This window comes from Larus michahellis, chromosome 2 (assembly GCF_964199755.1).
Source record: "Larus michahellis chromosome 2, bLarMic1.1, whole genome shotgun sequence".
NCBI classification, from domain to species: Eukaryota; Metazoa; Chordata; class Aves; order Charadriiformes; family Laridae; genus Larus; species Larus michahellis.
Genome location: NC_133897.1, coordinates 52,525,770 through 52,597,181, shown reverse-complemented (window position 1 = coordinate 52,597,181; position 71,412 = coordinate 52,525,770). Strand labels below are relative to the sequence as shown.

General features: G+C 42.6%; 3 protein-coding genes across 3 annotated transcripts in view; 2 read left to right on the top strand and 1 right to left on the bottom strand.

Moving 5' to 3' along the window:
* NME8 (NME/NM23 family member 8) overlaps positions 1-8,826 on the top strand; it is a 17,138-nt gene extending 8,312 nt beyond the window's left edge. Inside the window, exons 9-15 of the mRNA XM_074573488.1 lie at positions 2,139-2,296; positions 3,580-3,758; positions 4,739-4,883; positions 5,589-5,696; positions 6,701-6,852; positions 7,864-8,008; positions 8,604-8,826. Of these exons, the coding sequence (XP_074429589.1) occupies positions 2,139-2,296; positions 3,580-3,758; positions 4,739-4,883; positions 5,589-5,696; positions 6,701-6,852; positions 7,864-8,008; positions 8,604-8,826 (1,110 nt within the window). The remainder of the gene's footprint in view (positions 1-2,138; positions 2,297-3,579; positions 3,759-4,738; positions 4,884-5,588; positions 5,697-6,700; positions 6,853-7,863; positions 8,009-8,603) is intronic.
* Positions 8,827-15,648: 6,822 nt separating this feature from the next.
* SFRP4 (secreted frizzled related protein 4) lies at positions 15,649-26,019 on the bottom strand. Its single transcript, XM_074575421.1, has 6 exons — positions 25,257-26,019; positions 25,000-25,080; positions 24,843-24,908; positions 21,981-22,179; positions 19,345-19,408; positions 15,649-16,823 (listed from the first exon to the last, which is right to left on the bottom strand). The coding sequence occupies exons 1-6, from the start codon at positions 26,011-26,013 to the stop codon at positions 16,635-16,637; spliced, it is 1,356 nt and encodes a 451-aa protein (XP_074431522.1). The 5' UTR covers positions 26,014-26,019; the 3' UTR covers positions 15,649-16,634.
* A 1,423-nt stretch (positions 26,020-27,442) lies between these two features.
* Positions 27,443-61,315, top strand: EPDR1 (ependymin related 1). The gene is made up of 3 exons (XM_074575422.1): positions 27,443-27,746; positions 55,252-55,460; positions 58,335-61,315. The coding sequence occupies exons 1-3, from the start codon at positions 27,490-27,492 to the stop codon at positions 58,523-58,525; spliced, it is 657 nt and encodes a 218-aa protein (XP_074431523.1). The 5' UTR covers positions 27,443-27,489; the 3' UTR covers positions 58,526-61,315.
* Positions 61,316-71,412: the final 10,097 nt, after the last annotated feature.

The following is a 71,412-nucleotide window of genomic DNA, read 5'->3' as shown; positions in this document are numbered from 1 at the left end:
CACAAAACCAGAATCCGGTGTCATCTGTATGGCAGTATGTACCTATTTGACACATACTCTTCCAACAAGAAAATAAGTGATAGTATATATTACATCTTTTCTTCTTTACAGCTTTTATCCCAGGGTAGTACTGGGAATAAGCAAGGTAGAAAGAGAAAGCATCTTTCTGGTCCTATCCTATTTTAGGAGACAATAAATAGCTAAGGAGAGACAGGAAGTTGGTCTTGATGTGTGATTATGTTGGTCACCATTAAATGGTGGTGGTCTAGCAAACTAGCACCAGGATATCGTCAAGTGCTTTGCCAGTGTGATAGCTAAAATTAACTCTACAGAAGGCTCTGAATCACAAAAAGTGAAGGTGCTTAGCAAATAATTATACCTTTTCCTGTTTAAGATCTGCATAAGATAGACAGAGGCTGGCATTACATGCAGACAACTAGTGTGTTTGGTATTATTAGAGGGGCCAGTGGAAGGGATCAATGAAAAGGTTGGCCTAATCAAAAGTAGAAGCTGGGAAAGTGTTCCTGTGGCATTCCAAATGAATGAGAGTGAGACAAGATGGTTCCTACTGAAGCCAAAGGGGAAAAAAGAAATCCAATAGTAATCACCAGATAGTTGCACTATGGTTTAGAAAGGAAGTCACAGGAGAGCTTGCAAGGAACTGTGAAAAACTTGGTTTTGGCCAAGCTGGGATTCTAGTTTAGACAGTGATGGTTTTGAAATAGAGGTAAAAATAAGTTATCTTCATTGGAACAGCAGCCAAATTTGAGATTAGTTAGGTATAGAGGGAGACGTGGCAAGAACAAAGACAGGGATAAAGCATGCAGTGTTTGATACATGGCAACACTACTACGCCGCAGCACGACCTAGCCAACATTAGGACAGGGAGAACAATAAAACTACTGTGAACTATCAGAAGGGGTTCAGAGAGCCCTATGCATATTGAGAAGCCAATTATTTGCCATTCTTTCAGTAATGTAATTCTAAGCTGAAAAATAATTGTTGAAGTGACAATATGGAATATAGATTCTTTGTGCTCGGTGGGCAAAATTATTCCTGATTTAACACTCTGCAACCATGCTGAAGGTCCAGAGGCTGCCTAATATAACAGAATGGAGACGCAAGGTACTAGACCTTCAGATGTAGCTGGATGCAGGAATTGTTTCTTCTTAATGATGAACCTGCGTGAGCCAGGAGAGCCAGATCTAAGAGCCACATCCATTTCTCTTAATGTGAGCAAGTGTACTTTTGAAGCCACAACAGTATAGATATTCCCTTTATGCATTGTACTAAATGTTTTTGTGTTTGCATTCATTCTGTCTCTTTTGAGCTTGTTCATTTTGTGAAATGGGTTTAAGTTTATGCATAGATATGAAGATAATTGAAAGAGAGATGTAACGAATTGATGAAAGCACACATGTGAATATTTCATCCTTGTATTATTAACGGAAAAATGTATCATACGCAATCAGATGAGGGTGACTGGTAAAGAAAAGATGTAGTCAAATATTTAAAAGGAGAGAAGATATCTGATGCAATTCACAATACTGAAGAAAAAGGTGACATACAAGGAAGAAAGATTAAAAAAGTCACAACAGGTTCAAAAGTTATTTTCTGATTAAAATGTACATTTGTAGGATTGAAAAGAAGTGAAGGAGTTAAAAGAGCATAGCAAAGAAAATAAAGGAAAAGCCTACAAATGTCTTGCAAATATCTCAGTGTTCTATATTTTCAGCCAGCTGTATGATTTTTAGTTTCAAAAATTATGCCTGGAATTGTATTGCAGATTTTTATGTCACACTGTATGTGCGACTGCAAGCATAGCATTTGGTCACATTGAGCTTCTAGATCATTTTCTTCACTTGCATTTTAACTTGGAAGAACATGTGGTACTTGCTTAATGTAATTTTATGACTTTGTTTACCTCAATTAAGGTAATGTGTTTTAGACATTTTATAGTGGTGATGTCTCAAATGACTGATCAAAAAACTTCCCAAACAATTTGACAGATTGAGTAATGTATGTGAATGCCATTTTAGAACAGGAATTATGAGTTACTTTGGAAAGGACAGTTATCTCATTTCTGATGATAAGCTCAGAGTTCCTGCAATTCATAGGGGAAAAATTATGTTTTTTAGCCCGATTTTGAAGATTTCGTTCAATTCATGATGAGTGGACCATGTCACGTTTTGGTAATCACTAAAAGAGAAGCAACTGATCCTATTCCTCACTGGAAAGAACTACGTAAATTGAGTGAGAGTGGGCCTGATGAACCTAAGGCTGAGAATCCAGACGGGTAATTAACAGTGAAAATGTGTATATGTGATTCAGTTACAGTATTTGGAACACACCGTAAATCAAGGTCCATTCTTGCTCACATGCCCGTATGCCCAGGGTGCAGAGAACAGGCAGAGTTCTTCACCTGGTCTTTCACAAGGCCATCATTAGAGATGCAATCACAGTTCCTGTGGGAACACAGAACACTTGCTTCCTAGGTAAAAACAACAAGCAAAGGGCACTGATCTCTTGCCATTTCTGAACTAGCCTTGAATGGATTATCAGACCGATGGGAACAGTGCCACCCTTCAAAGCCGAAGTACTCCATGCAATTCTACTTCATACTAGTTCACCCAAAGTGACTGCTGGCATTGCCCATTGAAGGTTGCACTTTAGCCCGTATTTACTCGTATGTATGCTGGGAAATTGTAGATGTGGCCCAAGGGAGACTAGGGGACACCTGAAGCATGCCGTGCTCCCTGGGACCACTCTGTAAAAGTCAGCAAACAAGTGGGAGGGTTTTGTTCCCCTGCACCCAAGATGCATAAAAACATTGTAAGGATTATCTGTTCACAACATGGTATCTCGAAATGTCTGTTTTCCCCCTATCCCAAAACTTTGTAGAGAATTTTGAAGAGGATGATAGCTGTATACACAGCATCAGACAATAAAGAGCAGAGAGCATTCACAAAAATTCAACTGTTAGATCAAGTTTTATACTTAGACATGAGATTTACTTCAAGCAACATGAATTTAAATACTTTGTTTCAAAGAAGAACTTGTCATAATAATTGATATTTTTGTTGATGCCCGCTGTAACCCTTTCTGCATTAATTTAGTGCAACTGGGGAATATCGCATTTTCTGTAAGTGGCCAAGAGTGACTGTATTTACATAGCTAAATAAAACTTAGAAATACAGGCTAGTAACAACAAAAAGTATCTCTGTTAAAGACAATTCAGTAGTGCTATCATCTTTATGATCATGCTGTACATGAATGTACACTTGTCTGGTCCTTCTGTCTAGTGAAAGAAAGACTATTTTGAATAAGCTGGAGGGGAATTAGAAAAGCTGCATGGCTGACATTTCTCCTTCACAGCACATGACAAGGCACTTTCTGAGAAGATTAATAATTCTCATCTCAGAAATGTTACTTCAGCCATGAATTTGAATTTAATAAAAACTTAGTTTGCCATTCTATTCTTAATTTAACTAAACTTTAAGAATGAACATTTTTAAGAAGTCAACTGTTAACACAATGCATGCAGTGACTTAAATATTGTATTACTTTGTGTCTCGTTAGGTTGGAAGGAAATGCAGAAACTGTGAATATATTAAATATATGTGATGTACAAGACAGTGTAGAAGATGCCAGCAGGCAACTCGCTTTCTTTTTCCCAAATTTTGACAAAAACAAGACAGACCAAAAAGCTGAAAAGACCTTGGCCTTAATTAGACCTTGTCTCTTAAAGGAAAGACGGAGTAAGTGTTAATAACTACATTTTCCGCCTAGGGTATATAAAAAGTCTCTTTTTTTGAGCTTTAAAAAGTCTAAGTCTACTAATGAAATGTTCTTAGGTTATATTGTCTCCCCAGCATTAAACTAACAGTAATCTTTGTGGGGAAAAACGTTACATGGTTAATGTTTTTGATATATTGTGAATGTAAACGTCAATGCTATTGTGTTCTTTTGCCCAATTTTTCAAGAATGTCCTTAGATTGTATATTTGTATGGAATTTTTTTAGAAGACCTCTCAGAGAAGCTAGCAATTTCAAAGTATAGTGTAGGGGATCCTACTTCCTGCCATAATGAAGCAGCTGATATTACCCTTGAATGGCAGGTCAGAGGTAGATCAATGGCAAGGTGAAAAAGATCTGACCCAGGATGTTCTATGCTGCCTATTTTCATTTTTTTCCTAGATTCTAGATAGCACCTTTATTTCTAACTTGAGAATCTCTGCATTGGAAATAACCTATACACAGAGATCTGAAAGACTACAATTTTGACCTCTCCTTGTGTATTTATTTTCTTGATTGATGTCTAGCATGTTGGTTAGAGCAGAAGTTTTGCAGTCCATTTATAGGCAATTATAGAGTCATTTTTACTCGTACCAAACACTGCTTACTTATGCATGTGATCTTGTAAGGCTTAGTCAAATCAATATTTACCTATTCAAAATCCTTAGACCTTCTTTTGGTGATAGTAACACATACCGTGTTTCTCAGTCAGGAATTCCTACTGAGGTTTCTGAAGTGAGAGAAAGCCTTAAGGTGAGCATCAGCTTTCTGAGTGTCCGGGCAACACTCACAGTTGCTTTGAATTGTTTTTCTGTTCTTCAGTTAAGAAATTAATTCCCCTGTAAAAAATTAACACTATGATTAGAAAGCCCATGTCATTTCTTCGAAAGTGTGCTAATTAAAGAACCCATGGCAACTTAGCATTATTTCAATATTTTAAATAGATTCTATCATGCAAAGAATAAAGGATGATGGCTTTGAAATAGCAATGCAGAAAGAAATAATCCTATCTGAAGAACAAATACGTGAATTTTACAAAGAGCATGAAAATCAAGACTACTTCCCAGTCCTTCTAGAGCAAATGACCAGGTACATTGAATGAAAAACGAGCATGTGGATATATAAATGAGACTGAACTTTTCACAATGAATAATTATCCTGAATAATACCTGGCTACAAGATACACATGTATCTGAGCATTTAGTAAAACTCAAAACCAGGAACAGAAAACTGCAGATAATGAGATAATTCCTAAGTATAGTAGATAAATAAATCAAGCTTTTAAAAGTTACTAGCTACTCCATATCTCTCTACGTAGGATGTTGAAGTCAGTTGTGAATTCCATTGACTTGGGTGAAAACAGCTGAGTTCTGCTATGGAAGGCTGTCTTTAGGTTGTCTGCAGGAGAGTTCTGAAATCTTCATCCAGGCTGTGTGCTGGATTCCTTAGGGAGGAAAAAATAAATCATTGCTTTCATATGAAGCTGGGACATGGCTGGGACAAAGGGAAAAACTTAGAAGCTGATCAGCATTTTTATGTCTAACAATAAATACGTAGCCCAGTTCTGCAACATTCCTGCTGTCTTGTTAACATTCAATAACTTTGAAATTTAAATTTAAATTCAAGCCCCTTAAAGTTCTATTAGACTGTATCTGTTTAAATGCAGATGGGTTTTTAAATCCTCCAATATCAGGGCTCATTTTCCTGGCCTGGACATATATATAATCAAATTCCTTTTACAAATTACAGAGTTTAATATTTTGTGGTTTTAATGCTAGTTTTCTCATTTTACAGTGGTCCAACTCTTGTACTTGCTCTAACACGAGAAAATGCAATAGCGCACTGGAGAGATTTATTAGGTCCAAAGACTGTTGAAGAAGCCAAGAAGGAAAATCCGAACAGGTAATACTTAAACTAGTAAACTATCATTCACAACTTCCAATTTACTTTCACTTTCCTCATCACAATGAGTAACACATTCCAGCTGGTGTAACCGTAGTGCCATCATGTGGAAACTGACATATATTTCTGCACTTTGTCAAGCTTTTCTTGGAAGAAGTGTTGTGTTACACATAGTGACTATAGCATTTTTTGAGAAATAATGGCTACTAAACATAATGAAAAGTTGAGTTTGAAGAAGAGTATTGAAGCGAAAGAAGATCTCTTGAGTCAGAGAAAAATCCTTGTCTGCTAGAAGCACGTATCACAGGAAGAATCCACCCATAATAATCTTATAATCTTGCTCTGACGGTTGCAAGAACAGGTTACTTGGCTATTAAGTTGAATCTTTGTGAGCTTGGATGGCAATTTTTAGGCTTTGGGATCTACAGAAGTATTGCTTTTAATTTTCTACGTGCAAAAAATATTGGTAATATGTCATGTTTATTGATTTTTTGCTTGGAATAGCACCATTATTTTTTAGAACATAAGCTTATTTTCTTAGCTTAATGAAAACTTCCTATCAGTAGTGTATTTTATTTGTGACTGAGTTTCTTCCACACATTTTATAAATTAACATCTTAGTTTTACCTGCTTATTTTATTGTTCTAAGAAGCTGCTGTGGTATCATCTTACCTGTTACTTCATTAAACAAGAACTATTATTATCTTGGAAATACAACAAGGTGAGGGATGGTGTTCAATATATATTGTTATATATATTTTTATATACATTGTTATTGTTATATACTGTTATAACAAGAAGAGGGAAAGTGTCCGTATTTCAGGTGGTTAATTAAAAAGTTGATTGTTCTTCCTCTAGACAATGAAGGTTTCCCACTCCTACAGAGAGATCATCAAGCACTTAAGTTGCCGGATCAACATTAATTTATATTCACAAGGTTAAGTCATAGTTGAAGTTCAAAATGGCTATTCCTTTAAGTAACTTACTCTTTTAATGACTCTTAGTTTACGTGCAAAGTATGCAGTTGAAAACGTACCTATTGGTCAGCTGCATGGTAGTTCTACACCTGATGATGCTCAGAAGGAACTAGAGTTCTTCTTCCCTCAGGAGCACACACTGGCATTAATCAAACCTGATGCTGCCAAGAATCATAAAGGTAAGTGTCCTAGAAAGTTTGGGTTACGTCTACAGTTGTAGTTTCTACAAAATATTAGCAACATACACTGCAGTAAATCATGTCAGATGCATTCTTTTTACTCTCTGAAATGCTTTTTCCGTGCAGAGAAATGCTTTTACAGGGCTTGCATAATTCATATTGAGGTCTTAAATGTCACATTTTCTTTGTTTAAAGCTGCCTATAGCTCTTTCTTCACAAGAATGGTGGTGAATTGAAGTAAGAGAGTTCTTAGCTAAATTTAAAAGCCAGGAACTTGTGCAAACTAGCCATCCAGCATCCTTCTAAGTCAAAGAAGAGGCAGGCTTTCCAAATTCACGTTACTTATTTCAGACAGGTATCTCTACTGACTCAGAAGGTGTTGCTGCTCAGTTAGATGCATTTCCATCCTTGGTTTAACTTGCTATTAGACAAAGGGAATGAGGAGGAAAGGTCAAGGTAAAAATTACACTACGTACAATTTGGCATCTTGCCTTTAAGATTTTTACTTTTTTTAAAACCTCTATCCGGAGCCTCTTCTTGGCATTCTTCTTTTCTGTCCTAACAAATTTCAGTAGTCTTTTCAATGTTAATTCATCAGTGGCTTTTGTGAGTCTTTCTTCCCCTCTTGTAACAATCCAAATTGATTTTAGCAGGCCAGATGGTGTGTGATGTAGCGTTACGACTACAGTTCGCTTTCTGTCCAGTGTGAGAAACAGCAGTGAATGCTGCTGGTATAGTTTGGTTTGTCACCTGCATATAGAGATGGATTCATGCAATGACAATGGTTTCTATATGTTTTAGGGGACCGTTGAAGTGTTTGTCATATTGTCCATGATTGCTTGATACTGAAAGTAGAATTTTAATAGGTATTGGTGATTTCTTTTTTTTAAAAAAGCATCTAGTATTTTCTGAAACTTTTAAAGTTTGGGTGGTATTTTGCATCTAAACTTTTAAATTTTTTTGCATCTAAACTATTTCAATCAAGAATGAGTTTGCTTGTTATTCTCCTAGATGACATTATGCAAAAAGTTAAAGATGCTGGATTTACCATCTCAAAGATTAAAGAAGAAGCTTTAACTCGTGAAATGGCTACACAATTTTATAAGGATCACACAGGAAAACCCTTTTTTGAAGAGTTAGTGACTTGTATGACTGAGTAAGTGTCTCATTATGCAATACTGAGATATGTAAGTATACATCAAACTTTGAATTTACAGTGCAAACAAAATACGCTACACCCAAAGTGAGCTAAGGATTTTACGCTCTGTCACTTTTTCTGGCAAGTTCGGTGGCTTCTAGCATGGAGTGCTCTTCTTTTAAAAGGAAGATTTAAAATTATTTCCAAATTTATGGATAGTGACTATTATTTTGGATTTTTTTTCTCAAAAAAAAAGAACTAATTTCTGATGCAATCCTTGTTCTTCCACTGTAGGACAAATACCTTCCTCATAATATTGTTAGTATAGCTGTTGATTAAACAGTATGTATTGTCTTACTTCAGAAATGATTGGATGAGAATCTTTTTAGGACAATAAGTCCAAATCCAGATAGCTGATCATCATAATCTTTTTGGCTTTCGAATACAGGGTATTGTCTTAAACAAAAAGCGCAGAAACAAGTTTTAAAATTGAACCAGTTTAACAAGATTCAGATACTGTAATACTTACCACAACCCTTCATGTTACCTCTGAAGTCAAAACTGGGTCTGCATCTCAGAATAGTGTAAGAGCTTTCTTATATTGATTTCACAGGGGCCCATCAGTGGTAATGATCTTAACAAAGGAAAATGCTGTGGAAGAGTGGAGGCAACTAATGGGTCCAACTGATCCCGAAGTGGCAAAAGAGACCTCTCCTGAATCAATTCGAGCTCAGTTTGCACAAGATATTTTGTGTAATGCTGTTCATGGATCATCTAATAGAGAACATGCACTGAAAAGCATTGAGTGCGTATTTGGAGAGATTGATATAGATTGAACAATTAAGATGCAGTCTCTGAAAATTGATATTCCTATCATTAGATGCATTTGTCTGCCTAACCACCTATATTTAACACTGTATACACACATTTTTTCCTTCATACTCTTATTTTTTTATCAGCCAGTTTTTTTATCTTTGCCATCTTGCAAAGCATATCAATGTAACAAGTAATACCTGCTAGAAGTTTGATGTTGGTAATTATTTCTTTATGTATGCTTAGTAGATAGTTTTTCTTTTATCAGTTTAACAGATTTATGCTTTTCCAATAGTTCCAGGAGTCTAAGGTGTTTGTATGTAACTACCTTAAAAAAACAGGGTCAAGGAATGTTGGTAAAACACTGTTAATGATACGACCACTGTGATGTGGGTTGAGTCCTCCAGTTCAGGCAGCCTATAAAGAAGAAATGCTGAAAGGTAGCAGAGGCACTGCTACAACACTGGTAGCAGCGGAAGCAGCAGCAGTTTTGGGAATGCTCCACACGGGAGAAGGAGCCAGGGGCCAGGCATGACCCAGCACCCTTACCAGTGGGGCGCAGTCCCACAGCATCCAAGCAGAACTGGGTAGCCACATCGATCAGCAATCCCAGACAAAGTAAGTAATGAACCAGGTCCATTTAAGGGTCCAGTCAGGAACACTAGGAAAGAGAGCCAGAGAGATGTACTCCTGCAACACAGCTCAGGCAAGGATTAAGCCCGAGCGTGATCTTAAATGGGGCTTCTGTGCCCTTTGGGCAATGGTACGGGTGTGCATCCCAGGTGAGACTGCTCAGGGCTGTTAAGGCCTATTGGTTCCCTCAGGGCCCTGGAAAACATTTGCATTGTTTATTTATCCTTTCCCTAAACATCTTCTAGGGATTACTGTCACAGGTAGGATAATAAACTAGAAAGTTCTTTCCAGTCCATTTGCACAATTCAAATATATCATATGAAATAAAATATAAAGTCAGCTCTTTCATAACAGCTATTCTTGACACATGCCTCCTTGCCAAACTAGTGAATTTGTATCCTGTCTCAGTCTAACTTGGCTAGTCTTCATGAAGAACACAAATATTCTTCTGATGCTGATATATTCTCACTTTTGCTGTCTGTGTCTGTTGAAGGTTGAGATACTAAAGAGTAGCATTCAATTAAAGCAATTTACTTATGGCATTGATTATAATTGCAAAGTCCAGAAAGAATGAAGTCTTTCTCACACTTTCTTTACTGTTCCTATTGTATTTAATACAACTAGCTGTTTTAAAGAGCTTCCTGACAAATATTTCTGTTGTGATGTGACTTTTGTTATTATAGACATTCCTCCAGCAGAAATTGGACTGAATGTTCTCCTGATGGCCCATTTTCACTTACAGCTGCTTTACTGCCATTAACTCGACTTGAGGCTAGCTAGCCTGTAGGAAGTTGTGATTAGTGCAGAATTTATGTGTCACCTCGGTGAGGTGAGTTCTGAGAAACATACTTCAGAATTGCTGTATGTTCTTTGGCTAGTTTTTTACTTCAAAAAGCCATTAAAACGGTTCTTCCTGGCATTATTTCAGCACTCTGGGTCTTTTGGGTGCTGGCATGTTGTACTTTAAACCAAGAAGTAGTTTCAGAAAAGGCATGAGTAGGGCGATTTCAGAGTCAACAACTCCTTTGCTAGAGTTAATGGCTTCTCTACCAATGGGGCAAATACGATGTTGAAAGTTTAGATGGGATTGGTTTTTGACAGGAGTAGAAATGCTGAAAACAGCAAAATATGTTTATGTCGTATTAAGAGTTCATGAGACTTCTGATGGAAGTTCACAATCAAACAGCTTAACAGGTATCATACACAGGTTTTTATTATTGTGGATAATTTATTTCCCTGGTCTTAGAAATTTCAGTTAGTAGTGGGGGTACCCTAGATCTGCCTGTTTAAATGTGATATAATTTTATATACTCAATAATTGGTTGTTTAAGCATAATTCCTCATCTTCCACTACATTGCTCTTCAGCAATATAGCATTTTTTTCTGTTTGGTTTAAATATTAGATGTTGAAGGATTCCATTTATTTCAGTTCAAATATTTACGTGTGTCAATTATGATCCCTCTGTTGTGCTTGGTTAAAATGATCCAGTAGATTACATTCAAATATTATGCATAGACCTATGACAGTTTTTCTTCACATGGCAGAAGTATCCAAACCCAAATTGATACGTGGGAACATTCAATTTATTAATGCTTATTTGCTTCTCCTGTTCTTGATCTTAATGTCTTTTAGCAGCTTTGGAAAGGAGGAATTTAAAAGATAGATTTCAAAACAATGAAAATAACTTTTGGTCAGCTGATGAAGAGATGCAGATTCACAAAGGTTTTATATCTTTGAGATACAGACTTCTGTAGAGTTATCGAAATATCATGCATTCGAAAGCATGGTAATTGAAGTATTGTCAATATTTTAAGAGATTACTTTGTCTCTTTAAAAGTTTAACTCAGCACTTAAGTATTGTACACATAATTTAGGCAGCCATCCACTCTTTCTAGAATTTTATATTACTGTGACATAGACACGGATGTAATTTTTAAGAATTTGAGAACTTGTGATGGTATCAGCAAGCATTTGCATTTATAGAGTCAGGGGGAATGTGTTCCAACATAAATTCCATTGAATCTCACAGATGAAAATCTTCTTTGCAATTAAATTTACAGAACTCCTCTGCATACAAATCTTACAGAAAGTCTGACTCTGTCCTTTTATCTCATATCTAAATGCCAGACCAAAAGAGAATGTGACCTTCATGACTGTTTATTTAGAAAATATCTCGTGGTTCAGCATAGAATTAGCTGGTGCAGAGATGTGATGAAAATTCTTCCAATACTAACAAAAGATAACATAATTATTCTTCTGATTTTTGTCCCAGCAGCAGAGAAATGGAACCACAGGGCATGTTTATTTTTACAACAGACCACATATTTCCTTGTTTAGGAACTTTAATGAAATCATAATCTAATACTAAGACTATATTAAAGTTCTGTTTCAGTTTAGAATGATAAACAAGCTGGTTCTAAATCTCAAAATACTGTTTAAAAAGAATTAGTATGTCTGATTGTAGTGAGTATTTGTACTGAATTACTGCATAGTAAAACAGGAGAAGTGGGGGAAAAAGCTTTTTTCCCCGCCAAGAAGATGGAGTCAATCAGCTTGTGGTTGTGTATTCCGGCACTGTTTTTCCTTTGCTCTGCCTGCTGAATGAGCTGCACTGGCAAGTCAGACCTTGCAAGTATCTGTTCACTTTATCCACAGTTTTTTGTGAGCAAATGATTAGCTTTCTGATTACCTTGCTCAGAAGATAAATACCGACATGCTCTGAGTATCTACAAAATGAAGTTTTTATCATACTGTAACCTGAAGGAATCAAAATACTTAGGGTGTTGGTCTCTTTGGGGCATCTCTTGGTGATTCTGATGCATCCTTTAACCTTCGGTCTGTAACATAGACCATCTGACATATTTAAGGTACTTTTGGGTTTTGATCTTAGTATTCTCATCTAGAGAAAAGGAGTGTGTCCTCCCTTCCAGATGCTTTCCTTTCTGCTTATTGCCGTGCGGTTTATCCACAAGCCACAACAGGCACAGGCAGCAACAACAGGAGCCAGTCTGATATTAATAGGTTACCTGGAACCCTCTGAATTTAGTGCATCTCTAAGAAGCAAATTTGAAATCCTGTTTCACCTTCCAATAAGGCTGGTGTTCAATTTTGGAGATGTTACAAGAAATATAGCGTCAGCAGTTGAAATTAAATGTAGAGTCTTGAGTAGGTCTAATCTGAAGTAATGTACGTCTATAGAAATTAAATACTTATTTGTAGGTCCTTGCAATTTATTATTTTTTACCATAAATGGAAACATAGTTTGAAGTTTTTGTTGACCCATATTGATGGATTTATATTTATTTACAAAATTAGTTGGAGCTGATGTGGTTTACCGGAAAAATCTGGTTGAGGAAACGTTTTCAGATGTCCATTGACATTCAACTATGAAGCGCAACCAAAAAAGTGTATGTCGGTTGTGCATAATTGGAGTAAATATTTTTTCAGGTTTCATTCATTTGGAATCTAGGTTACAATGCTGGATAAAATAATTTTAAGAGCTGTTTGAGTATTTTGGACTGGAAAATCTTTTTATTTGTACAGGAAGTATTTCTCAGTTGCATGCAATGACTGGACAAAAGTAACAAAGCTGCAACACCGAGTTGAATTAAAGTGACCGGGTCATTCAGGACCGGTTGGAGGGGGGTTTATGAGGTTTTTTTAAATGTGCTTCATAAAAGAGTTCTGATTTACATTTACAGTGAACTTCTAAAACTGTGCCAATTATTCACAATTAGAGTAAATATTTTTTCAGGTTTCATTCTTTTGGAACTGAGGTTAGAACATTCAGTGAAAATATTCAATGGCACTTCTTACTAAACTGGGTACATGTGTGTGGGAGGTAGCAAGAAAAGCACTAGAAACATCTGTTTGGTGTTCCAGGCAATTTTTATTTTATATGAAAAAAAAGTGCCAAGCCCCTCAGTAGGAAGGCAGCTGTAACACTGAGAAAAAACATTTCACACTTCAAGTTTTGGCCTGTTAATTTTTTCAGCTGTAAATAGGTACAGTAATTACTTCCGTCCATCAGCAGACTATTTGCCCACTCTGCTGAATTGAGGTGTCATGACTCCTGTCCTGGGGTGCGCTAGGATGGCAATGACTACACATGGCCATGGATGTGCACGAGGAGAGGTGATTCTGACTTTTTGTCACATTGCGGGGAGCAGAAGCGGTGAGTGGGCCATGCGGGGACACGGGAGGATGCGTTTGTCTGCTCCAACAGCCCTCACTGCTCCAACAGCCCTCGCTGCTCCGACACGTTTCATGCCTTCGCAAGGGAAGGGCAGCGGGCTGGAGGGCAGGGATGTTCTGGGTCTTGATTCAGCCCGTGTTTGATGTCGTAGTGAGTTAATAATTGTAAGGGATTTTCAAAATGGAGTGACTTCTATTAGCGCTGATCTGGGTAGACCCATGGCTTCTTAAAAAGTAGAAAAAAATCGATTTGGGAAAACACACTGCCTTACTAATTCATCCCCTCTGTCTACACATCTGTTCTTTGTATTATGATATCCCCTGCTTTTTCTTGTATTGACTTTACTTATTCCACATTTTTACCGTATCAGAATGAAAGATAGTCAGCATAAAGCATACATAAAAATGTCAAGGAGTTTGGAAGCATGGCGCTCTGTGCATCAAAGTTTATTCCAACACAGTGGAATGGTCAGTCTAATGATGGTAACTTACAGAAGGAATGGTGACAATTCTCTGAAGAAAATAGCTTTTACATTTTTTTTTTCCTCCAATATAAAAAAGTGAAAAAAGTTTGATTTTTAACAGTTGTAAAATAATATGTAATATTGCTAAGAAGTCTAAAGTTCCAAAAGTTTCATTCAACAAACACCACACTTGACTATGTTCACAATAAAACATGTTAAAGCGAAATATCACAACTTTGGTTTTTGTTATTTCGAGTACAACATTGATCGGACTGTCATTCAATTTAATAGCTAATCTTATACATATTTATTGGGGTACTTTAAATTGGGATCAATAGGTAGTCAAAGCTTAAGAACTCCTGCTGCACAGTAGATAAAACTATTTCAGAAGCTTTACAATCATACTGATGTTTCAGATCATGATTACTTAAGTCAGCATTTTCAAGCTCAAGCTCAATTTAGTCACCTGCGGTGAAATTGTCTCCCTTGATTTTGATTTCAGTTTTTCCATTTCATTATACAGGATTAAGATTTCACCTATAGTCTGTATTCAGGCACCTAAATTTGTGGTCTATTTTTTCAGACATGTCAAACACACCTAATTCCCACTAAAGTCAATAGATGCAATATATGTTCAGCATTCCTGGAACCTGGATTGAATTTTGAATCTAATTCTGCAGATGTTCCATGGAGATAAATTTCTGCATCTGCCCAGAATTTGCAGGAAGGGCTACATTCAAATGCTGACCTTTGCATATTGTAACCCACTGCTCAAAGCTCAACCAATGATCATGTAAGGTTGGTTTCTTTCCCCCCTGAACTACCCTATATGCTATTATTCCATTTTTCTGCAGCACCTCTGTGCCTTTATTTTAAGCATTCTAACTTGGCGTCTACATCTTCAGCTTCTGTTAGCCTATTACCAAGTATATTACTGCTGCTACCAAAATCACTCCAGCATATTATGCCTTAAATTTCATCCATACAAATATCACTGGAATTCTTGTAATAACATAGATATATGTTATTAAATAGTATATATGTACACATTATATACATATACTGATGTGACCAGTTGTAACTCTCCATGTTAACCTACACAGAACTCTTTTTATTTTTTTCTGACATAGACTATTTTAGAAATGCTCATTTTGTTTTATAGATACCAGAATTGCCAAGTCTAGTCATTAGTTTGGCTGCAGGAATTCTTGAAGGTCTTTAAGATGTCTGTCACGAGATCTTACAATGTTAATGCACGTGATCTTCTTATATGTTAACAGAAATCAGACTGTGCTACCCATACTGCCTTATCCGGCTAGAGCTTGGGCAGGAATAGCAGAAATGCCACCTGGGAGTTACGCCAGTTAGATTTATATCACCTTTGCTATTTTAATACCTCACACGGCAAACGTTGTCAGTAAAACTTAGTACATAAATCAAAGCATCTGCTTTGTCTGTGACCCTTTGCAGGGTAAACTGCAGATAGACAGTTGGTTTGAGAGGTTCAGGAATAGGGACAAGCCATATTTATTTATTAATTTATTTATTTATTTGCTATCAGAGTAAGACTTAGAAATATGGTGTCAAATGATAAAAAATTATCCGAATGAACACTGAGACACATGAAGCCCTATCTTCTCTTTAATACTGTACAGTAGCTGTCAGTTATGTTTAGAATAATGCTTCTATTCCAGTTTTCATAACAAAGCTATATTACAGCAAACGTGTTACTTTTAAGAATTCTACAGATCTGCTTCACTTTAATCTGTCCTTTTAAAATATACTGATTTTTCAATTAGATGCTTAAATATATTTGAAATTATAACAACAGAAGCCAGCCTGAAGTATGATAAAAAAATTAAATGTCTGCTTTCAATGCATTTTTGCTGCACAAACCCACGAGATCAAATACTAACACTGTAAGCATATTTCTGGCATACGCATAAAAATAATCACATAACGCATACCCAGATGCTTATTGGTAAACTATGCTTCTGAATGCTCTGAACAAGGGCTGTGATTCCGAAGAGCAGATAGACTCAGCTCCAGCAGCTGCAGTGGTTGCTGCCCCAGATGTCTGCCAGAGGCTACCGTCCCTCTGCTGCTCCTCAGCTGCCGTGGTTCTCACCCCACCAGGCTAACTCACAAACTAGCTCACCAACAACTACACCGGTACACTGTCTGAGGAGAGAAGAGATGCCCCGTGCAGCTCTCCAACCTCTGGCAGGTTGGAGACAACCAGCATAAGGAGTTAAAACCTCTGGCAGCCAAGGCTAGATCTATCAAGAATTGCAAATCAGAGCCCTTAGACAAAGTTCAGCCAGCTAGAATATGCCTACCACATATTAGCGCAAACCTACGCTCTATGGCTTGCGGTGGCCTGAAAGGAAAAGCAAACCTTTTAAAAGTGCAGCAAAAACGTCTATGTAGAAACTGCGGTGAGTTTTTAAGTCAATGAGTTCTGGATTAATAAAACATGCCGACCAAGCCAGATTGTGACCCTCATCGTGCAGGAAAAGTCCCTTTGGAGCTTTCACACTCATACTTTTTTAGGGTTGATTTCTTTCTGGCCATTTCTTATTTTAGTGGCCTTTTTGGGGCCGCTGGCCAACGGGTTGGTGTTCTTGGTTGATGGTTTTGGGGCTCCACTCCGACCACTGCGTCCTGCATTCTGGTTCTTACTGCGGGCCGTTCGCAGCTTTTGTTCCTGCAGTCTCTGTTCCCACCTCTGTGGAAATGCAGAAAACAAAGAGGCCAAGTTACAGAAAGGCGTTGCCATAAATAATTACCTCTTAATCAAAGCTATGCTGAATCTTTGACATTAGTGCTGCTCTTAATGGTTTTGTGCTCGGTCCTGCAGGGACAGTGATCTCGGCCTGTCATGGCTGTCTGCAGGGGAAACCTTGTCTTGGGTGGGGGAATTTCCACAATACCGGTTGATGAAAACGCCAACTGCACATCTCGTGTGCACGCTGCACGCGAGAGCACGTCTCACGCCTCTTCAGAAATCCAGGGGAGCTGGCGCCTATGCCATCAAAAAGACAGGGTCTGCACACTGGGACTCCTTTGCAAACCCATTCTTTGTGGTCTTACTGAACATGCTACTGGACTTTTCCTCGCAAAAGTCTGCAGAAACAGGCAATCCTTTCACGATATGTATTTAAACACACAGCTACAAGGGAAGGTGATATTTACTTTCTGGTTCTGCTTTTCCCTGGGGTGGAGGGGACTGGGCATAAAAGAGTTTATGGACAGAGAACGGAGGCGACCGCTGAAATCACAGAGTGTTTGGAGTTGCAATGGGACAGTTGTGAATAATGCACCTGCAGCTGTATTCAGCAGCATCCCTGAGAAATTTTGAAATGCAATTAGATCAAGGAGTCCACCAAAGAGGATAGCTGTCAGATTTCCAAACCCAAAAGTTCAGTGGTTAGAAAACAGGTTTTTACAGTGAGGTTAAGTGGTTAGGTGGTCCAAAGCAGGGAGAGATCCACAACACTGCAGTAGAGACTGCTGTCTTTCACCTCTAGGAAGAGAAATACTTATTTTAAGGAAAGCAAGGTAGATAACAGAACCTGGAAGGTGTCCCAGCTTTCCCCTCTATTAATGAACTTTCTCTTCTGGAACTCCCAAAGGCAGGGACTTTGCCCAGCGACCAGAGCAAGAGAAGTGCTCTCCAGCTTTGCTCTTACTAGTACCTCTGCACTGACCCTGTTGCTACTCAGACTCTTGTCCTGGCTAGAGGAGAGACAAGCCATGTTATGGTTATGTTAACAGAAGTCTTCTGTCGTCCACAGACAGCTCAAAACATTCATTTTAAGTGGCAACTCAAGATAAAAGTTGGATGCAAGTCTTCAGAGGTGAATGATGGGCATTAAAATGAAGCCACTATGAAACCTAGCTCCACACTCACCATATTTGTGTAGTCAGGGTCGTAATACGCATCTTTATAAAACAAAAACTATCAGCAGGCATTTAGGTGTGGCCCTCTCAAACACGTTTAAATGAGGATTTAATTTATGCAACTATTTGTATCAGAGGGAATGACACATGCTTTGAGAAGTATTTGGTTTGGCAGGCATGCATCTATTTAACAGTCTGGAAATGAACGTCCAAAGAGGTTTCACAGCGCAATTAAAAATGACAAAACAGTGCGAGGAGGCCACTAAAACACGCCGTGTGCCAGTAACAGCCCATTAAGTTGACAGCTAAGGGACTTCAGGAGTCCGAGTCATATGTCAGTACTCTCCTAAAACTCACATGGTATCATCTGCAACTGTAATATATTTATTTTTTAAAGACTAAAAGGATATTTTCTTTTTCAGACATAGGTTTTACATGAGTAAGTGAGGAGAAAAGGGAATCATGAAAGCATAAAATAATACAATTTCCTGCAAGAAGCTGGACGGTAATCTAAAAGCTTCTACTGATGGAAACATGCATCTTTTTTCCTCCTCTATATCAGTTGCCAATCAGCCCATAATTAGAATAAATATATATGCATGTCCTTAATGCTCTGAAACCTTTCCTGAATTGCAGAGATAATTTTCTTCCATTTCTAAAAGTGTGAGGAAGAGTCAGACCGTGTCTTGAGCCACCCTTTCCTTCCATTATAAAGAGGAGTTTACAAGCAGGGGCATCTACTGCTCCGGCCTCCCAGGTCTCCGTAGACTTTTCCTTCCAATGTTCCCTGAAATCAGTGAGGGGATGCCAAATACTTTCAGTGCATCTTTAGTGGAAAGTCGCTGGTGAGAATCTGTGTCTCAGGCCTGCAAACTTTAATGCAGCAAAGCCCATTTATCCAGTGCAGTGGATGCTAACTTCCTTTCTTACCCAACGCGGACTGTATACTCATCCGCATATCACCTATCCGACAGTTACTTGCCTTAGCAGTGATGGGAAAGGAATTCCCAGAGTCATTATTATAATAAGCCAGAGTTCACACAAAGATCAACTAACTGTCCTATTTGGGGACCGTTTGCAGATAAAATAGAAATAACATTTTAGAGACTCTAAAATGCAAGACTAAAGTTTTCAAATTCGCACTTACACTTACATGTAGTTATGGGGTATGAAAATGTTGAAGTGATGAAGTAATAATACACTGTAATAATACAGTGATGAAGTAATTATACCCAGAGATGTTATAGATATCTGAAAGCCAAGCAAGTTATTCAATGCTGAAGCGGAACAAAGGAGTTTAACTTTTTATCAAGAGTATCAGCACTCTTTTATTTGGTTGTATTTACCTTAAATCTTTTGTTGAGCTGATCCTTCCATTTTTCAACTAGACATCCATCAAGAAGCATCAACCTGAAAATGAAGAAATAAATACAAGTTACAGGTATTTCTGGGTTTGATTCCTGAGATATCATTCCAGATGATTTAACACTGAGTGAGGCTGAAACGCACCGGCAGGTACTGACAGTTTCTGTGTATGGGACAACAGGCACAAAAATATATTTCTCCATCCCTGAATGCTTTCTAATGGATTTCTAAATGCTTATACTGCTCCTTCTTAAATTCTATTTTGAACTCTGTAAAAACAGAAAATAGTTTCCAAAAGAAATCAGATTTTACAGCCAAAACTGTAGCACATGGCTACATTTAGCATTTAGAGCCCTTTGTCCTAACCTGCAGCTATTCCACAGGAGAAAATTGTCCTGCCTGGATCACTGTTAGCAAAAAGTGATGGGTTGGGTACACATTCCGTGAAACTGTTTAAATGTATATGTACATAAGTTTTTACTTATGCCCACTATATGTTTGTGTGTGTGCGCAGAAGAGTGGTTTAAATTAATGTATTTTACTTCTGAATTCTAAAAACCCCCTATGTTTCACATGTACCAGCTAAAGCAGCTCAGCTGACGAATGGTAGCACATTATCTGATCACAGCACTTTGCTGGTGGGTGAGGTTTACACAGCGTAGCAGGACCAGTCTCTCCAGTTTCCATGAGCAATGTTGCCGCTCATATCAGTTCAAAGAGAGCATAAAACGCTGCCACTCTTAGCCATTAGCCACCATGCATCCACTGTGGCCAAACATAAAAAGACTACAGTGCGTGCAAGCCCTCGAGGATCAAGATCCATAGGACACGCAGCTCTTCTTTCTGAGGAGAGATTACAGAATTAACACATAGGATTGAAGCTAGACCCACATCGTGATGAATAAAACCACAACACAGTATACGTCTGATGCAGCTTCTGTTCAGGTCAAACTATTGATGGAGACCCTCACCCTGCTGATGGGCAATGGATGTTTTGCTGTTGACTTAGTGGAGCTACAGCTTCTGCTCATTTTGCCTCTGACATTTTAAAAAGCTACTGTAACTCAAAACCTTTTGTTTGCATGCCGCTGGCCTCAACAGGAAACACATGTAATAGTTTATGTTTCTTTTTCAAATCCGTTTTAGTACACTATATGAAAATAAAAACCTCAGCGACCTTTAAAAACCTTCACAAAATATTTAGTGAATGGTGTGTTTTTCCACTGTAATGGAGAAGCAGATTGCAGTCTTTCACTTTTGAAATCTCCACACTCTGACAGCCTCCTGAGAGTCCTCTCCACCAAAGCTCTGCAGCTCAGAGCTTCTGAATCTCAATCTCGGTCATGGTCCTTCTGCGTGACTCAGAGTATGTATCCCTAAAATGGCTAACACAAATACCAAGCTCTAAATTAATCTTTGTGAAATGCTTCCAGATCTGAATGGGCAGAGTACTGTGTAATAATAAAATACTGTGCCTGTTAGCTCACAAAAAAAAGATTAAGGTAACAAGGTATCAGATGGCGACATTTAGAAACACCTATAAAATGCTTTTAAAATATCAACATAAAACTCATTGAAAATATGGATATGGCCCATCAAGTTCTGTGCGTAGACGTGCTATGGTCCTTACAAATTAACAGTCCCATCACTGTATGCAAAACCAGCCGGCACATTTTACAAACAGCCTTATCTCTGACCCACAGCACAGAGCCACACATACCTACCACCCCACAACCTGTCCTGCGGGCACCTGTGGCTACCGGTACACTTGGGGCGCTAACAGGGATGGGATGTCCCCTTCTGCCTCAAGAACCCAGAGAGAAAAGGGAGCTGTGATTCATCGCTCCCTCCCCTCCAGACCAACATGTTGGATTTCCTTCCATGCCTGGGGCTGGGCTGACTGCCAGATGAAAGGTCTGGTAAAGTGAGTTTTGTTTTGTCTTTTAATCATACAGCAGGACTGGCAAGCTGCGCTGAGAGTATTTACTTTCCATCTACCATCCAGGAGCCAGAGCTCCAATGGCTGCAGCTTTGGCTGGTCCCAGTACAGCTGTGGGATCAGAAACATCTCGCTGATGGCACCGGTCCAAAGTATGGATAAGCCGTCAGAGAAGGCCTTGCTCTGTCTCCAGCAACTCTGTGGACAGATGTGTGTCATCTCCTGTCCCCTCACTTGGGGTCGCTGAGGCAGAACTATGCCTTCCTTGTAGTCCCACCAACACGGACCATCACCTACAGCCACCATCGGGCTGGTAGCACACAAAGCAGCTCATACCTATGGAAAGCGGTCCTGGAAAAGCACTCCCAAACAGCTGGAGGTGCCTGAACAGCTACACAATGCATTAAGCAATATACTGTCAGCACCTAATGCCACCAGAGTTAATGCTCCGTGTATGTGCCAAGTTTTGTAAACATCACATCGTGGCACAGGAGCCAAGGCTGATTAAGTGGAAAAAGTTAATTGCAAAGGTAACTGAAACATGTAGGTGTACGTGTGAGTTATCCTAAGAAAAACTACCAGCAAAACGTGCTCTTGATGAGGAAGGGAGCTTTGGTGGTCCTCCTTCCCATCTATCCCAGCTATAACACTTTTCTGCACCGTGTCGCCGGGGCTCACCTTGAGCGCCATTCATAGCACATGATGAGGACATCCTGCTTCGGTTGAAGAGGTGGACACTGGCAGGAGGAATTTGTAAGAAGAGGCACTTGAGACAGAGGAATTGGTGTCGAAGACTTGAGTGTGTCTTTGACTTCAACCACCGTCGTTATCTCATTGCAGTTCCCTCTTTCTACGCTTTTTACTTTCGCATGAATGACTGCAATCAGAAAAACAGAGGCATGAGAACAACAAGCAGTCTTGGAAATTTAAGCACATCTCAAAATTAAATAAAATGTATTAAACTGAAAGCTGTTGTTTTGGTTGTGAAACTAGAACCACTTCTTCATGTGTGGGCATGTACAGTGGCTTAGAATAACAGAGGCCTGATCCCGATTTGGTTTTTCAGCAGGACTGTTGACAACTGTGAAATTAAACATGTGCTTAAAGCTTTGCCAGATCAGGCCAAGCCATCTCGCCTGGCATCGCACACACAAACAGCTCCTTTGACTCAGATGTGAACAACGCCTCGCATAAATCAGACCCACTCTATAGCCACAGCCGGCTATTTCCAATTAAGTAATGAATAATTTACCTCACAGACAGTTAGCATGAATCCAGCTTTTTCAATAATAAAATCATCTCCCTGTAGGTTGCATCCAGGAACTAAAGACTTTTCTTAAATATAAGAAAGAAGGGGAGATTTGAAACAAGTATTCGAAAACTAAGAGGTTTAGGATTGTTGTGATTTACTTGGTTTATGCTTTTTTCATCTTTTGCCCTGGGATTATCATAAAAGATAGGCTCTGAAATGGGTTCTTCTGACTATGAAAAAACAAACATTCATAATTTTTACCTTTTATTGAGGAAAACTGCATGTCTGCGAGAAGGTGAAGCTATGTAGACTGCTCTGAGGATGATCCCTGGCTAATTGTGCACCTACAAACCCTGGCAGCGCCGACCACTGCAGCGTTTCACCCACTCTCTCTGGTGACAAGTACCAAATCAGAGAAAAGAAGCACAATTTTTACGCGAAGGACTTTGTCTCCAGCAAATGTGGAAATAGGAAGGGTCCAATTATCAAACTGTAACAATTTTTTTCAGTGAAAGAAGCACAAGCAGCGTGTGTCGGGGCCACAGGGCGTTCAGCCTGCAGCAACGCTGCCCCCGGCAGCCCCAGGTCCAAAGCCTTCCAACGGACCCACAAATGTCTGGAATAATCTTCACATGTAGAAAACAGGAGACCAGCAATTTTAACGCAGTCTGAGGTTTATGTGCTAACTTTATCAGGACATGTGTAACAGCCACGAAACACACGAGGGACTTCAGTTTCAGAGACTCTGAAATTCAGAGATTCTCAAGTCTGATTGAAACCAAGTTTTGACCAGCAAGAAATACAATTTGGCTGTAAATATTGTTTTAAAGGATTTCAGAAAAAAATTGGTTTTATTTGCAACTTGTTCTGCCTTGTCTTGTCTCTCAATTCATTCTCCATATGAACATGTCTATTTATTTCAGAGAGGACCGAATAAAAATCTACCTCTCAAAACCAAAAATCTTGATTTCACAAATCCAATGGAATTAAATTTTTTACCTCAGCCTACAGTTTTTAGTTAAGCCACACTCCCACTGAAGTCACTGGAATCAGAATTCGTAGGGCTAACACCATATTTGATTTTGGAATAGTCATTTGGTATCACTGCTTTTTCATACACTTCAGACAACTGTGGAAGTTCATTGTCCTACCTGAACATATCACTGTGTTGTACTGAGATGGATTAAGGAACTAATATATGACATAAATGCACCAAAATGCCATGATAAAAAAAGCATACAATTACCAAAGTTAGTAAATGCCATAACAAAAAAAAGCATACAATTACCTAAGTTAGATGTCCAGCTTACTCACTCCCACCAAACTGGGGTTTGGATTTTTTTTCCCCCTATACTAACAAAGCAGGAAAGAACTACAAACTTACTTTCTTTTGATATTGGACAATATGAATTGACTGGATATAATAACCCTATTGTATAAGAACTGAATACATCCCTTTAAGAAACAACTTTTATCTGAGAAAAAGCCCATGAAGTACAAAAGACCATGAGACTGCATATTAAATTCATAGTTAATAGAGGGTTTCTAATGACATTACAGATATTTAATCTGGTATTTAATTAGACTTCTCCCTGACTCCCAGCATCAGAAAACTGGAGGGGGTGGGGTGGGGGAGCCAGGAGGGAAGAGGGACGAATAGTTATTTATATTGCCAATACATCATGCAACATATCATAAAACTATCTGCCAGCTCCTCGGCTGGCTGGTGCAAATTGTCACTGAATTCAATTAATCTCTGACAGTTCCGCACCAGATGAAACTCCAGCTAGTAAGTAAAAGAATATACACATTTGTAAGTAAAAACTTTTTACCTTGCTTCAGCTTCCTTCACATTTACAAGTTTTATTTAGGTGATAAACCTCTGTTTATTCCACCTGCTGGATGAAAACAGGCTGGCCAAGCAGCACATGGCCATGCTCCACATTAGTTGCAACTGCGCTTACTCGAGCGACCTTTACAAAGCAAATTTCTGCAGAGCGACCTGTTGATCCCAGTGCATGTTCCCGACATTTCATTGCTTTTATCAGAAACACACCACCATCTGTGCAACGACTACTACTGCCTGCACAAGGTGCGCACCAGTGGTGGGGTTTGGAAGAGGACGGCGAGGTGTCCTCCAGTAAAAACCCACTTGGAAGGGCCTCGGTGGAGCATTGTCCTCACCCCACACTTGCTGGACGGGCCTGGTGCGGGTGCAGCACCCACACAGAGCTGCTAAACTCGCGGGGACGGGCACAGCAAAGCGTTTTCCCCCCCAATGCACTTACTGTAGCTGTAGTTCTTGGCCAGGTAAGTCGACAGCGTTGGCTTTGTCTTTTTGCACCTGCACCGCTCTTCAAAGGAAGAGAAGGGAAACGGTTGAGGGGTGTTGGAGGGAGCCTGGCTCTGGGGAGGGGGGAGGTGGGGGGGCCCCCCGAGGCTCACCCTGGCCGCGGCTCTTGCAGTCGGGCTCCGGGTGTCTCTCCGGCACCATCACGCCCTGCGTGAAGTCCGTCCACTTCACATCTGCAAATAGAGGGGTGGCGGGGAAGGAAAGCTGTCGGGGAGAGGCTCCCGGGACAAGGGCCAATGGTGGTGGTGGTGGGGGGGGGGGAGGGTGCCCCGCCGCCCTCCGTGCCCCGCGGGGGTAGCGGGGGTCCTCCCCACCGCCGCCCCCGGCCCGCCGCCCTCGGGGCGCTCACCCTCCGGCAGGTCGGTGACGATGGCCTCGGGGGAGATGCAGACGCCGCGATCGTAGACGGGGAGGTCGTCGCAGGCCAGGCTCTCGGGCCAGCTGTGGTTGTAGCGGCGCATGATGGGCTCGCAGCCGTCGCGGGCGCGCTGGCAGACGGAGCGGCAGGGCTTGATGGGGTCGTAGAGGAACTCCAGGGTGCAGATGGGGGCGTACATGGCGCAGAGGAAGAAGGGGAGGACCGGGCTGCAGCCGGTGCCCACCAGCTCCTCGTACTGCTCGATGGCGAGGACGGCGTTTTCCTGGGTGCTGTGGTGGAGGTGGTTGGGCATGCGGGTGATGTTCCAGGGCATGGAGCGGCACATGGGGATGCGCACCGCCTCGCACGGCGCGCCCTGCGCCCGCGGGCTCACCCGCAGCCACAGGGACACCGCCACCAAGGCTCGCAGCATCCTCTTCCTCCTCCCTCCTCCTCCTCCTTCTCCGCCGCCGCCCGCCGCCGCCCCGCGGGTCGCGGCGGCCGAAGGGCGCGGAGCGGCGCTGGCTCCCTCCGCCCGGCTGCGGTCGAGTCGCGGGAGCCGCCGAGCCGACAGCCATGGACATCGCGGGACCGCATTTATACCGGTGGCACGAGTGACGTGGGGGCCGATCGCGCTCCCTTGGCAGCACCCGCTCCTCCGGGGAAGGGGGGTGTGTGTGGGGGGGGTGGTGTGTTGGGGGGGTGTGTGTGCGTGTGCGTGTGTTTTGCTGTGCAGGCACGGTGACATCACCTCCACCCCGTTTAATCCCCCCGGCGACATCACTGCGTCGCTCGTCCGCGGCTCCGTCCCCGTTTCAGTTTTCGTCTGTGTCATAAATTCCTTCAGGTGGAAGGGGCGGGCGGGGGGGTGGAGGGGAGAAAAGCAAACCCAAACCGCACGCATCTGCCCCGGGGAGAGGGGAGGAGGAGGCGGGAGGGACGCGGAGCCGCGGTTGGGCCCCCCCCCGTCTTGCGGGGCTGAACTTCACGCTGCCTTTTCCCGAGGGACGCGGAGCCGAAACTTTTTGCGGGCTCGGGGGAAGCTCCGGCGGCTGTTCCCATCACCTCCCGGGGGCTGCAGAGTTACCCCCGCCGGCTCGGAACGGAGGGGGAAAGGCGGACGGGCAGGCAAGCGGGGAGGTTGCTTTTTTGCCCGGTTCGCTCGAGACGGGGGATGCGGTGGGGGCCGAGCCGAGCCGGGAGCGGGCGGCGGGGCCGGTGCGGGGCTGCTCGGCGGGCAGGCAGACCCCTGGTTCCACCCCACAGCCGCATCTGCAAATAGGTGGGAGAAGGGATTTCAGGCTTTTCCCAAGCTGTTCTTTACTTCTCTTTCCTGGGTGCTCCGCGGCCGCACGCCCCTGATGCAGCGGGGCGGCGAGCCCACGCGGGGAGCGAGGGGCTCCCTCCCACCCCAGTGCCTGTCCCGGGAAAGGGAACAGACCGATGGGCCCTTCTTCCGCTGGGGGCAAGTGCTGCACCCCAGCCTTTGAGGGACCCGCGGAGAAAACAAGATTAACTCGATGCCAGGTTGTTGCAGTGACCAGGGAAAGCCTCAGCGTGGCTCAGACAGCGGCTGCTGGGCTTGCCCTGGCCGGGTGCCGTGGTGCCACCCGTGTTTCCCCTCATGGACCCGGAGAGCTGAGGGCTGGGTGCCGCAGAGGGTCCATGGGGCAGAGGCTTCCCCTCTCCCTTGGTGTGCGAGGAAAGTTCATCCGGAGCGGGCAGCAAACAAGGGCTGAGAAACCCGAGAGAGCAGTGGGCGATGAAGGGGCGTGTGTGCTTGGTGACATTGTACGGCAAGGGAAAAGTAAATTCCCCCCGGGACAGCAACATTAAAGCATCATCACCCAGCAGGTCCCTCCCAAAGCCCGCCTAGAGTGCCCAGAAGCTCCCCAAGGCTCCGGCCTTCCAGGTGCCCCTCTGGCGTCGCCCTTCCCGGGCAAGCCCTCCCGGCTCCCCGGGGTGCAAAGGAGGGGGGTATGGTGGGGGGTGTGTGGAAGGCGAGGGTCCCCATCTCCCCACTGCCCCCTGCTCCCCCATCCCACCAGCTCCAGCAGAAACCGCCTCTCCCCGCCGAGGTGATGCGGGTTTGGAGGCGGGCCGCCCCCGCCTTCCCCCCCCGCCCCCCCTCCGCGGCGGCGCAGCGCTGCCCGCCCGCCTGCACGCCGTGCGGGGGCGGGGGGGGGGGGCGGTGTGCGGCCGTGCGCGGAGCGGGGCGCGGAGCATGGCGCGGCGTGCGGGCGGGCCGGGGCCGGGGCCGCTGGTGGTGCTGCTGGGCGGCCTCCTCCTCCTGCGGGGCGGCGTGGCCGTGCGGGGGGCGGCGGGGGCCGAGCCGTGCCAGGCGCCGCGGCAGTGGGAAGGGCGCACCGTGTCCTACGATCACGCCACGGGCCGCAACACGCGTGCCGCCGTCTCCTACGACGGCCCCAACCAGCGGCTCCGCATCCTGGAGGAGAGGAAGGCCCTCATCCCCTGCAAGAAGTAGGTGGGGAGGCGGGGTGGGGGCGCCGGTGGTCGGCACTGAGCCCGGAGGCGCCTCCCGGGGGGCGGGGGTGGGTGTGTGGGGGGGTGCCCATCGGCCCCCCGCGATGTGGGGCGGCACCTCCCCTGCGTGAGGCGGGGGAGCGGCTTGGGGGGGGGGATGAGGGGGGGCGCGGTGGGCACGGCTGCGGGGGTGCAGCCGGACACGCCGCGATGGAAAAGCTGTCGCCGACATGGCTTGTATCCGTGCTCCCTATATGTGTGTATATATATGTGTGTGTGTATATACACGTATATATGTGCATATATATACACACACATGTATATGTGTAGATATAGATATAAAATCATAGAATCACAGAATGGTTTGGGTCGGAAGGGACCTTAAAGATCATCCAGTTCCAACCCCCCTGCCATGGGCAGGGACACCTCCCACTAGACCAGGCTGCTCAAAGCCCCATCCAGCCTGGCCTTGAACACTTCCAAGGATAGGGCATCCATAACTTCCCTGGGCAACCTGTTCCAGTGCCTCACCGCCCTCACAGTTCCTAATATCTAACCTAAATCTGCCCTCTTTCAGTTTGAAACACCTCTCGTGCTATCATTACACTCCCTGATAAACAGTCTCTCCCCATCTTTCTTGTAGGACCCCTTTAGGTATTGGAAGGCTGCTATAAGGTCTCCCTGGAGTCTTCTGTATATACATATATATGTGTGTATATGTGCACATATATATGTATGTATACATACATACTGACGCTGTTGACCAGAAATCTCTTTATATATGTATGTGTATATATATATGTGTGTGTATATACATATATATACATACGCATATACACGTGTGTAAATATATGTGTATATATACATACACATATACATAAAGAGATTTCTGGTCAACAGCATCCGTTATTTACCTTCGGAGATACTCCTCTCTCCTAACTGTTTTGTTTTTTAAAAGCAAGTCCAAAAATACAGCCCACAATGTGAGGTCTAACAGGTATAAGGCTGTATAACATGAAGAGATTACACTCGAATGCAGGAATAATGTTGTCAGGGGGTGGTTCTAGCCCAGTAATTTGTTAACAAGTTTCAGTCATGTTTTACAAGTTCTCTGCTTGTTCTTGGTTCCCACAAGTGCTAAGTCAGTGCAGGGTGTCAGGATGCATCTGTTACCTGTGGTACAGCGTCTCCATTTGCATTGCACAGGCTTCCCAGCCCCGGAGGACCTCCCTGTTTATTTATACCGTACGTGTCTGTTAAGCTCGTAACTAACCCCGAAAATCCCTGTGTCATTGTGCATTTCTTCATTTGCTGAAAAATAAGTGTAGAAAAAAGCTGACTGAAGAAGGGCCTCTTTTTTTGTCCTCAACCTGCCAAGCTCGGGCCCCGACAGGCTGGGTGGAAGAGATGATGAGCCCAGAGAGGCCTTCCTGAGTGAGATGTTTCTGGGTACCGAGCATCAGTAACTCTCAGACACTGTGTCAAGACATACCTGCCCATGTAAGGGTAGCTGGTCTGCCTGGACCTCCACCTCTCCCACCCAAAAATTGTTCAAATAATGATGCATCGGTCCCGGGGATGTATAAGCCAAGGTGAAGACCAGCCTACAAATGCTGTGTCATCCAAACTAAATGGTCTCTGCGATTGAAAGATCAATATTCCTTTTTGCTCCTGGCTTTTTTTCCTGACAACAATCAATTTCTTACCAACATCACATAGTCATTGTTTTAATCTTTCCAAAGTATGTGCTCTTCCTCAGTCCTTTCTTTAAGAATGTCACAAAACACTCTTAAAACTGTTTTATGAGTTTCATTTTCAAGCTTAGCTTTCCCTCATCGTGAGCTTTTTTCTTTATTACTGTTTTCACACAGGAGCCGTATGAGGAATGTTAAAGGCAACATATAGTTGTTCATTGGCAGCCTGCTAACATACAGCACAGAGTCTGACACTGTCTGTGCTCATACTCTCCTTCCTTTTAGAAGTCCTAGGTTGACCTTCACGTTGGACAAGCACAAAACTGTGCCACAAACTCCCATGCAAGCCTTTTCTATCTTCTGAGTTGAACTGAGCTCATTTCTTGAAGCTTATGTTTATTTTATTTGAAAATGTGGTGTTAAGATAGAATAATTATTTTACATTTTCCACTCTGGGCCAGGTTTTAGCTTTTGCCGAGGTCTGGTCTTTTCAAATTTTTGATAAATATTTGCTCTGGATGCAGTTTGATCTGGGCTGATAGTGCTAGAAACAGTCAGAGCTCCGACAGGTGCACTTGAAGCATCTCTCTGTTGGTTTTTCCTGTATTATTTTTTTTGTTGTAGACAATCTCTGACTTCAGGCGTCCCTGCTGTTTCCAGGCTGACCATATTTTCTGCCATCGAAAACTGGAGGGTTGTTTTGTTGTGTGCGTAGCTAGTGTCTGCTAAGGGCGTGACCCAGCTTCCATTGAAGTCAACGGAAAGAGACTCCCATTGATTTCAATGCGTGTTGGATCAGCTCTGGAGTTGTGATCACAACTGCATTTCCCTGGGGACACAGTGAGTCATAAACTGAAGCCTTCAGAAGTTAGAGGCTTGGGGATTTATCCTGCCTTTTGAAAAATAACCTCTCCCCACTCCGCTTTGACGTTGGCAAGAAAAGGGTAATTACGCCGAGGCAGTGGCTACAAAAGCAACATGAAAAATAGTGCGGTCCTGGTGTCTAAGGAAATTTCAGTCTAAATTCTCACGAACGGACACATTTTGCTCCTATCAGACGTAACTTACATGCAGCAATCAGGGTTGGCCAACAACCAAATTTTTACACAAAGCGTTTTCTGAAGCTTGCAAATGTGGACCTTAATCAGACACAGCCCTGTTTAAGTTAGTTGACTGAGGTTAATCAGGGACACAAAGATCTGCCTGTGTGGAGTGGCTTGCAGGCTTGTAACCGCAGGAAAACCTGAAACTTTCAGTTTTTATTGTAGATGTATGTTTCGAATTCATGTAATTCATGTAATTTGCTACATCAACCCAGTGTTTTAAGTAAACTCCCAAAAAGTAAACCATAAGGTAAATATCCCATCGCTGCTTTGTTAGCATCACTTCTCTGCTCGCCAGTCATCGCGAGAGCACCCGAGATGCCGTGATTGGGTCGGTAAAGGCCACCTGCTCCCCATCGTCCAGCTGCAGCATCATCACCTGCCACCTGGGCACACACCTCGCTTGATGTACAACCGAGTGGAACCCGGTTCGTTAAAGCCATCATTGATGATTGTTTCAGCCAGCTTGTTGGGTGTGAGTTTCTCTGGGTCGTACTGTTGACTGCCCACGCTCTGGCTTAGAGTGCAAAAACTACCAATGGTGATTCCAGGCTGAGCTTCTTAGAGGAGAACCTGTTCCAGTTGGATTCCTTACTAAACTTTCTTTTTCGCTTCTTTTACAGACCCAGCCTTAGCTACACTCTGCATCTTATGTTTTCTCCATTTTGCATTGTCCCGCAGGGATCAAAATTTTGGGGATAGACAAGGAGGGCAGGGACAGACTTCTCTTTTGGTTTCATGTAGCGCTCAGCCATTATCAGGAGAAGAGAAGAGAAAACAAACAGAGGTTTTTATTGAGCAGATTGTGCCATTTCCTGTTTGGAAGAGGTTATGCCAGTAGAGTTATTATATGATGTGAAAGGAGAGTACTTGAAACGGTTCCCTAGAGCTCTTGAGGCAGAGCTGTGTCACGTTAACTGTGTTTTTTTAATCCTTTATTGCCTACTACATGGCGTAACTTCCTTTTGTGGTCTCTGTATATTAATCCTTCCTCGCTCTTGTTCAGCACTCTGTTGGCCATCACCTCAGGACACTTCACAAAATAGATAGCAGTCATCAGCACGGTTTTGCTGTTGGGGCCAAAGTGTTTCATGTTAAGGTAACATCTGCCAGTTCAGATTTGAACATGACGTGCCTGCAAACTGCTGAGAAATCCTGGCACTACAAAGGTCTAAACCAAAAATCCTACTGACTGCATTGTGGCCAGAACTTCGCATGTCCTACCTGATCATTCATTTTCTTGGAGAAAAAGAGCAAGAAGTGTTCTGCCTGGCACTGCTGAAGCCACTCAACAGGTATTAGTGCTCGGTTATGAAGAGAGAAAAGCATGAAGTGGGGAGCAGAGCAGAAATGATGCAGGTGGTGTTTGAGGGCTGGGTGTGTTGTGGTTTGGGACAGACTGGCCACTGAGATGAATGACAGATGCTCCCTCCCACCTCTCTCTCCAAGGAGAGGAGGGAGAGAAAGAGATATATGAGTTTAGAAAAAACTAAACTACTTTAATGAAAATATTAACAAATTACTAAAATAATAATTATAAAAAAATAAAAGAATGAAATATATACAATATATACAAAACCGTATCAAGCTCCCAGGATGACTGGCAGGCACGGGGAAGGTCCCAGACTGGACTCAGCAATGGATGGGAACTGTATTCTGGATCTGGGTTCAGGAACGCACAGATGGGGATCAAAGGCAGACAAACAGACAGAGCCCTTCTTGGACATCGGCCATTGAAGGAGGAGACACTGACCCTTTGATCCCTCAGCTTTTATACTGAACATGATGCAGATGGGATGGAATACCCCTGTTGGTCAATTTTGGGTCACCTCTCCTGTCCGCTGCTCCCCACAGGTGTGACCCTTCTACGCTTTTCTGCTTCTGACCCTCCAACAGGGCAAATAACAAAGTTAGCAGACCTTGGTTGTTATAGCAATAAGTACAAGCAAGAGCCTCTCTGCATACCATTCCTTGGCATGAACATAGGTGTTACCACTCGGAGAACAAACAGCTTCTGCACAACATGCTGTTAATTTCCGTAGTTAGAAGAGGCTTAGCTAAAAAGTAAAATTACTGAACAGAAAATTGTTTCTTTTTTACCTCAAAGTAGGACAGGGTGTTACTTACCACATGCCATTTTCATGGAGTTTCACCCTTATCTTCCATACTATTTTTCATAGAGTGATTTTCAGGGGAGGCCCTGTAACGGTTTGTCCTATGAGAAATGCGACAGTGGGGAGAAAAAAAATTCCATGTGGTGAGGAATGTCAGTAGAAGGAAGAAAATTCATTTCTCTCTTCTATGAGTGTATTTTAACCGTAACCTCCATGGGCCCTTGTACGGTGTCCAGCACATTGGCATGCATATGTGTTTCAGACTGCTGGGGTTATTGTCTTATCAATCATAACTGCAGAGCAGAAAAACAACCTGGAGATACCACATCGGTATTTATTTAAAAGCAGAACTGGATGTTGTTAATTTCTTTAGTTCCAGTTGTATTTGCAAAAGACAGGCACAGTTATGGGCAGGATTAACTCCTTCACTTGGCAACAAAAACTGCTGGTATAGCAGAGGAACAACAAAGCTGCATTTCGAGAAATACATCTGTTATTCTGGCAGGCTGTTTGCACGCATGTGTCAATCCCTGTCCTTGACTGAAGAGAAGCAGTGTATGGTCAGGTGCAAATATAACAGCATTCATCTGGAGAGGAGGTGATGACTTTTCAAAATAAATAGAGTGTGCGCACACGTGTCTGACTTATCTCAACTACTTCTTAGTTGTTTTAGGATGTGTGATTGTAAAGGAAAAAACAGCGGTGTCTGACCTATTAAAATCATATAATCCATCCGTTCTGTGGTCATTATGGTGACTCAACCGGCAAAGCATTGAGCTACCCTGAGCGACTGCAAATTTGTTTCCCAGACTTGGTTTTGGGAGTGGTTTCTGCAGCTTAATGTTTAGGGGAATGAACGATGGTCACGGGTAAAATTTTCAGAATTGGCCAAGTTACTTGGGAACCCAAGCCCCATTTTTTAAGATTATGTAGAGTGTGCAGACTTCTGAGACCCTTAATTTGCAGTGAAAAATAGATTTGAATTTTCAGCAGTTTCTCTAAATCTAATTTGAGTTCTTGGGATCTAAAATGCTTTATAAGCTGCTCTGCATGCAAGTCATTTTGGAGAATAAGAATGAAGGGAAGGTACTCAAACCTCCTGCATTTACTTTCCTCCCATAGGTGCTAAGTTCTTTCAGGCGTCTGCTGCTGGTAACGGCTGTGAGTTTGGAAAGGTGGCGCTGGAAAGCTGCTGTGATGGATGCGGGCTGGCAGTCAGATGGTAGGCAATAGCCTGAAGCGTGCAGAAGTTATTCTAGTGAGAGCTGTGTGCCACTGGGGTACAGAACGTGGGCTGTACAAGCCTCAACTCTTGCATTTCCATCATAAGCCGATTTACGAGTCGGTTTACCGAGTCCCCGAGTGACGCTCCCTGCCAAGGTGGCCGTTTCCTTGGAGAAGAGCGCTGTACAAGGAGGGAGCCCTGGTCCACAAGGGCTGTGTGGAGGAGCATCTCGTCTCGCCCCGTGCTGTTCATCCCTTTGTTTCTGCCTACGAGACCCAACAGCCATTTCCCTCTCCAAGTTCTTGATGTTGTTGGAGGTTGGCCAGGCCATACAGTTCAGGGAGGCAGTGGATCTAATTGCCATCGTTGTTACGTGCGGGAAGAGATGAAAACACCGCTCAGGGGAAGGCGGTTGAAAACCTTCAGCCATTGAGCTGCAGCACTAACGAGCAAGGGGACTCTGTCAGAGGAAGCTGGGAACTGTTGGCTTAGCAATGCTTTTGCTGTCTTGTGTTTTATGCTTTCGATAACTTCCTTGGAGAGCAGCATCTTTGTCAGAGTTGTGGGGGAGGGAGGGAGAAAAAAAAAGATAACTGAGCACGAATAAAGCAGCCCCATTGCTTTGAGATGCTGTATTCTGTTCAGCGTAGTGTTCTCAGAACCTTTGTTTACGCTAATTAGTCTGGAGCTGTTTCATACGCTACCGAAACACAGCAACCAGCCAAACTGCAAAAAAATAAACTAGCTCTTAAGTTTGAAAGAGGAGGATCCACAAAACCCTTTAAAGCTGGAGGGAAAATGTAGATAAGCAGTGTCCAGTGACCCAAATTGATAATATGCTGGAGTGCTGGTTGGTGTGCTTAGAAACCACTGTCAGACACTCAGTGGGGTCATTGTTATCCCATCAGTTGTAGATCTTGTTGACTGGATGTTCTTAAAAAAAATAGAGGTTCTCATCACAAAATTTTGTTTTTCTAAAAAACATTGTTAAATGATAGCCACTGGCACCGTATTGCTGTTGATACTAGTGGATATTGATTTAAGTCTTTTATCCGTCTGAAGCCTTTAAAGTTAGGGGAATACTTTCTCTTATCATCTCTTCCTTGTCTGTTTGAACTCTTTGGAATAATGTGTGTTTGCATTGAAACTTATGGCTCATTTTGTACTATTGGACATTACAGTAAAAACTTAAAGCAAAACCAGGACTGCACTGAAGATATAATATGCCTAAATTTCTGTAACTCAGACCAGACGACCAGTTTTTTCACAAGATTAAATCACTGTCATTTTTATTCAGGATTTTTTTACTCTTTTCTTTTTTCAGAAGAGACTTAGAGTGGAGAGGAATAGAGAGAGAGAGATTCAAGTTCATAGTTTGTTCTGTGCTTGCAGACAGCACGCAGACAGTTGATGGTGACGTGACTGCACAGCTAAACAAACACGATGAAAGAAATCTTTATATTCGTGATCTTAATTTGAGCTCCATTCAGCTTGAGGCCTGATGTAATTCAGATGTCACAACTGGCAACATCACACCTATTCTCACAAGACCGGATGCCGTTTGTCTGAAAAAGTATCTCCTCTGAAGGGTAAACCATAATCTAATTTAGGGCTGATCTTGCACTGCTGTGAGCTGAGAAAAGAACTGACCGTACATTGCTTTCAGAGAAATCTGAGGGATGAAAGCATCCAAGGGACACTTTACCTGTTGATGCATCAGCCCTTCAACTGTAATCTGTTTAAGTAAGTTAAGCATCCAGGTCTCCTTAATGTAAACGGGCCAATAATTTAAAACGGTTCTAGGTATTCAAGAGAGCATTTACTGAAATGCCTCCAGAAATTTGTCTGTTCGCTTGGTTAGTATACGCGCTATAACTCTCTAGCTTCTTTCCTCTCTGTAGGGTCTCCATATCTTCCCGTCCCAGTTTGGTTCACGGCAATTACAGTGCATGACACAACCAGGTGGTTTAGGGCACAGTCTCGCCCCAATGATGTGAATCCATCCGTGTCCTCTTGTGGCAGTAGCTGTCCCTGGGGGGTGCGTGACGGGGGTCCCTTCATCACAGGGTGAGGGGACATGCTCCGGTATTGTCGCAGCAGCCGTGGCGTGTTCCCAGGAGCAGGATTTAGGAAGTACTACTGCATCCTGGAATTTGGAGAGAGTTAAGAGCAGGGGACATACTGAATTGTTCAGTCCCACTGTTTATCTTCCATGTGCAGTTGAACGGTATTTTCCTTGATATGCCAGAAGGAGAAGGGGTTTGGATATGGCAGCTGCGTATGTTACAGTTGAGAGCATACTGAAAAGCTGAAGAGTTTGGGTTAACAAGCACAAGAGGTTTTTTCATTACTTTTTGCTTACTTTTGTAATTTCAGGGCTGGAAGCTTAGTGAAGTCAATGAGAATTTTGCCCTTGGCACAAGGATCGCATCCCAGGACTTTATGTTAGATGCACATTTGTAACATATGTGGGAGGTATATACAAGAAATACATTTCTCCATTTCCAATTCAAACTCAGCCTCAGTTCCTGAGGTTGGTCCACACTGCCAAAACTGAAACCATCATTCAGCCTTTAGCCTTATTGATGACAGCAATGGTATAACTGTGGTGGACAGCTTTCAACGTTGTGTCATCTGAGTGGAATTGGAAGATGTGGTGATAAAACCTGTGCCTCTGAATCCAGCCCACACCCTGCCTCTGCCAGCACTTCCAAGGATGAATTTTGGTAGGCGATTGCCAGTTAGAGGAGAGGAAGCGTTTGGGGAAGGAGGCAGGATGTTTTAATTATAAGAACAGAAAACTATTTTTTTGTTTTTAGCCTTCTCTACGTTTCATTTCACAGTCCATTTGTTCACTAGTGTACTTAATTTTCATGCTATTGCTGTTCAGTGGTTAGTACCGCTATTGAGTTTTTCACGTGACAAGAGAATTTATGTATGTTATAAGTTCAGTATTTTGTAGTTCAGAGGATGCTCTTTTTTGCTTTTTCCTGTCAGAAGTCATCCTGCTCTGAAAATTTTCTTCTCCAGCTAGAGAACTGATTTGTTTTACAGATCAACGAGGCTTGTCCATTTATTAACTGCATGGGACTGGTTTTCAACTGGATGACATTTTCACAGACAAGTGAAGTCAGTGAAACAATAGTAATTTATGCCCTTATTTGTATTCCGGGTCATTAGCTGATGCAAAATTGAAATGTAGGGTTCAAATATCCTTGCACCCTCTTCATTTTGCTGTGACCTGATGGCTAACTTTCACATGATCAGGTGCTTCAATTCGGGGAAGGACATTGGCATAGCTGAATTAATAAATAATAATAAATAAATAATGCTGAATTATTCAGAAGCATAAATGCACTAATCTGTCACATAATATGGGAGAAGATTAGATTTAAAGAAGCTTTGGGAATTAAGAATGCTTGCAACAGTGGCTAGGTGTTGTAAAGAGGTCAGACTAGGAAAAAGAGGAATGTAAATAAATGTGTAAGATTAGAATGGATGCAGTCTTAGAAATGGACTGTTGACAATTCAGGGATGAACATAGTAGGAAATAGGACAAAGTTTTCTTCACAAGCCAGGACTTAGGCATCAAATCTGTGCAAAGACTGGAGGAAAGAGTCTTTTCCCATGCCTGTCACGCTAGGGCTGCTTTCTGGAGAAATGGACTTGTGGCCATCCTACCAGTGACTTTTGGGCTGTGGGTCTGTGTAGCTGAAGCAGCAGCAGTCCAACTCCAGACCCTCATGCTGACCAACTTCATCCCTGTCTTCAGACGACCTTCAGCTTGGCCTTCCCCATAGATCTGCAAGGAATTGCATGTTTAGCAACTTGCCGAGTTCTCTCTCTCAAAGTATTTTTACCCGTTAGTCTTCTTAACTCAAAGGGTAAATTATTTTCTCCTCCAAAGTGTTTTTAAGGCATGGTATAGTGTCTGGCATGCTGGGGAGGGGGTGATGTCTGGGTGGAACAGGGCCACCTTGTCCAATATTTTGGCTCCTCTAGAATGAAGAGCATTATGCCCGGCATGGCATTGCGTAACCTGAAGGTACCACTGGCCAGTGAAACTTCTCCTCTGCCAAGCAGACCTGTTTCTTTCGGCTGTTGTTGTTTATTGCCTCACTTTTGTGGTCCTGGGGGAGATGCATGTATGTTAACAAGAGATCTGATATTCCACACGGAAACTCTGTGTCCCTCCTGAGGCTCCGGCAGATGGCTTTTTGCCTGTATCATGGTCACTCTCTGATACCTGGGAGTCACAGGTCAAGGACAGGATTTTCTGCCAAGAGTTTGTTGCCATGCGTGAAAGTACAGAAGGCTCAAGATGTGAGACGCTCCTTGTTTTCAGTAGTGTATTAATTTCCGGAACTGGTACCTTTTATACTTTCATACCCAGGAGTAAACTAGGGGTTTCCAACAGCAGCATAACTGTCCTTGTCCAAAACCTAATTTATGACAGGTGGTAGTAAGAAAGAAAGAATCACTTGTTTTCATCTGAGCTTGTACTTTTTTTTCATCTTTTTTAAATATAGATCCTTGACAAACATTTATTTCAGAATCCGTTTAATCATTCTTTTGAAGCTTATGTGCACGTTTGGCTTTATGTCCCACTTGATTATTAAAAGATACTTCCCTTGTACCACAAAGACTGAATAAGGTAAGAGTAATTTTTGCAATTCTTGCTTTTGCTCTGAGAATTTTATTAGCAACATTCCTACAGTTGGTACGGCTGTTCTTCTAACTTAGCAATGTCCATATTTTTGCTCTTTCAGATTTTGTCTTCAGATTTTCATGATTTCCAGAATTTCTGGCATCAGAATGTGAATTTGGCAGGCGCTTTCTTCTTGTACAGTGCTCACACTGTAGTAGTTACAATTTTTCAGTCTTTGGCTACTAAGATTTCATATGTCTTGGGACCTACTTAGCTATTCATTCCATGAAAGCCTATTTTATCCCTTTCACTACTTATGAAATTTACCCTTTCATGCTGGCATCATCCAGGCTATATTTTGTGGGCCAAGTCCAGCCCCGAGGCAACTTCCATCCAGCCTTCTGCCTTTCCCTGCTGAATAGCTCCTTGTTGCTTTAGTAATTGTCTGGCACTTGGATTCCCCCTGTGTTGCTCCTCTTGTGTCCATGTTGAAGGAGCAGAAGGGACTGGATGCATAGGTTGGAAATTACCCCAGTCAGTCACCCCTGGGGATGAGGGTATGCGATTCCAATATGCATGGATGAGGGTATTCCAACATAGTAGGCACTGCCATATTGGAAGAGTAATGGAAAAGGCACCGGTAATACGTGCAGATGCTGCGCTGCATGTCTTTAACTTATTTCTTTTGCATATAAAACAACTCAGGGTTGAGTGGTCTTAGGACATTATTAACTTTTCGTCTGACAAAAAAAAGCCCTATAAGATTTTGGCAGTTAAGAAGATATGGATTATCAAGATACCTTTGATAGATACCAAATTATTCTAAACCTGGAGCTCTGTCTGCATTTTTTTGTAAATGAAAAAAGAACATGTTTCAAAACTTAATACAAATAAGCGTAGAACTGTGTAACTGTCTGATTCAACCGAATGTCCCCAAAGAGCCATCTAAAAGCTACACGTGTAAAAGCATGTAAGGTTTCTAGAATTCTCGAAGAGTAGTAAAAATCTCAGTTGCTGCCTTCTTTTGGATCTTAGAAAGCTGCAACTGTTTTGCTTTAGCTCCTCCCTAAATTACAAACAAAAGCAATCCCTTCATTGCAATTGAAATTGTCTTTTAATATGAAATATCCAAGAAATGGCTTATCCTTAAGTTAACTAAACTCACTTGCCCTTCTCAAATGGGAGGTAATATTGCATACTTAACTTGTTATCTTATTTTCTACATGTATTATTTGTCCTGAGGACAGTTCATAATGTAATGTGATATTGTGACTGATAGCAAAACAACGCAGAAGACCAAAATTACCATATGTATTGCAACACCCCATCTTAAGGTTACTTATGATGAACCTTGGTTTTTTACTCTATTTAAAAAATATCATTGTGATAACGCCCTGCATATTTACCTCTTGGTCAGTTGAATAGTTCACAAGTAATTCATTCCAAAAATGGCTTCACTGATTGCTTGCTGATTGACTTCTTGTGCAGTAATGTGCTCTTCAGAATCTGCTCCTTTATAGCTATTGCCAAATATTATTTCACATTTTTGAGTGTATGTTCAAAACACACTGTCAGCTGCTTCACTGGAGTTAGCAGTAAAGCAAGAAGTTTTATGACATCTGTGACTAATATCCCAGGTTGTCTATTGGGAACAAACTTTTTTCTAATGGATTTTTTTTTTTTTTAAGAACTAACTTACTTTTTCTTAAGGCTTTAATGGGATGAGAAAAAAAGCCCCCCCAAACCACCTCCACCACTTACCAGCAGGATAAGGAATGAAAACCTGCCTTTTTTCTGCTCTGTTCTTATTCTGAGCTTGGGACCAGTTGCAGAAAAAAAAAAAAAGAGGTGTAAGATAGCGATGAAGACAACAACTTATAAGACTTCCCACCAAGGTTTCAGTCTCTGATGTTGCACATCTGTTTCTCTGTCAGTTCTGGTACTTTCACACTTAGTAAGCCTTATCTGCTGTCCCACTGTCAGCTCTTTGTGGGAATTCATGGTGAGGTTGCTGCTTCATCTGAAAATCAGATGGCTCGGTAGATAACAGGGTTCCTAAAAATGTGGTGTGTGTGGCATTTGCCATTTATTTTGGAAAGACCTGTATAGTGTTTGGCTGCTGAACAGCTGGGAACTTCTCCTTAAGTAGTCGGTCTGCATGGAAACCTGCTGTTTGTATGGATACCTGTTCTTTCAGAAATTAGTGTTTCTGAGGGGGAATGGAGAGATTTTCCCCAAAGTTTTCCAAGGGCGGTTTCGTGCATGGCTGTGCTAAAGGCTTTTAAACACTCATATGGGGCACAGAGTCGATGCAGTGAACGCAGCAAAGAAAGATCTCATTTTTCATTCTTTCAGTATCTCCTAATGCCATTTGCAACTGTGGTTTTATCATATTCAGATACTTTTCTTGCCAGGAAACTTATGATTCTGCCATACTTTTAGGCAGCCAGCACTGGAAAGTTTACTCATGCAATGCAGTTATGGTAATTCTCAGAGGATGTTTATTATTTGGAAAGCAGAGTTTCATACAGGATGAGGAATTCTTACTACAATTAGTTCTCAAATTAATGTATCACTACTTAATTAGATCCAGATTTGTTGGCCTCCATCTTCTGTATGAGAAATAAATTTCTTTTTTCTTATCTGTTGTGGCATCTGGGGACTTGGACACCCCCTTATATCACTTTAATATCTGTGCACAAAACCACACGTGGATTTGCAAAGTCAGATTAATTTTTTACCTTCCCTGGCCCAGAAGAGAAAGAACGACAAATTTGGATAATGTTCTTGAGAAAGTGTGAAGGTCTGGCATCTCCTGTACTTTTTTATAGAGGGGAAAAAGAATTAGGGAGAGTAAAAGGAGGTAAGGATGTGAGAGTAGAGACCAGCCTTGCATTTTGTTTATTCCCCTTGTTGTTGAAGAGTGAAAATATAAGGGACTGTCTACCTGACTCAACATAGCATAACATGAAAGACTTGCTATTTTTTTAACTGATGTTCTGTGCTGCTGGTCTCCAAAACTAAATGTAAGCATGTAGATATTGATTCTCAATACATTTATGTGTATTCTTTGTTTATTGACATATTTATCTTCATTTTTGGTTAGTTACATTGCCTTTAAGACGAGGTGATCTCACAACATACATACCTCGTAGACAGGTTATTTTAAGTTCCTAAATCCTTAATGTAAGTAATCTAGTCTTCTGGAGTAGAACACAGTTGGCCATCAGAGATGGAGGCAGAATTGGGTGTAATTCAGATCTGTCACATCGGTTGTGCTAATACAGTCAAGCCAGGTCAAAGTGACATACAGGCTGGCCTGGAGGCGTGAGCTGCTGATGGAGGCACAGCCAAATGTGGGTACCACAGCGTCTTAGTTGGAACCTGGTAAAAGGATCCATGGTTGGTCAAGTGGAATCTCCTCTCTTACTGTGTTTTGGAAGTCTAGCACACGTCTGAAACACAGTTTGGTTCTCTGGATTTTCTTCCTCTGAAAGAATGGAAAAATTCACTTACAAAGCTTGGGTTCTGTCTCTGCAGGATACATATTGTAACCAAGATGCTTATATACTGTAGCAATAGTAACTATAAACATTGTTCAATGTGTTCAGTCTCCTTTGGATTATTTTTTTTTTAACCATGGAAGTGTTATTTAAATATCCAGTATTATCTTCCATGTTGGCCTAATGAATTACCTGCTGTTTGCAATCACTAATTTATAATCAGTCTGGTCTTCTTAATTCACAGACACACACACACACCCCCCAAAATATTTGAATGCAGTTTCAGGCTGTGAAAATCCACAGATCATTTTTGTATTTTTGAAAATGTCACTTAAAATATTATGAAAGGAGGGAGAACATCTCATCATTACAATATGCATAGGATATTTGCTAGGAAATTAGCGTAGTGTATGAACAAGCATCAAGTATAAAGACAAAAATCTGCTTAAGTCCTTAGCCCAGTTGGCTTATAGTGAAGCAGCATACGTAGAAGTTAAGCTTTGTGAGAGCTGCTCGTAGCAGCCTCTGGCTACTATGCCTTTGAGATACACTTGCTGTGTGGAGGGCTGGGGCAGGCAGTGACAGCGTGGGGCTTCTTTGTTGGCGCAGAAAGCCTTTTCCATCTTCTCTTCCTCTGGTTGCTTCAGCAGCCAGCCCACTCATCCTGGTGGAGGGTGGCTGGCTCTGCTGGGAAGGGCTGACCCGTGGCATTGGGGACATTGTCAGGAAGGGGACCTGCAGAGCGTGGTGGCACATGGCTGGCCAGAGAGCCTGCTGCCCAAAGGCTGGCAGCACTGATAAGCAATTTGCTGGAGGTGGTGGACCATATTGTCACAACCAGTGTGTTATAAAAGAGCCTTTGCTTGCTGCCCTGTAAAGCTTTGAGGACAGGGAGGATTTCCACGGTGAGAAAAGCAATGTATCATGCAGGTCTCCTCTTAGGACTTGCTCAAGGCTTTGGGCATACCTCCACCTGAATACTTTTTTGTAAGAAGAGGTGAGCAGCAACCGAATCACTGTCTTGGCCAGAGAGAGTTTCCTCTGCGATTTTTGCTCCTGACCGGCTCCCTCCCTCAGAAATCACTTTCCCGTTCCCTGAATGAGTCCAACCACAGGGTTAACGCAGTGCAGAGAACCTGGGAGAGCAAGTAACCCAAGAGATACAGCAGACCAGAAAACAAAGGGATAAATGAAAATGCTGCAAAGATTTCTCATGAGCAAATTCGTTTTTCTGAGTTTCCATACTCTCAGAGCCGTGGGATTTTTGTCAAGTTAGCTGTAGCAAATGACTACGTTAAAAAGGCCCCAAAGAGGGGGGTTTATGACAAAAAGATGTTTCAAATAATTTCAGTGCTTATAGTTAAGGACAGAAGGATATTAATTACTTTGCCTAAAAACAAAGTCCAGAACAGTATAAAGAAGAGAACAAGAAATACCACAAAAGCCAGAATATTCAAAGTCAGCTTAAACCTGTGGAAGTACATTTTGGGGAGTTGAGAGCACATAAAACATTTTATGTTTGCCTTCCAGCATCTCCTCAGATTGCCCATGTGAGATACGTTGATAGCTGTGTTGTTAGGTTTTAAACGTTTTTCAGGTTCTTTTTTCTTCTAAATGGAATGGCTAATAAATACCTGATCTAACATCTGTAAAAATCAGTGAAACTTTTCTGGCAGCTTTCACAGGGCTTTGGGTCAGGTTAATGTATAATTTTGAAAAAGGAGCTATATGAGCCACATTTCTCTCTAATTACATAGCTGGTCAATGGAAATTGTAAACAGTGGCAGTTACATGAGGATCTGCTGTTACTTTGTGGAAAGAACAATTGTCTCTTGACAGCCAGGGGAAACATGGGAGGGAAAATTTGATGGGCAGAAAAGTGATTTCTGCTGATGCACTTCTCTGGGGAGAGAATTCAGGAGTTTCTTAGGCAGTCTTTGAATAGAAAATAGCTGTCTGGTAATCTTGGGCGCCTCACTTTTGCAATGGTTACACTTACACACTGCATTTTGGAAAATACTGAATGCTGTTCCTCAGAAAATTTGCCCTTTTCAAGTGTCTTCATGTTGAACATCCAAAGTAGGAAGTTGTTCAAAATCACTGGTCAGTTTTTAAAATCTTGCCCATTAAATATATACAATAATGCAGTTAGAAACAGCAAAAAACCTGCAATGCAAATGTGAGACACTGTGTAAATTTTAAGTAATTATGAAGTCATCTGTACTTTAAAAACAAGAGTTATTTTCATATTTGTTATGATTACAGAAATGGTAAAGGAAAATAATTTTTGGCATGTGCAAAACCTCTGAATTCATATTAATTAAGAAAAGCTCACAGAAGACTGTGACTCACTGGCAGTCAATGCATGACGTTGGGCTCTGTGTCAGGAAAACACCCCAAAATTAGGTAGGCATACCTGTTTGCTAAATACTTCAGTTTGTATTTGTGTCAGATACTAAATGGTAAAGCTATTTTTGTCATGTTTTAAGCAGCATGGGTAGTCTAAACATGTTCAATAGGTCTAGTGACCTTTTCCTGAGTAATGGAAAACTTTCAGCTGTGCCAGTGCAGTATATTTATACCAATATTATTTACAGGTCTTGCCCTCCTTGCTACTCCTTCTTAGAACTGTCCCTGAATGAAAAATAAATGTGTCGGGTTTTTAATACAATTAAAATGGCTATAAATGTTCTTAAAAATAGAAAAGTATTCTTAGCCATGCTTACTTTAGCTGATTGCTATGTCTTCAGCAACTGTTGTTTCTGTGATGGACTAACAGATAATCTGTGAAATGGTTCTGCATTAGATACACCAATCTGTACCCTAAAGCATGTACTCAATAATTTGAAGAGAAAGGTTTTGAAATTCATGTTCATCTATTAGTTATTTATGTATTTGCAGTCCAGCTGGTTTTTAAGAACATACTGAGGTCTGACAGTTTCTTGTGATGCATCATGGATGTTGCTTACAGAGGATTCCTACAAGCGGTACATGTGGTGACTGCTGAAAGTCCCCCACAAAAGGCAGATAAGTTGTGGGTTACTGGACAGTTGTAATAACAAAATGCACAATAACTCAACAGAGTACCAAAATAAACCGTTTTTGCGAAGAGCAAGTTTAACAGATAGTTTGACCTTTTAATTATTCCCTTTGAATGCTGAGCATGTATCACTTGAATCCTGTCTCCCCAGTCCTGATTTTAGACAGTATTTGTCTTTAACTCATTCAGACACTGAAAACAATGTGATTATTGTTTATTGTGATTATTGTGATTATTGTAACCCTAAAACAATGTGATTGCTTTTGAGACATCTCAGAAAACGATCCCCGAAGGTTGTTCAGCACCTTTGGGCAGGTAGCAGTGTCAAGGATCCAAGTCATAGAATTGAAAATGTCAGGACTAATTGATTAAGCTTGTCTGTTACCAGAAGACATGAGCAGCCATCAATATTCTCTGTTCACCAATGTGTAAGGCTGGGAAGGTCTCCGTGTTGCCATATAACCTGTTCCTGCATCCCGGAGAGACAGACCTATATTTGGGATGTCTCTGACCCTTGGGTTTTCTTACCAGTTCTTGTAAAAGCTGGGGCTTAAGAAGATTCCATGGAAACTTGCAGCACTTACACATAAAGACATTTTCAGAGGATCTCACTTAAACCCTTCTTGCTGAAGTGATGCTGTTTTCTTCCAATGCTACCTTCAGGTAACATGGAGAACAACTGGTGTTCACAGAATCATAGAATGGCTTGGATTGGAAGGGACCTTCAAGATCATGTAGTTCCAAACCCCCCTGCCTTAAGCAGGGACACCTTCCACTAGACCAGGTTGCTCAAAGCCCCATCCAACCCGTCCTTGAACACTTTGAGACATGGAGCATCCACAACTTCTCTGGGCAGCCTGTTCCAGTGTCTCACCACCCTCACAGTAAAGAATTTCTTCCTAATATCTAATCTACATCTACCCTCTTTCCATTTAAAACCAGTGACCCTCATCCTATCACTACACTCCCTCATAAAGAGTCCCTCCCCATCTTTCCTATAGGCCACCTTTAAGTACTGGAAGGCCACTATAAGGTCTCCCTGGAGCCTTCTCTCCTCCAGGCTGAACAACTCCAACTCTGTCAGACTGTCTTCACAGGAGAGGTGCTCTAGCCCTCTGATCATCTTCGTGGCCCTCCTCTGGACTCGCTCCAACGGGTCCACGTCCATCTTATGTTGGGGCCCCAGAGCTGGACGCAGTACTCCAGGTGGGGTCTCACAAGAGCAGAGTAGAGGGGGAGAATCACCTCCCTTGACCTGCTGCCCACACTTTTGCTGCAGCCCAGGATGCAATTGCGAGCACACATTGCCAGCTCATGTTGAGCCTCTCAACAAACAACACCCCCAAGTCCTCCTCAGGGCTGCTCTCTTTTTTTTAGCTTTTTATATACTGTGTCCTACCTTTGTCTTCCTCTTGTAGACTAAACACCCCCAGTTTCTTCATAGGTCCTGTTTCTTAAACATCACACCATTCTCGCTTTTCTCCAGACTTTTATCCAGTCTGTTTTTCGGTTCCCTTAAGGGCGGATTCCAAAATCAGGAACAGCATTACCACCCTGACCTCATCAGGGCTAAGCAGAACAGAATAAATGACCTCTCTAATTGACCCAGAATTGTAAACTTGCCTTTCTAAATCATTACTGTGTACTGTACCACATCTTAATGGCGATGTGTTCAAAATGCTGTTTGCTTTATAGTCATGGAACAATTAACATTTGCCCCTAATGATGTTGCCTCTCACACAGACATTCCCTTCTTTCCCGTAATTCTTTCACGTTGCACGCTTTCAGTCAGATCCACCTGGACTTTTCACTCACCAACTTTTTGCATTTGAATCCAGTCACTAATTTATGCACTCAGCAAACAATATTACTTTTGATTGATAACTGCAGAAGGACGAATAAAAGACCTGCACAAAGACTTCTGGATGAAATGAAAAAGCTATTTTTACATTGGAGGTGGGGAGGGAGAATGAAGTGCAGTGCCAGGACTTCAGGTTGCATTTATTCCCAGTGAAGTGAATCTCCATCTTTCACAAAGTTTATGTAAAAATAAGCTATACTCAGATCTTTGGATAAAGATGTTAGAAAGTTAAAGTGTACTTAGCTTTCAAACTGTGCTGTCTGATTATCCTAGCTGGCCTGACTTCCAAACTCCCTTGAAAATAGACCTAGTGTTTTTTATTTTTTTACATTGGACAAATATCTGAAAGACCTGAATCATCCCTCTTAAGGAAATCATTGCAGATGGAAGGTGGAAATCATTACATCTTGGGGAAGTAATCTGGTACAAGCGCATATCCTCACAATTTTTTCCAGGGAATATTCCATCATGACAGAAAAGTTTGCTCTATCAGAACAGGGACCTACTCCCCATCTGTTCCAAAGGGTAATCTGTTCCTCAGACTTCTTCACGATTACTTTTTATGCAAGAATGCATACTGAAGAGCAACCAACTGGCCAAGTATATGCATGATGAGATTTACGGTCTCAATGAAGAGCATGATGCATGATGAGATTTACGGTCTCCTGAATTTCGTGTAGTCCCTATTCATGGTATCTGAAGATATTTCTCTGTTTATATACAGAAGTTAAGATGCATGTGAAGGTGCAGTGCCCAATCCTAGCTGAAAAAGTGATGATTATTTTTTATTATTCTTTTATTCCAAATTAAGTGTCTGGAAAAGGAAGATTGTTAAAGCCCAGTTATTTGTGATTAGGGACCTCATTCTGCTATGCCTTTCTCATGTATAAAAGAGATATTATCATACTGGGGCAGAGCTAAGATCCAATTTAATATCTTGTCTATGAGCCTGATTCAAAGAAAACTCCAGATAAATCTAACAATTAGAAGTAAATTTAAAAATAGGAACACATGTATGTCTTTTGTGTTGGTGGGTTTTTTTTCTTTTTGGAGATACTCTCAATCATTGCAACCATGATTTTTCTGGCTCTCTCTACATATTAAATTTCTGCTTCCTTTTTCTTACATACTTCTGAGCTCATGGAGTGCCTTGATATAATTGCACGCTCAAAAGAGTGTCTCAGTTTTGAGCATCCACTCTGGTAATTGAGTTATTTACTTCCCTTCTGTACATAGCACAAAGAGGATGAGAAATATAATAAATAAATGATAAGTTACCCCTGTCATTTCCCTCCTTATTATTCTGCCCCTCCTAAGGTCTTTACTATACGTTGAGAGGAGAGTCCTGGCCTTCCTCATTCTTTTTGGTCTTCTCTAAGCCCTGCTGTGATTTTCCAGTAACGTTTATTATGATTAACCTACTCAGGGCAGCAAGACCTCACTGTACTGGACTTTTTTACAAACCCAGAACAGGAAAATAATCTCTGACCTCAAGTACATTTTGATATCATGTGGCTCTACTAGTATATACCATATTCCCTAGGAGATGATTCCATTGATTCGTTGGAAAGCATTATGGTATTCTGGCCACATCTTCCCTTCCTTTCCTTTTGAGCTGTGCCGTTGTCCGCCGAGGGCTCCAATTCACGAATACACCATTACTTAGGGAAACACACAGATGCTCTCTATTAAGGACAGCACATCTTTTAGCCCCTTGCATAACACAACTCCCTTAAACACAATGCTTTATTGTTTTCCTGAACTTAAACTTCCATTAGAATGCGTTCTTCTCAGGCGTGCAACTTGGTCATCAGAGTGATTATTATGGAGTGTCAAATCGCCAAAAAGGGACAGCATGGGAAACAGAATTCTGCTGAAGAACTTAATTTCCCTTAGTATTTGCCAAAGTAGCTAATCTAATTTATGGGAAAATAATTAAAAGAGTAAAACATTGCATATTTTTTTTATTGAGTTTTGTAATTAAAATCACAAAAATATGTCATCCTTTAGCTGGTGTAGCTTTGATTTTCTAGCTTTTGATTCCTATATTTAAGGTTTTCTTTTTACACAAACTTCATAATTAACAGGACTTAAACTCCCTAATTCTCTCTGCTTCAGAAACTGGTAGTGCTATCAAAGTTCCTCATACACCTTGCTAATTAGATACCTGATACAGGGGGCTTGGTTGCCTTGAAAATAAAAAAAGGCCTTTACAATCTGTGAGTGATTTAAGTCAGACTAAAAAATACTGCTTTTACACAATATCAGGTTACATTTGCTGTCACATGTATTTGCACAAAACTGTATTTGTACAATATACCATAGTCCAGCACCGCTGCCAAACATTTGAGATCAAATATGGTAAATTACTGTTGTTGTTGAGGTCTGATACACCAGAAGAAAAACACAAGTCTTAAATTACCGAAAGCTTCATGGGAAAGAGGAAAGGAGTTCCCAGAAATATACTGAAAAACGAATGCTTCTCAGTTTTGAAATGAGCTCGCCAGAGCTTTCCAAAAGCAGATGAATGTTCTTGACCTGATGAGTGTTTATCAACTGTCTGCGTGTCTGCGCGGCGGATTTGCTCCCTTGAAAATGTTCTTAATCTGAAGAATTGAGAAGATGAGGTTTTGTAGTCGTCCTTCTAGTAAAGGTTCCCATTCTCCCAGTACATCTTTGTTCAATAAAAATGTGTAAAAGATAGTGGTATTGTTAGGAAAATTTTGGGGGGTATGTTACCAAGAGGGTACAAGGGAACTCAAGAATTACATGTTTAGATGTACCTGTCTGTGCACACTAGAACACAGAATTTTGGGTGGATATTTTTAGTGAAATTTCTTCTGCTTAGAAGTGTTTCTAACTTCTTTCACAGTGCTTAAAAATGCCTTTTTACAAACAGAACCGGCAAAGAATTAAATAGTACCTCAAAGGCAGACAGAAGCTTCAAGCTTTCAATTAATCTCAAAAGAGAAGGCAAAGTTAGTTTTGGAATAATTGCAGTGACCTCAACTTGATATCTTAAATACCGTTCCCTGCTGAGTAATACAACATCTCTGATACAAATCATACCTAAAATTTTGATTTCGTTTTTCAACTGCTTTATAATAATGACTAGGTAATATAAGTCCTGGCTAACATGAGGGGGAGTTTTAAGGATACAATAGCTGCAGCTGGGAAAACTGAATCAACAGGTCAAAGCCCTGGATGTATGAAACCCCATATGTCTTTGCAGGAAAGGAACGTCTGTTTTACAAGAGCCATTGTTCCATTGTTTTTTGAGGCAGGAATTGTGGTTTTGTTCTTTGTTAATACAATGCCTGGCACAACTGGTTCTTGATCCCTGATTAGTGTCTCTTCAGCGCTACAGCAATCAAAAAATCAATAACAAAAATGGCATTTTAAGGCTCCAGTACTGTAAGTTACTTGTCTAAAGCCACAGAGTGAAATGATGCAGAGCCAGATTTAGCACACCGGGAATTTCTTTTACCCAGCCTCAGCCTCAGACCATTATTTTGCATCTCTCAGCAAAGGACTTTGCTTGATGTGCTTCGATACATCACGCGGGGCTTGGCATGCTACTGCCAGCACCTCTGCTCCTCTGAGTCACTAGGAAGGCAACTGGGCAGCAAGCAGCTCCTTCCTTCTGGGTTTGACGCTTGCGAGGAAGCTTTCAGAAGTGCAGAAGTAAACCCTGGGAGCCACACGGATGTGTTAAGTGACGAGCAGGCTACCACGCTTCACGACTGACAGCTGGGAAGGGCCTCAGCGTAGGGCACTTTTCGGCAGGACTCGGTGCAGACTGAGTACCTGAAACAGAGCTGGTTGCACGATCTCGTGTCTAGGGACTTTTTTTCAGACAAATATTGAAAAATAATCCATTGTTTTGAATTGCATTCATAACATGCAGAACAATAATCTATTCAGAAGACAAGTCATTAGAGTTTATTGGTTTCAGTCATTTATGAGAGTCCAAGAGTGTGTCTCTGTGGTATCTGGGCTGTCTCCTGGGAGGCACCTCTGACCATCTCCCCAGATTTCAGGAGGGATCTCAGAAGTAGGACGGTATTTAGGTGCACATCCGCTCCTCACAGCACGTCCTCAGTGCAAGTGCTTTGCCTTGTCATTGTGTGGGCACGGTGTTCTGCCCTTGCATTGACTTCAGATGGTGTCTCTTATTTGGAAAAATACTTTCCTTAGGTGGGGAAAAGAGTACTGAACGTAGCGTGTATCCCACCTGTTGGACATGATTACTTAACAGCAAAGTCAACTGAATTATTTGCGCAGGATACGGTCCAGTGTTAAGAAATTCTTTAAAGCAGAGGAGCAAAAACCATGTGTGTGTCTTTATGTGCTGGAATTTACCCATTTTCAGGCACAGACAAAGGGAGCATTAAGGACCATGAGAGAGTCCCATTAAGGCCGTAGTGTACAAAGGGTGTGAGGCATAGCACAGGGTAGGGTGGAATAGGATAGGAAAGGAAGGGAAATAATCTCAGTCGGGCAAATAGGGTAACTTGTCCAAGTAACTTCTCCAAATCTGTTTGACGGTGCCCAGTGAACAGGTTGGGGCTTTCTTGAAGTTATGGTTTAAGGAATGATATTATTATAAAAATAATATTAGAGGTGGGCACAGGCTGCAAATATGTTACTTTTTCTGAAAAAACAAACTAATTAAAAATCATTTCCTCTTCTGTTTCTTTGCCAAGACCTATTTTCAGGAGTCTGTGCTTCCCCTTAAGCAGCCAATGAAATCTCAGGCACCTAAAACAAATAGAGGCAGTATACTTGTGACTTGTCCAGTTAAAAAAAAAAAAAAAAAAAAAAAGAGGAAATGATTTTTAAATATTTTGCTTTAAAATATGCTAGATGATTGTCATTTTTATATTCATGCACATTTTGTTATTAATGTTGGCTGGTAAATAGTTTAAATAGTTCTCTTCATAAAACAACAACTTAACCATTCACCTTTCATATGCAGTTAAACTCAGATCCTGTGTAATCTTAACGTTTCTATGCTTGCTATTTCCAGGACACACACAGGGGCAAATCTCTTTAAAACTTGGATGTGAGTTACATCCGGGTTGAATAAGGACAGTGCAAATCACGTTCACTGCTTACCCGGTGCTGCCATGCACAGGGAGTAGAGCCACCCTCTCCACAGTTCTCACCTTGTGTGCCCGACACCGTAGCTGCTGAGTTCATCCCAGCAGCGCATCAAATCCTACAACTGGTGCCTGTTCCTCATATGTTCGCTTTGCCTCTCCCAGAAACAAAAATGTAGATGGTGGAGCCTCTGGCTCTGCAGAGTGGGTGCTAGAGAGATGCTTGGTGATGAGTTTGATTTGTTTGAATTTTTCTAATTGTTCTTTTCATTGTTGTTTCGTCATGCACATCTTGCTGTCTGCATGGAAGGCGGCAAGTCAAGAAAGTAGGCTTTGTTGCGTTGTGGCCCTCCTTCTGCAAGTATTCAGGCGATCTATTGAAGTCACAGTGGCTTCCATGTGCTGGAAGTTAAATACATGCAGTTGTCAGATTGAAGTTTGAACTGCTGTTTCACTTGAGTAAAGGTGGCACATGTCCCTCATGCAATGATACCAATTCACAGGTTACAAACTGTAGAACAAAAGGTATTTATTCCATGAAATAATTTATAAAGGAAAGGATAAGGAGAAATAAAACATGAAAAAATTATTGTCAAAAATGCAAATAAAACTTCTGTGTGAAATAAGTTTTAAGTAAAGATATAAAATAAAAAGGAAATGTAATTGTTTAAGTTTTATTCCCAGTAGTTTGTAACACTTCGCTCATATATTGCTTTTCTATTCTTTCACGAAATGACTTTATTATCACTCAGATATCTCAAAGACATTTATAGGCTCATCTGTAAGGCATTCCCCGTCCCACTTTTATGGGAGCTGCTGGGCAGCCAGCTGAACAGTAGTTGAGTCATTAGAGTCTGGTTGCAAACACACAAGTAAGTGTATTTTTTTAGTGTTCTTGTGAGTAGGTTCTCTGGACTGAGTGTGATATAAAAATTATGTATATCCTTAAGTATGTCCAGGCTTGGGTGTACGTAAGGAACCGGTTTGTATACTTAATTCTTCGGTTGTGTATCACAACTGCGGGGACACTGCCTTTGACTAAGAAAATGGCAGGCGAACTGAGGTTGGTACGAGTCATTGCAGGAGCAGGAATATTTTTAGCTATGGGCAGGAGAATGATTTAGCACGGGGAAGCCAGCGTATAGTCTTGCAGCTCGTCAGCCTCTCTGCGCGAGTCTTGTTAATATGTGGGAAGTTCCCGGTGACTGACTCCCTCACGGAAAGCGGGACAAGCTACCTCCCATGCTGTGCAAGGTCGTGCATGAGAGGTATCCCCCAGCTTGCCTCGTGTCAGCTTCCTTGTCGCTGTTTACATTCTTCGTCACCGTTCAGTTTGGCCAATGTCGTTTAGCCTGCCTGTGTTTCCACGCATGCTGGATAAATGATCCTCTCAAGAAGTGATGGGAATGTTGCTTAGATGCTTTTAACCATGCTTAGACACTTCACATAGTGCAACCTTTAAATGCCTCTGTGTCAGTGGTGGGTGAAATGATTCCTGTCTGATGCAATTGTATAGCGCGACAATTAAAACTGTAAATTGTTTTGTTGTCAGCCCTATTTTATGTAAACTTTACATCTGTCCCAAAAGAAGGTGAAGAATGCAAAGAGAAACATGCAGGAGCAGGGGAATACCACGGAGGAGGTCCCCTCTTGCTTTTGTGCATCATATCTTCAATTACATGGATTATGCACTGTTTTCCACCAGCTTCCCGTCTTGCTGACGGCACAGGATGAATACTGTGAGGGGGTAGCATCAGGTTTGTGAAGTGGAAGACGCCACTGTCCAAAGAACACCCAAGCCTTTTTTTTTTTTTTTTCAGGAAATGAAGGCAGCATCATGAGCAGAGCAAGGAATTAGAGATGGAAAGAGACGCTATTACAGACAGGCAAGATGAAGCTGTCCGAGGGAATTAATACCATCCCTTCCTTTTCTCTAGAGTCACTGCGTAACAGTGGACTGTAGCCAGATCCTTGAGCTGAGATACTCACAAGAAGCCTCTAATAATGAGTGGACAGTTTTGGGGAGGGGGGGTTAGAGAGTGACTCCTGGCTTTCCTTTGCAAAAGGTGCAGAGCACGCCTGAGGATGCTTTGGGTTGTGCTTTGAACAGCTTGTCATCTGATTGATAATGCTAAGTACACGGGAGAAGTTAGGCCTCTGGTATTTCTGGTTGCATATTCAAAATCAGCTGATAGTTCTGATAGTTTTTATTTTAGTTTCTCTCTGTTTCTGTCCCCAGTTATAAGGTAAGGATCATACCACCTCCTTTTTATAGGTATGAGAGTAAGGTCACAGTGTTTGTGGTAAACCGAACTACTATAACTAGTAACTAGATGAAAATGTCCATGAAGGTGTTGATCATCTCTCCTCAGAGCAGGGCTTGGTCACTTCATACTCTGTAGAAGATTGTTTCTAAATCCTTATTAACTATCTATTTTGCTGACCTCATCTTCTGGCCTCTCAAGCTCATTGATCTCAAGCTCATTGATCTCCAGACCTCTCCTTATCTCTGCCTTACTGCTCCTCTGCTTTCTCCTTTCACTAGTTCCCTGAGCCTGGTGGTTTCCAGAGACAAACTTTGCCACTAGGAGGGAGAGCCTCTCAGTTCTGCACTTGGGACTATGTACTTCCCCCTTCACCGGCATGTCCCTCTAAGCTACATGGGTTGCCATGGAAGAGCATCTGTGAGGATGGCAGATACCGCATCCAACCAGCACAGGGAAAGGCTCTACCACTTTCACTGAATCTATGCAGCCTATGCAAGCAGGTTTTTTCAAAGGCTTATAACTTCGCCAAATCTGGACAACTTTTAATAAAAACTTTTCCCCTGCCAAATTTCAAGTCCTTTCTCCGAAACATGGAGGCACTAGAGCTTTTTAATGAAACAGTTATTAAAAACTAAAACAAAACTAGGAATAATAACATGTTTTTCTCTCAGTTGTTCTCAGAAAAGTTGTTCTGTTGTTCTCAGAAATGGCTGAACCGGTTCAGGCTGATTTATTTATTTTGGAAAGAGTCAGCTGAGACAAACTTTCAGCATGGGAAATTTCGGCCCAACTGGTCAGCCTTTCTCAAAGTTTGGCAAAGTTAAATGCAAGTGAAAATGGTCTTACGCTGACAAGTCAAAGGCAAGCTTACTTATCAGCAATGCTCCTTGCTTAGTATAGAAAAAGACTATATATATTAACTGGTGTTTTTTTTTAATGTTTCAGGTTCTTTGAGTATATATTGCTCTACAAAGATGCAGTGATGTTTCAGATCGAACAAGTTACAAAGCTTTGCTCGAAGATTGCTCTGACGGAGCCATGGGATCCATACGATATTCCTGCCAATTCAACTTATGAAGATCAGTACTACATCGGGGGACCTGGAGACGAAATTATGGTACAGGAATGGTCTGACAGAAAACCAGCCAGGAAATGTATGTGCACGCATTTGTTCCATCTTCATAATAATCATTGTCTTTGCTGCCCAGGGAAAAATAAAATTGTTCATGTTTCACCCCAGCCTTCCATATTTCTATAAAGTTTGCTGGAAGAAATAATAAATATAACCCATGCACAGCATACCATTTTATTATCAATGCATCTTATTAAGAAAATGTTTCATATCTCAGCAGGATCAAATATGTCCAAGGGACTTGATTGCATTTTGCTATGTATCATACAGATTTTGGCATGGAACAGCATCATTTTCCATCAGAATCCAGCAGCCGGTACCCGAAATTTATCTAGAGAAGAACTGGCAATATAATTTAGGGCATATTCAAACTAGCGTGTATCATATTTCTGCTAAAAGGCATAAAAGAAACAACGCAGGTGTCAGCGTGTGTGTACACACTGCTATCGAATGTTATCGTAAAATACATCCACTACCTGGTTCTGCAGCAATGGGCATCCTTAATACGCACCTAAGTTTTGTTATCCAGTACCTTAGTAAGAAGCGTCTGCTCATGAGGCTTAGTTCTGCACTTGGCAGCTGAACACCTGCATCATAAAAGAAAGTAGGCTGAATTTTCCAAGGTACAGTATGTTAGGTTTTGGATGCATAGCGATTTATTAGCACATTGGCTTCAATTTCGTCTATGGTTTACTGATGACCCAGACAACTATAAAAATAATTTTAAACCCCCTGTGAAATTTATGGCTTTATTCAGCTAATGCAGTACTTATGGTTATGGACACCTAATATACAGGCTGGTTATGAACCTGAGCATTTAGCCAGGGGAAAATATTTCTTTCTTGAAAAAAAAGGAGAAAGAATGAAGTAGAAAAGGAAGGATAAGATCGTTAGACCTCTGTAACTAGGTCGATATATCCTCTGGTATTCTACAAGAAGCAAATTATCACTCACTCCAAGAATTTTGTTTTTAAGATCCAGTGTTTTTGGAACTTCTACGGAACTTAATATCCAGATACCTTCAGTTAACGATGTGTGATTTTTATCCTGTAGTATTTTGTATCTCCAGTGTTTTCCTGTATGATCATTCAGAAGAATGTCTTAAAATTGTCTGCCCATCCACCTTTCAGATAATTTTGGTTTGTATTCTAGAAATTATAATTCAGTTAAAATTATGAAGCTTTCAGTGGATACAGACTACCTTGGTAGCATTATATTTTACCTTATTTTTTTTATTCAAAATTATGAGAAAAGATTTGTTCACGAAAAGAGTCCTCCACTTGTGGATACTCACACCCAAACTCATTGAGGTCAGAACGGTTGTGGTACACTAAGATGCCTTGGAAAGCTATGTTCAAATGTTGCTCAGCTCGCCACCCTTTTTTTAGATACTGTATGTGCATTTCATGTCACAGCTTACCTATTTCCAATAATGTGATTGTGGTGCAGCATATCACACAATACTGAAAGGACAGATAGAATGTTTGATAGCTGCTGAGTGGGAGAAAATAAGCCTCCTTGGGACTGGAAAAAATCCATAATAGTCATCACTCAGAGGAACTGATTTATGATCACATTAGGTAGTTTTGTATTTTAACCTCGTAAGTTTGCATTATCGAGAGATCTGAAATACATGAACCAACTGGATGAAGTGGTGTATGATGGAAGGGATAAAGAAGGATCACAGAAGAGGTGCGTGGGATAAATAAAAGAGATTTAAAAGTGAGATTTGCAAAGTGAAGGGTGTTCAGAGGAAACTACCTCGATGACTGCAGCAGAGATAGATTAGTGGTGAAAGTAGCAGAGATGGCAGAGGATGAGGGGTGAAAAGGGTGAGACAACACCTCTGAGATAAGCACATTCTGGAATTAAACTGAAGTCTAAAAAAAGATTTGCTACATCACATACATGGAGGTGATCAGCATTGAGTGTAGGCTTGAAATAATTAATGAACTGGTAGAAATGTTTGAGAGGAACATGAATTAAAAAAATTAACATGATAATGATTATATGGATTTTCTGTTACCTTCTGTGGTAAACAGAAGGAATGACTTAAAAGAAGAGACCGAGGGCACTGGCATTGTATCTGGGAGTGTTCCTCTTTCTGAGACAAACCCTCTGTGCTTGAGACAGTAAGATGGAAAAAGGTGAAGCAAGGTCATGTTTATTTGGATTAAAGATGTGGTCGGTATCATCAGTTTAAGAATGGCAGTTAAGATTTTAGAAGTCCAAAAGATGTGGAAGCAAGATGCTGTGGCTATCAGTTCTGGTGCACAGGAGTCCCCACCGCAGCAGAAGACAAATGCTTCTTAGGGTAGGTGACTGCAGAACTTTCTGTGCACAGGAAGGAATCGGATGTCCCAGGGACTAAGTGTTTTAGAGTGTCAAAGGCCACGTTGAGGACCAACATTGTGAAATGGACCACAGGTTTTCAGTAATCACATCTTTCAAGTTGTCAGGAACAGAGTGTAAGGTGAAATGTTCCCGTGCTACCCAAGCTGATGGCGCCAAAAATTGCCTGCTGGGAGAACAGGGCATTTCATTCCTTTACTGGTGAAGTGAGTAAGTGCTGACATGAAATGAGCGATGAGGGAAATCAGACTTGTGCAGAACACAACTAAATTTGGGACGATGCAGAAGTGACGGTCCTTTAGTAGAGGTATACATGAAAGGTGACATACCGATGCCATGACAGTATCATTGTTTTAAATGTGCCTGACACCAACATGTTCAGGTTTAAGAATCATTGCAGTGTCCAAATTATACCAGTTGTATGGCCTTTCATGGTGTTGCCATGCATATGGACAGAACTACGGGCAGTTTTTGGACTGACATCATCGTGACACATTCACTCATTCTTGCCATCTAAAATAACTGCATTTCTGCTTGGTTACAGTGGAATCCTGGGTCGGTGTTTACACAGTCAAAGACTGTTACCCAGTACAGGAAACCTATACGAAGAACTACAGCGTGACAACCTCCACTCGCTTTTTTGATCTGCAGATGGGCATTGCTGACCCCTCGGTGTTTACCCCACCCAGCACCTGCCAGACAGCCCAGCTGAGGAAGATGAAAGATGAATGCTGATTATGGACACTGGCTGCCCCGGGCAAACAAATATTAGCCAAAAGGATGGTTATTAATAGCCAGCTGCTGACGTCTAACCTGATTTTTCAAGCTTATTGTTGCTCTTTTGGGAATTGTAAGTTTTCACTTGAAAGAGAACATAAACATTTAACTGAGTAAAATATGTAACACAAAAGATCTCTTTCATCACATTAATCTGTTCAGTGATGCACTTGCAGTATTATATAGTTACCACAGATAATATTTATAGGTACTATTTATTTAAGCTGTGGCTGATTTTCCTTTTGCAAAGGTTTCATTATTTATTTTTTTCAAGAAGACAAAGCATAAGCAGACTGCAATAATGTCAACATCAAGAAGGAAAAGCTAGATTTTGCTGTTGTTACTTCTGGGGACTTGAGGGAAGGGGAGATATGTCCTGGGTAAGACCTCATCCCTAACCAAAAAATACCCCATTTTAAACAACGTACATCAAAAGTATGGAAACTCATTCTCTTGGTTTTGTTTTTCTTTGTGGGTTTTTTTTTGTTTTCCTTTCTGCCCTTCAGGAAGCTGATGTTTGAACTGATTTTCTCCTTCTGAAAGCAAAGTGGAGTAGCTCGAACTGATTTTTTTTTCCTTCTGAAAGGAAAGTGGAGTAGCTCTATTCATGTAGTGCTAACTGAGGTGCAAAAAATCCTTTTCTGTTTCTTGAGAGGATGATGTGAAAGGAAGGGAAGGAGGGAGAGGGACATCCCCCCAAAAAGCAAGCCAAAGTTTTCTTGCATTTGCTACACTTTGAAGTATTCCAGTAGGGTGCAATGAGATATTTTTCAGTCATATTTTACTATAGCACCCACTTTTTAAGGCAATACTAGTTTTAACCTATGCAAAGAGATTAAGAGGTACTGCGCTCTAAATAGCTTTAATATTTCCCAACTCTTTTCGAAAGTCTTCCCTTACTCAAAGAGTATGAAAACACCTTTATAATTCCAGGTAGAAGTGAAAAAAAGCTGTTCTTAATAAATAATTAGTAAAAGCTAAAATCAGCGTTTACGCAGTGCCTGGCTATCTGGACAGAGTGAAAGACAGAGCTGCGTGAGCCGGGTGGGAAGGTGGGAGGAGGAATGGGAGAGGTTTTAGCTGTGTTCTGTCTGGCGTGACTGCAAGGCGCTGCGATCTAAGCAGAAATGACGATCTTGCTTTCTTTTGCACCTGCCCCATTGATGCCTGCCATATCTGCTGTTCAGCCGGCATTTCAAACCTTAGCATCTCCACATCCTTTTCTGGTGGGCAGAGTGAAAGTTTCCTCAAGGGAAAGAAATAACTAACCAAAACAAGCACAGGAAGCGCACATATTTTGCTTTAGAAAATTCAAACCAAATCTTCATGCACCTTCAGGCCCTCAGAAGCGTGGAGTGGTGATGGGTTTTGCACTTTTGCCAAATGAAATTAATTGGTTTGTTCTGTAAGTCTAGGCATGCATTTTATTTATTATTTGCAAATTCATTTAAAACCAGATTCTTGTCCTCTTACACGTGTTGGGTAGCGGTTCGCTCCAGACATTGTCTGGCTGAAAACAGTGCAACGCAGGGCAGTTTGGTGTGGTTTTGGGTGGAGTTATCAAGTTCTATTGCTTCTTCAGTGGCTGCTGGACTCTGTCCCCACAAACAGATTTATTTTTCAGGACAACTTTTAGTGAAGAGAAATTATCCAATTTGACAGTGATAGGAAGCCCCGCGTAAATAGGGTACGTAATTTACTGGCGAATAGTACCATGTCTGACAGAAAGCTGAAAGCTTGCACCATTTCTGGAGGAGAGATGCTGGGCAGGCTTCTAGTGCTTTGTATGCTCATAGCTTTTTGTACATAAGCAAGTGGTACAGTGGTTATTTTGCTTTCACAGTTGTGGTCAGAATGGCATTTTACTTTGCCTTGTACCTAATGAAAGCATATACACATGCCTGCTAAAATGTAGGTAGTTCATTAAGAATTTTCTCTCGGACATGACCATTTCACTGAAACATCCTAGTGGAAAGAAGGATTGGGTTTCCTTGATTTTAGAGTGCATTTAGCCTGTACTCGCCTTCTGTATTTTTTGTGACAACCTAAATGTTAACTGCATATTGTTCTCATTAGGGCAATGATTAACATGCATTTCTTAATATGTGTCTTGTTAGAATCTGGAAAATATAATAAATCTGGCTAGCAAACATGCAGCTGTGGTACTGTATCGTTTGGGATGACTTTGTTGTGGTACAGCAGATAGATGAGTAATCAGGGTGTTTGGATTATGTTTTGCTGACAGTGATATCATTTCTAGCAATAACATTAAATGTTCCTTTAAATATTAATTTGCAAAAGTCTGGTACACAGAAGTGCTTTAAAAATGTTGCCCTGACATACAGGGCAATTTTACATGGGTAACTACGTACCTCTAAAACAATGCTGTTGTCTTCATATTTATGCTCTGCAAATTCAATAAAGAGAGTTGTCAAAGAGATGTCAATCAAAAAATTTTTGGATTATGTGTTTTAAATTAGCCACAAACCAAGTATGAAGCACAAAATGCATGTGCCTGGTTTGTTATCTTTGTTATCGTTTGCTGTGGTTTGTTATCATGTACCACAAGGGACGTTTGGTCTTTATACGACTATGCCAATGACTCAATAAGAATGAGCGTAAAAGGACTTTAAAGCAGCCATATAATGTGCTGCCACAGTACAGTAAATATGGGGCTTTGATATGTCTCATGGTCTGGGGAATTTGTTTGAAAAATTAATAATAAATTGGTATGTACATGAGGTACATTGTATTCTACTGGGTAACAGTGACAGTACCTTGGAGTTGGATAGTCTGTGAGACAAAGCTGGTTTTGTGAGATTTCCAGCGTTTCTTGGTTTCATTGGGGCCAGAAATAGTGCAAACATAGACCTGCCTGCCATATTTTTGTATTTCTGCTTGGAGGCTTCGCTGAAAGCAGGATGTGTAGAAACACAACATTGTTTTATTTAAAGTTAACCAAACATTCCTGAACCTCAAAACAGGTTTAGTTTGAGTTTGGGGAGGAGATCCGGGCATTTGGTTCAGTTCCTATTTTAACAGTTTGCTTAACTCTAGTATTAGGGCCAGATTTCGCTGCCTCAAGCCATCCATGCTGCACACCATGGAAGTGCTGCCATTTACCAGGGCATGCCAACTTTATGGAAGAATGTAGGAAGAAGTACAGTAATCCATAGTCCAAGTGAATTTTGGTCAAGAAATCTCTAAACAATACAATATTCTTCTGTTGGGATACTCTAATGACGTTAGTGTGTGTTTTCCACCTTGAAGTTCATTTCATTCCAGTGCTCACTCTTTTCCTACCACCCTTTACTTCCTAATATCAGTGGACTTCGCTTCCAAACCGGCATTTACAACCCTCACTTGCATTTATTTCAGTACGATTTCAGCACCTAAATATCTGATGGATCTGATGTGGACCTAACCTCTGTAATTTTGCCAGCAGTCTTATCTCAAGTGGAAGAGCGGTGCCAGCCGTAACCAAATGTGAACAACTGAACTACACGTAGGTGACCGAAGGTGAGAGCAGCATTGGCTCAGGAGCAATTGCCGGTGCCTGGAAATCCAGACTGATGAGAGGGCTCAGCGCGGCTCCTACATCACATCCTGCACCTCCTGCATCCTCTGCCGCAAACTGGCACCGGGGACAAGCCACAGGATATTCCCACATGACAGAAAGGCACATCATGAAATCATCATCTTGTTGCCTGCCGCCTAGCCGTGAGGAACAGGTGTTTCAAAATAGCACCCACGCAAAAAGGTGGAGGTCCCTGCCTGTAATGATCCCGAGGTCTCCCTCAGCTGCCTTTCCAGCAGGCTGTACGTACAGCATGGACTCGGGCACATACAGATTGAATCTTCACTTCTGCACTTAGGCATAGCAACAAATGAGGTGAGCTTGGAAGGCTCTTTAGACACGTCTGAGCATTTACTGCTTGGTAAAGGAAGAGGGAGAAAAGCTTATAATCCAATGAGTAGTGCCAGAAAACAGCCACAGGTGTGTAGGATTAGAATGATGAGATGCTGCTATGAAGCTGCTAGGGTGAATTTCCAGGCACTACTTTGAGCGCATACTGGTTTAGCAAGCTCAATGGTAAAGAGTCGTGTGGTTTGATGTGGCTGTTTCAGCACAGAGTCTGAAACTGCGTACTCCATGAAATGACGCATATAGTTGCAGTATGATGTTTTGTTTGAAGTAAGGACGAATAGCCCAGCAGTGCACATTTTGCAGGCATGAGTGAGCAACCAGTGACCTGCCTGTTTAGCTACAGGGATATATGTGCCTTTCGGGAGGGGTGCTGCCTGCTGCCTCTGAGCGGACACTGAGCATGTTGGAGGACAGAAGAATTACTCTTCTCACCACCCCATCCATGGGAACCTGCTTCAAGCTCCTTCCTTTCCCACTCTGCAAAGAGGGAACGGTAATTCTGCTTTCCACCTGCTCTTTTCTTCCTGACTGTGGTAGTTCTGGGGCAACATCACCGCCTCAGCCAGCGGAGGTCTGTCAGCATTGCAGCAATAGCACGAGTGTCACACGTTGGAAGCCTCTGCCTTCCAACATGTGATAAAATTATGCGTGCGTGTTATACGTGTGGGCTCACCCTTTGCACCCCTGCGTGCTCGCTCAGTGCATGGAGTTGTTGCTCATGCGCTCAACACCCGGCCGTCACCATTAATTGGGCTCAGCTCAGGCTTCATTGACGCCAGGCAAAGGGGCTCACGAGCGAAAGGAAAGGAGAGGAAAGGAAAGCCTGCTGGGCTCCCCCCGCTCCCCCCCCCCCGCCCCGAGTTTTTCCCACGCTTGCCCAGTGCTGATAAAACAGCTTTGACGTTCCTGAAACAGCAGCAGCTGAGTTGCCAGCTCTGCCGTTACAGCCCATGTCACGTTGAAGGAGAAGGTCAGGTTTCACCCTCTGCACTAAAATTATCCCTCAGGCCAGGCCAGGGACCCAGTTTTGGTTTATATGGAGAAAGCATGCCTGCTCCCGTCGTCTCAGCCTGGCTGGCAGGGGGTTTTGCCCACAACACCTGCTCCTATCCGGCAGCCTGTGACAGCCCCCCAGGGTGGCCAGTGCTCCTCAACCTGTTCCCACTGTCCCCTCTCCATCCTCCAATCTCCGGGACAATAGTAGGGACCTCACCCTCCCCACACGCAGGGCTGGTGGGTCTTCACTTTCCCGTGGGGCTTGCAAAGGTGTGGGAAAAGCCTTTCCTCTCTTCCCACCACCATGCCGTTTCAAAATTTATCTTTGAGGTGGTTGCTTCAGCTGGTCCCTTTCTTCTTTATATCAGAGCTGCTTCTGTTAATTTGATGGGGCAATTTGTCACAGGGATACTGAGCTTGGGTTTTTTCACCACCCTCTTGGTCCCAGGTAGCAGCCCTCGTTTATTGCTGCAGTATCTCATACTCAGTGACTTGTATAGCAGTACACGTTCTTGGTGCTGGCAGCAGCTTGCACTGGTAAGAAGAGCACAGGGGGTGGAAATACTGAAAGTAATGATGAGTGACAGCAGAGATTCTGTTACTGATGGCCCAAGTGACTACCAAGTACCATGACAGTGTTAAAACTCAGGAGAGGGGGCTCTGGAGAGTCTGTAGACACTTCACTCCAAGAAATACCCCACACTTCTCTAAAGGAAAATCGGGACCTATGCTGGGCAGCCCGCATTGCATTTACTTTATTAAAGTAATATCTTGTACCAAATGCTGTATGCATGGCTATAGCTCACTCTTGAGCAGTTGCTTCATAGAGGGACAGAAAAACAGATGTTTTCTCCCAACATACTTCTACATACAGGATGTAAAACTTAACTATTGGCAGAAAATGTTGACTTTCGAATTGAAGAAATTGTATGTAGAAAGTTCCAAAGACTTGTAGTGAAACAAAGTATGTATCTATAAAGCAACCTGTTGTATTAAGCTAAAGTTTTCCAGCCTTAGAAATTCTACTTGGAAGTAAATAAATAATGCCACTTGTCAGAAGGACTGAACTCTGAATAAGTACTCTCAACTGGCATTCAGCTTTGAGAGATCCTGCCTCTGTGGTGGGCTTGAAGAGGGGCTCTTGCCTGAAGTTTGCTACTTTTTCCAACCATAACAATTGAGTTCATGAAAGATACTGGTTCTTCGTACATATATTGCCCTGTCCAAGCGATACAGTTTCTTTACTTGTGTGTATGTTTGGTACTCTGCAAATTTCCAAAGAAAAATGATGTTTTAGGCCAGCACAGAATCTGTCCTGGGATTTTTTCATCAAATGTGCTTGCTTGAACACAGAGCAGGCTGCGAGCAACAGGCAGTGTGCCTTACCAGGGGAGAAAGCTTACCCAAACTGATAACGTTTTTCCCTCTTTATGGCCTGCTGGGACATCCTAGCCTGGAAATGCGATTCAGAAATCTACAAGGTTCATGTTCCACATAGGTGAGAATGGGAGAAAAACAGCAGTGAAAAAGCAAGGTGAAAAAAGAAGTGAGACAAGGCAAAATGAAAGTATGCCAACAGAGTGGTAGTCCAGAAACCAGTCAACCACACCTCAAAGAAAAGAGGGGGGGGAAAAAAAAAGAAAAATGAAAGGGAGATGAAAGAACCATCTGTGGCTGCCCCCCCTCCGTCTGTGTTATGGGTTCATCGAAAAGACATGAGGGACCAAATCCAAATTTAAAGGTTCACAAACATCACCATTTCTTCTCAGGCAATACAAATCACTGAAAGACCTCACCAGCCTGATGGAGTACCTGTGGGGTTTGCCCACGTGGATGCTGCTCACTCAGTGCCTGACAGCCTCACGGGGACCAGCACAGAGCTTTTGGGTGCCCTACAGAGGGAAGGAGGCTTTGGGTGGGCTCCACCTCCTCCTTGGGAAGGAGGCTTTGGGTGGCTTTGACCTTTCCAGTTCACTTCAAGGAAGTACCAAACATTTGCACCTTCCGCTGAAGTGGATAGATTGAGCACGAAATCTTCTCTAGCCAGTGGAAATCAACAGTCAGCGCTTATGATCCTGTTCTTTCCTTTCCAAGAAAAGTTTTCTTAACTGAGCTGCTGAATTTGGACGTGGAAAGCGCCTAGCTCCCTTCCATTTAATTTCCACCCTGTGCTGGCTCACACTGCCAGAATGATATTGCCCTTAGGATTATTTGTTCCAACAGTCTCACTCTTGCAGATGTGGAAGAAAAGGACAGATGGCCCCCGTGGGAAACATTAGGAGAAATCATCAGAGGGAGAAGTCCAGACCAGATTGAAGCAAGGCAGGACACGTTCCCATGCACCTGCTGCCTTTCCCATCACAAGAGCCACCTGAGCTGGAGCTGCGAAATGGGCAATCGCAAAAACTAAGCCACAGGAAGCAAAGTGCTATTGCGCTTCAAAGGCTGGGACTAATATTGTCTATATTAGAGCAGCGCTCGCATGATGTCAAATGGGTTGCTCGCTAATGAAATCTCCCTCTCTGGAGGATCTTTTTCAAGAGCAGAAGGAAATGTTGGATATTGCCTCCACGGCCAGTCGTGTCCCAGCCAGCCAAAAGCACCAGGCAAGGGCGGCCAAGCACAATACATCTTTAAAGCTTCCTCCTTTATTTCTACAGCAGCTGCCCGAAACAGGGCTGTCAAAGGGCTTTAGAGGAGGAAGACATATGTGGCATGTGTTTGGTCAGGTGTCTCAAGTGCTACAATGAACTTTGGGCCACCTGAACCCGAGGGTGTGCGTAGAATCGTTGCGCTCGAGTGCTGTAAACAGCACTCGCTTTGTACTGAAACCCCTCACACTGAAGTGCCGGGCTGCGTAACAGGAGTTCATAGGAAAACATTTGGGAAAAGATGTAAACCCAAGATCTGGCCATCAACGGCCATAGTTAAAAAAGAAAAGAAAAGCCAAGAAATTGTGAAAGAAAGACAAAAGCCAAGGAACACCTGCACTTCCAACAATTATTTCCATCCACATTGGCTCAAAGAACTACTTCTTTCTTTTTCTTTTTTTTATTTTGATGTGGCAGTCAGTGCAATTATCTAGGAATTTGTTACTTCCAGTCTGGATTGTTGCTAGATACGGCACAGTATGGGAATGGAATCAGTGCAGCTAGAGCTAATTATTTCAGGATGCGCTAGTTCAGCAACCATTTGCCTTGTGGCAAAGGGGATTTGCAAGGAGGAAAGCACGGGCTTAAAATGCACCAGCTACCAGTTTGTTTTCAAGAGTAACTCAAAACATTGGTTTTAGCTGAGAAATTCCATATAGTCTGAAATCCTTGCTACTGACAGACTGCCTTATGCCTCAGAGCCCTCCGGACAGGGGGCACTCATGGCAAGGGAATTTATCTCTGGCCTCACTCTGCCAGCTGACCCATCAGATCCACATTCGGACACATACGAGGGCCTGTCTCATCACACAGAGGTGGCACCAAAATGTTGAGATTCTTGAACTGAACAGACGTAGCCTGGCGGCTTTCTGCACTCACTGCACCAGTTCTGCAAACTGATTAATGACCAAGTGTATGCTAGAAGATGTTTTTCCATAGTTTCTTTCATTAATTAAAAACCCCCCAAACAAACACAATATAAGTTCCTTTGTACCTGAATAAACTCATCAGTAATTTCATCACACCAACATTCTCAGGTGGTTTCAGATGAGTGTACAGGAAGCAACATCTTCAGTTGAGAGGCAGTTGCCTTTTAGTGTCGGACGGCCACCTGGCCAGCCAGCTCCTTACCCATCTCAGCATTACCAGCAACAACCTTCCTCTTCACTAAATGCCTGCACAAGTCCCTGAAAAAATCATCAGCAACCTTTATTCACGCTCCTGGAGAGTAACGCGTTTCCCCACAGACAGCAGTGCCACTAACTGCATCACACACCAGTGCTTCATCACCCGTAGCATTCCCAGTGTCTGGGCTGATTTGGCGGTTTCTCCAACACAACTGCCAAAATGGAAGCTCAACTAATGCCAGCTGTGGATATTTTCTTCCCGAGGAGGCAGACGTCCATTTTGAAAGGGACTAGACTGACACCACCAGCTTCATGTTCAGAGCCCACCCACACGGCCCGTCCATCGCCCACTGGAGGGCTGGATCTGCTGGTTGCGGCTGCGTGGAACTGGACTCCAGCTGGCTACTGAAGGGTGAAAGCCCCCTTAACACATCTCCCCGCCTCCACCCTTCACGCTTTGATGGCATCAAACATCTGAAATAGTGAAGTTTGAATTTAGATTGCAGAAAACTATTGCTCAAGATAACATAGGCCTCCTGCCTTCTCCAGAAGATACATTCGCAGGGCATCATATTCTGGATTTCATGGCATCCATGAACCAAACAAAGCTCTATCTCATGGTATAGTTCTACAGCTTCCATACTCCCTACCAGCTGAAGCTCTGTCAGAAGAGGCATGCCCTGCATCAATAAACTCTGCATGAAGAACTGCAGGGTAGAAACAGGTAACACAATGTCAGGTAGAGCGCCACGAGTTTGTGATGCGGTTTGGAAACACTGGAGTAGGCAAATGTTCCTGGGGGCATGAGTAGGTCACAGGGCGACTGTGAGCCACAGATGTGATAGAGGCAAATGCCTTCTTGTGTGTCAAGCAAGGTATTTCCATAGGAAAGGCAAGTATTGTGCAAAGCCCTAGTGAGAACTCACCTGGACCACTCTGGACATTTCTCATTAACCAGGTTCAAGAAAGATAAATTCTGCCTGGGATGAAGGAGTTGATTAGGGGCATGGAGGACCTACAGAAGAAGGCGACGACCAGAAGGAACAAAACAAAGGCTGAGGGGGCTGACATCACTTTCAAGAAAGATATCAAGGATGAAGGCCAAGGGAGGAAAAGAGCTATTGAAATGCAAGGAAAAATATGGTGAAGAAAACAAAACAATTCAGGACTTCTTTCCAAGCAGACAACCTCACCATAAACAACAGTGTTGTAGCACATGTCACTCAGTGCATTGCTGAGGAATGGTGAGGAAATCACGCATGGTTTCTACATCTATGTAAAGTTCTTGCAGAGGGAACCAAAACCCTTTCTTCCACCTTTAGCATCACCACAATCTAGCAAATGTATGGGGCATAAAAGACCCACCACAAACACACTTTTTTTTTTTAAACATAGCCTGAATGTACATGTGAGTTTTGTCACAAAACTACAAAATGACAAGAACAGTACCGTCCTTACTCTTTCAGTACTCAAAATACTAAATCCTAAAGGAAAATTAGATGTGCCAAGATCTGAAGATCTTCCCACAAAGGGAGGCAGGCAAATAACTCTCAGAAAGGTGAAAGTCACAAATGAGCTGTGGAAGTTTCACCCCGTGGCTGAAGTGCGTTTTGTATCCTCTACAAACACAGCCAACTGCGCAGCTTGGTTTCAGTGGGAAAAGGGGATGTGATGGCAATAGCAGCAATGGGCTATTTTGCCAGTTTGGAAGAGTCATCACTTGTCTGGCTGTGCTTTGGGCATGGATTCAAATGTTCTAGGTCTGAAAATGACCACCCTTTCCACCACACCACTGTAACATCTGCTCCCTTGTTTTTCAAAGCCTGTCTTATTTCCACGGTGGTCTGTTGGCACCATCCTTCCCAGCTTATGGCTCTGGTTACACTTTGGCTTTTCTCCAGGCTGCAGCTGCTGAAACCATCCCCCGTTATGCCCCTGGAAAAGGCTTTGTGTCCCTGGTCCTCCTTGCTGTGTGGCCTCATGGAGGTTAGCTCTGCTGCAGAGAGGGCACGGCTAACAGGGGTAGTCTCTGGGCTGCAGCGTTGGTTTCTGCCATGGCCTGAGAGAACAGCATAAGGCTCGTCCTTGGGAGCCAAATGGCAAAGCAGGCATCAGGGATGCCCAGCAGCTGTGCCCAGTGCATGCCCTCCAAGGGCAGGGACAGCCCCCTGGGCCTCCTGGGCTCAGGGACAGCTTTGAGGCCGGCAGCCCCAAAGGCCTTCCTCTGAAGGATGCTGGGTGGAGGGGTGGCGGGTGGGGCTGTGCATGGAGGGCCTTGTCTCCCCCATGTCACAGTGACACTGCCCGGCAACGCACCAGTCACAATGTCCCAGGGCAGGATAAAGGGGAGTCCTCCTCTGTCCCACTGCCAGAGCTGGCCTGGGGGTATCCTGGAGACATCTGAGAGGAAGCCCTTGAGGAGACAGTGGAATTACTTGGAGAGGGTGAGGGAGGAAGATCACAGGCTGGATGAGGCTGCTGGAGGTTCTCTGCTGCAAGGCCAACTCCTGGTGGGGCCACCTTCAAAGCCCATCTGATGGATGGAAATCCTGCTTCAGCCTTTGGGAAGCCCCTCAGGAGATGAGAAGAAACATCAAGCCCTGCAGGTGTCTGAGGCTATCAGGCCTTTTCAGCTGGACAGTAGTGGTAAGACCAAGGGAACGCCTTCTTGAGGAGCACTGCAGAGCTCACCATCTTCACTCCCTGTGGAGTCAGGGGTAGTAGCCTTAAGAAGTGGAATGGAGAGAAGTTGCAAGGGGTCCCAGTGCTTTGGAGCACCCACCGGTGCCCTGCCAGGCACAGGAAAAATTCTTATCCCCAAGGCCAATGCAAGCTGGGGGCGTGTGGCCATTCTTGGAAACCAGGCTGCGGAAGAATAGGGCTTGGGCATCTCCTGGGAGGCGTGACCAGCCTGTGGGACGAGGAGGCAGGTCTTGCTCCCATGCTCAGGGAACAGCCGATCGCCAGCGTTGGGGTCAGGAAGGAATTTTCCCCCGGGGCACATTGGCACTGCTCCCCGGGGGTTTTTTGCCTTCCTCTGCAGCATTGAGCATGACCACTTGTCAGGGCTCCCCCAGTCCCTTCTGGCTAGCTTACTGCCTGCTGGTCATGCACCACGAAGATGGCCTCTTCTGCCCTGCAGCTGGGGAGAGGAAGGCTTTTTTCCCCCTACGGTGGGCTAGCAAGGGTCCCTGGGGGTTTTTTTGCCTTCCTCTGCAGCATTAAGCACGGCCCCTAGCCAGGGCTGCTTTGGGCCATTTTGGCTAGGTGCCTGCTGCTAATGCTCCACAAAGGTGGCCCTCGTGCCTGGCATCTGGAGGGAGGAAGCTTTCTAGACTCGCAGGGTGGGCCCCAAGGGTGGCCCATGGAAGTTGCTTCTTGTCCTCTGTAGCATTGAGCACAGCCCCTTGTCAGGGCTCCTCAGGGCCCTTTCAGCTTCATTCTTGCCTGCTGCTCTTGCACCTCCAAGGCACCACTCCTGCCCTGGCTCTCTCAGGCTCTCTTGCCCATTGCAAGTTTGGAGCAGCAGCAAACTCTGCTCTTCCCTTGGCTCCATCTTCCCAGGGCCTTGTGCTTGGAAGGCCTCTGGGCTTGCTGCAGCATCAGAAGCTGCCGCTTTTCAGCTCTCCCTGTGTGCAATACAAGCACAAGTCAGGCATTAGAGTGCTTTTCATGCATCACTGGCCAAGAAGCACAGCAGTGGAGCAAGTTTGGGAAGACAAAGATGCAGAAGACGCAGATGCCACCAAAGAAAAAGACAACAAAGAAGAAGATGCAGAAGTAGACGTAGTAGTAGTAGTAGTAGAAGTAGTGCTGGTGTGTGGTACCGTGGTGTATTTTCAAACGTAGGACATGTAGCAATGCCAAGCATACTTTTTACCTTACAAAACATGCTTCGCTGCTGTGTTTATCATCGCTATGTGTGCTCTGTACCACACACCACTACTACTACTACTACTTCTTCGTTGTCATCGTAGTCTTCATCTTCTTTGTCTTCTTCTTTATCATCATTGTTGTTGTCTTCATCATTGCCATCGTAGTCGCCGTCATCATCTTCTTTTATTTCTCCTTTTCTTCTGCATTGCCACTGTCATCATCTTTTTCTTCATATTGTTAGTATTAATAATAATAATTATTATTGAT

Excerpts from the sequence above, each read along its gene's own strand:
- SFRP4 (XM_074575421.1), bottom strand. The coding sequence starts at position 26,013 with ATGTCACCGTGCCTGCACAGCAAAACACACGCACACGCACACACACCC. Across the intron at positions 24,909-24,999 it reads CTGCAAGAGCCGCGGCCAGG|AGCGGTGCAGGTGCAAAAAG; the intron begins GTGAGCCTCGGG and ends CTTCCTTTGAAG. Across the intron at positions 19,409-21,980 it reads TGCTATGAATGGCGCTCAAG|GTTGATGCTTCTTGATGGAT; the intron begins GTGAGCCCCGGC and ends CTTCATTTTCAG.
- EPDR1 (XM_074575422.1), top strand. The coding sequence starts at position 27,490 with ATGGCGCGGCGTGCGGGCGGGCCGGGGCCGGGGCCGCTGGTGGTGCTG. Across the intron at positions 27,747-55,251 it reads GCCCTCATCCCCTGCAAGAA|GTTCTTTGAGTATATATTGC; the intron begins GTAGGTGGGGAG and ends TTAATGTTTCAG. Across the intron at positions 55,461-58,334 it reads CAGAAAACCAGCCAGGAAAT|TGGAATCCTGGGTCGGTGTT; the intron begins GTATGTGCACGC and ends GCTTGGTTACAG.